Genomic DNA, 72,089 nt, shown 5'->3' on the forward strand with positions numbered 1-72,089 from the left:
GTTATAAATGACAGCTATCGTCCAAAAATATATTAAAGGAAGGCTGCGAAGACGACTTGTAAGCGGGACAGATTTGCAGGAAAACGATTTCAGGGGGTAGACGGGAATTGCATTTAAAGCATAGGAAAAGAGGCAGAACGTCGACAATGATGCACTTGGCCAAATAGGGCGTATGCGTTTTTTCCTGAATATATTCAGGAAAAAACGCATACGCCCTTTTTGGCCAACCAAGCAAGCATGTTAAAGAAATCTGCACTACAATGAAGTCTCACTGCCCCCCGGTCAAAAGGGCCATCTGAAAAAAGTGTAAAATCCAGAAAGGCAGCACAGGCCATGGAGAACAGGGAGCCTTGTTATGCTGATGGGTGGGATGTAAATTGCCAACAGCCACTCTGGAGAAGTGTATGGTGTTTCCCGGAACACCGAAAAAACAAAGCTACGGAGCCTACGGCACTTCCACTTATGGTCCTATAGCTTAGGGAAATTAAAATCAAAAACACACAGCCACCCCAAAGTGTCGGACGGCTCTGTTTACAAGAACCTCCTCTACGGTACAAGTTAAATATCCCAGAATGTGAAAAATGGATAAAGAAGTTGTGGTACGTACGTACAATGGAATATCACTCAGCAATGAAATCTATGTCATCAGGCCCGTCGCGGCATAATGAGTGGATTCAGGTACGATGATTCTAAGTGAAATAAGTCACACAGAAAATGAAACATCGTAAGATATCACTAATACACGGAATGTAAACTTGGCTACACATGAACTGAATTACAAAACAGAACAGGGTCTCAAATTTAGAAAACCAACTTATGCTTGCTTAAGGGGAAAGGTGAGTTGGGGTGCTGCATAAAACCAGAGATAGAAATTAGCACAGATGCCTTTCCATAAGCCAAATATGTAATAGTCAAGACCTACCCCTTGCTCAACGAAATGGACTAAACACCCCATATTCAACGCCTAGGAATACACCTGACTAGTAAGAATCTTCAAACCCATGGATTTATATGTCTCCGTAAGAGAATGAAGCGTGTGTACAGCGGCATGAATGCAGCAGAGAAAATCCGATAAATCCCATTATCAAAATGAATTACACAAACAAAACCCAAGGACAGTGAAATAGAGAGAAATTCTTAAATAATTCATTCAGGGCTTGTGATGCAACCTGGATTTACCACATCTACACCCAGAGCTGAGTGAGACATAAGGTTGGGCACTTCGGGCTGATAGCATTGGTGAGGTTCGATGAGCAAATGCAGACCCTTTGAAGTCATACAGCATGGTACCCATTCCATGGGTCCCAACTCTCCAAGTTTAAGGGATTCTTCCTTCAGCTAAAACATGCATGGGAAACCCACAGTATGGTGCACCGTGTGACTGGCAAACGTTTTCAAATGCATCTCAGTTTTCGTCCCCTTTTACTCGGGTTCACCATTCCAGACCCTTTACGAACACTCTCCCCACTTGGAGAGTCGGTGCCTTTAACCTCCTGTTGGGCACAGTTTGCAATTTCTGCGCAAGATGAAAAGGAATAGGGAGAACGAATGAGAGACTAACTCTAGGTGTCTGCACGGGCAAATTTAACGCTCATTTCCCACCAGGAAGAGGAATTAACCAAAGGCTCAGCATGCCGGGCCGGAACGAGATTAGGGCCTGAAGCAATCCTGTGGGTTTGCGGCCAGCTCACAAGATAGCGAGTTGAAGAAAGGAGCTCAGGGGCACTGTAACTCACAAACCTGCAGAGTTATAAATGACAGCTATCGTCCAAAAATATATTAAAGGAAGGCTGCGAAGACGACTTGTAAGCGGGACAGATTTGCAGGAAAACGATTTCAGGGGGTAGACGGGAATTGCATTTAAAGCATAGGAAAAGAGGCAGAACGTCGACAATGATGCACTTGGTCAAAAAGGGCGTATGCGTTTTTTCCTGAATATATTCAGGAAAAAACGCATACGCCCTTTTTGGCCAACCAAGCAAGCATGTTAAAGAAATCTGCACTAAAATGAAGTCTCACTGCCCCCCGGTCAAAAGGGCCATCTGAAAAAAGTGTAAAATCCAGAAAGGCAGCACAGGCCATGGAGAACAGGGAGCCTTGTTATGCTGATGGGCGGGATGTAAATTGCCAACAGCCACTCTGGAGAAGTGTATGGTGTTTCCCGGAACACCGAAGAAACAAAGCTACGGAGCCTACGGCACTTCCACTTATGGTCCTATAGCTTAGGGAAATTAAAATCAAAAACACACAGCCACCCCAAAGTGTCGGACAGCTCTGTTTACAAGAACCTCGTCTACGGTACAAGTTAAATATCCCAGAATGTGAAAAATGGATAAAGAAGTTGTGGTACGTACGTACAATGGAATATCACTCAGCAATGAAATCTATGTCATCAGGCCCGTCGCGGCATAATGAGTGGATTCAGGTACGATATTCTAAGTGAAATAAGTCACACAGAAAATGAAACATCATAAGATATCACTACTACACGGAATGTAAACTTGGCTACACATGAACTGAATTACAAAACAGAACAGGGTCTCAAATTTAGAAAACCAACTTATGCTTTCTTAAGGGGAAAGGTGAGTTGGGGTGCTGCATAAAACCAGAGATAGAAATTAGCACAGATACCTTTCCATAAGCTAAATATGTAATAGTCAAGACCTACCCCTTGCTCAACGAAATGGACTAAACACCCCATATTCAACGCCTAGGAATACACCTGACTAGTAAGAATCTTCAAACCCATGGATTTATATGTCTCCGTAAGAGAATGAAGCGTGTGTACAGAGGCATGAATGCAGCAGAGAAAATCCGATAAATCCCATTATCAAAATGAATTACACAAACAAAACCCAAGGACAGTGAAATAGAGAGCAATTCTTAAATAATTCATTCAGGGCTTGTGATGCAACCTGGATTTACCACATCTACACCCAGAGCTGAGTGAGACATAAGGTTGGGCACTTCGGCTGATAGCATTGGTGAGGTTCGATGAGCAAATGCAGACCCTTTGAAGTCATACAGCATGGTACCCATTCCATGGGTCCCAAATCTCCAAGTTTAAGGAATTCTTCCTTCAGTTAAACATGCATGGGAAACCCACAGTATGGTGCACCGTGTGACTGGCAAACGTTTTCAAATGCATCTCAGTTTTCGTCCCCTTTTACTCGGGTTCACCATTCCAGACCCTTTACGAACACTCTCCCCACTTGGAGAGTCAGTGCCTTTAACCTCCTGTGGGGCACAGTTTGCAATTTCTGCGCAAGATGAAAAGGAATAGGGAGAACGAATGAGAGACTAGCTCTAGGTGTCTGCACGGGCAAATTTAACGCTCATTTCCCACCAGGAAGAGGAATTAACCAAAGGCTCAGCATGCCGTTCCGGAACCAGATTAGGGCGTGAAGCAATCCTGTGGGTTTGCGGCCAGCTCACAAGATAGCGAGTTGAAGAAAGGAGCTCAGGGGCACTGTAACTCACAAACCTGCAGAGTTATAAATGACAGCTATCGTCCAAAAATATATTGAAGGAAGGCTGCGAAGACGACTTGTAAGTGGGGCAGAATTGCAGGAAAACGATTTCAGGGGGTACACGGGAATTGCATTTAAAGAATAGGAAAAGAGGCAGAACGTCGACAATGATGCTCTTGGCCAAAAAGGGCGAATGCGTTTTTTCCTGAATATATTCAGGAAAAAACGCATACGCGCTTTTTGGCCAACCAAGCAAGCATGTTAAAGAAATCTGCACTACAATGAAGTCTCACTGCCCCCCGGTCAAAAGGGCCATCTGAAAAAAGTGTAAAATCCAGAAAGGCAGCACAGGCCATGGAGAACAGGGAGCCTTGTTATGCTGATGGGCGGGATGTAAATTGCCAACACCCACTCTGGAGAAGTGTATGGTGTTTCCCGGAACACCGAAGAAACAAAGCTACGGAGCCTAAGGCACTTCCACTTATGGTCCTATAGCTTAGGGAAATTAAAATCAAAAACACACAGCCACCCCAAAGTGTCGGACGGCTCTGTTTACAAGAACCTCGTCTACGGTACAAGTTAAATATCCCAGAATGTGAAAAATGGATAAAGAAGTTGTGGTACGTACGTACAATGGAATATCACTCAGCAATGAAATCTATGTCATCAGGCCCGTCGCGGCATAATGAGTGGATTCAGGTACGATGATTCTAAGTGAAATAAGTCACACAGAAAATGAAACATCATAAGATATCACTAATACACGGAATGTAAACTTGGCTACACATGAACTGAATTACAAAACAGAACAGGGTCTCAAATTTAGAAATCCAGCTTATGCTTGCTTAAGGGGAAAGGTGAGTTGGGGTGCTGCATAAAACCAGAGATAGAAGTTAGCACAGATACCTTTCCATAAGCCAAATATGTAATAGTCAAGACCTACCCCTTGCTCAACGAAATGGACTAAACACCCCATATTCAACGCCTAGGAATACACCTGACTAGTAAGAATCTTCAAACCCATGGATTTATATGTCTCCGTAAGAGAATGAAGCGTGTGTACAGCGGCATGAATGCAGCAGAGAAAATCCGATAAATCCCATTATCAAAATGGATTACACAAACAAAACCCAAGGACAGTGAAATAGAGAGCAATTCTTAAATAATTCATTCAGGGCTTGTGATGCAACCTGGATTTACCACATCTACACCCAGAGCTGAGTGAGACATAAGGTTGGGCACTTCGGGCTGATAGCATTGGTGAGGTTCGATGAGCAAATGCAGACCCTTTGAAATCATACAGCATGGTACCCATTCCATGGGTCCCAACTCTCCAAGTTTAAGGGATTCTTCCTTCAGCTAAAACATGCATGGGAAACCCACAGTATGGTGCACCGTGTGACTGGCAAACGTTTTCAAATGCATCTCAGTTTTCGTCCCCTTTTACTCGGGTTCACCATTCCAGACCCTTTACGAACACTCTCCCCACTTGGAGAGTCAGTGCCTTTAACCTCCTGTTGGGCACAGTTTGCAATTTCTGCGCAAGATGAAAAGGAATAGGGAGAACCAATGAGAGACTAGCTCTAGGTGTCTGCACGGGCAAATTTAACGCTCATTTCCCACCAGGAAGAGGAATTAACCAAAGGCTCAGCATGCCGTGCCGCAACAAGATTAGGGCCTGAAGCAATCCTGCGGGTTTGCGACCAGCTCAAAAGAAAGCGATTTGAAGAAAGGAGCTCAGGGGCACTGTAACTCACAAACCTGCAGAGTTATAAATGACAGCTATCATCCAAAAATATATTGAAGAAAGGCTGCGAAGACGACTTGTAAGCGGGACAGATTTGCAGGAAAACGATTTCAGGGGGTAGACGGGAATTGCATTTAAAGCATAGGAAAAGAGGCAGAACGTCGACAATGATGCTCTTGGCCAAAAAGGGCGAATGCGTTTTTTCCTGAATATATTCAGGAAAAAACGCATACGCGCTTTTTGGCCAACCAAGCAAGCATGTTAAAGAAATCTGCACTACAATGAAGTCTCACTGCCCCCCGGTCAAAAGGGCCATCTGAAAAAAGTGTAAAATCCAGAAAGGCAGCACAGGCCATGGAGAACAGGGAGCCTTGTTATGCTGATGGGCGGGATGTAAATTGCCAACAGCCACTCTGGAGAAGTGTACGGTGTTTCCCGGAACACCGAAAAAACAAAGCTACAGAGCCTAAGGCACTTCCACTTATGGTCCTATAGCTTAGGGAAATTAAAATCAAAAACACACAGCCACCCCAAAGTGTCGGACGGCTCTGTTTACAAGAACCTCGTCTACGGTACAAGTTAAATATCCCAGAATGTGAAAAATGGATAAAGAAGTTGTGGTACGTACGTACAATGGAATATCACACAGCAAAGAAATCTATGTCATCAGGCCCGTCGCGGCATAATGAGTGGATTCAGGTACGATGATTCTAAGTGAAATAAGTCACACAGAAAATGAAACATCATAAGATATCACTAATACACGGAATGTAAACTTGGCTACACATGAACTGAATTACAAAACAGAACAGGGTCTCAAATTTAGAAAACCAACTTATGCTTGCTTAAGGGGAAAGGTGAGTTGGGGTGCTGCATAAAACCAGAGATAGAAATTAGCACAGATACCTTTCCATAAGCCAAATATGTAATAGTCAAGACCTACCCCTTGCTCAACGAAATGGACTAAACACCCCATATTCAACGCCTAGGAATACACCTGACTAGTAAGAATCTTCAAACCCATGGATTTATATGTCTCCGTAAGAGAATGAAGCGTGTGTACAGCGGCATGAATGCAGCAGAGAAAATCCGATAAATCCCATTATCAAAATGAATTACACAAACAAAACCCAAGGACAGTGAAATAGAGAGCAATTCTTAAATAATTCATTCAGGGCTTGTGATGCAACCTGGATTTATCACATCTACACCCAGAGCTGAGTGAGACATAAGGTTGGGCACTTCGGGCTGATAGCATTGGTGAGGTTCGATGAGCAAATGCAGACCCTTTGAAGTCATACAGCATGGTACCCATTCCATGGGTCCCAACTCTCCAAGTTTAAGGGATTCTTCCTTCAGCTAAAACATGCATGGGAAACCCACAGTATGGTGCACCGTGTGACTGGCAAACGTTTTCAAATGCATCTCTGTTTTCGTCCCCTTTTACTCGGGTTCACCATTCCAGACCCTTTACGAACACTCTCCCCACTTGGAGAGTCAGTGCCTTTAACCTCCTGTTGGGCACAGTTTGCAATTTCTGCGCAAGATGAAAAGGAATAGGGAGAACGAATGACAGACTAGCTCTAGGTGTCTGCACGGGTAAATTTAACGCTCATTTCCCACCAGGAAGAGGAATTAACCAAAGGCTCAGCATGCCGTGCCGGAACCAGATTAGGGCCTGAGGCAATCCTGTGGGTTTGCGGCCAGCTCACAAGATAGCGAGTTGAAGAAAGGAGCTCAGGGACACTGTAACTCACAAACCTGCAGAGTTATAAATGACAGCTATCGTCCAAAAATATATTGAAGGAAGGCTGCGAAGACGACTTGTAAGTGGGGCAGAATTGCAGGAAAACGATTTCAGGGGGTACACGGGAATTGCATTTAAAGCATAGGAAAAGAGGCAGAACGTCGACAATGATGCTCTTGGCCAAAAAGGGCGTATGCGTTTTTTCCTGAATATATTCAGGAAAAAACGCATATGCACTTTTTGGCCAACCAAGCAAGCATGTTAAAGAAATCTGCACTACAATGAAGTCTCACTGCCCCCCGGTCAAAAGGGCCATCTGAAAAAAGTGTAAAATCCAGAAAGGCAGCACAGGCCATGGAGAACAGCGAGCCTTGTTATGCTGATGGGCGGGATGTAAGTTGCCAACAGCCAGTCTGGAAAAATGTATGGTGTTTCCCGGAACACCGAAAAAACAAAGCTACGGAGCTTACGGCACTTCCACTTATGGTCCTAAGGCTTAGGGAAATTAAAATAAAAAACACACAGCCACCCCAAAGTTTCAGACGGCTCTGTTTACAAGAACCTCGTCTACGGTACAAGTTAAATATCCCAGAAAGCGAAAAATGGATAAACAAGTTTGGTACGTACGTACAATGGAATATCACTCACCAATGAAGTCTATGTCATCTGGCCCGTCATGGCATAATGAGTGGATTCAGGTACAATGATTCTAAGTGAAATAAGTCACACAGAAAATGAAACATCATAAGATATCACTAATACACCGAATGTAATCTTGGCTACACATGAACTGAATTACAAAACAGAACAGGGTCTCAAATTTAGAAAACCAACTTATGTTTGCTTAAGGGGAAAGGTGAGTTGGGGTGCTGCATAAAACCAGAGATAGAAATTAGCACAGATACCATTCCATACGTCAAATACGTAATAGTCAAACCTACCCCTTGCTCAACAAAATGGGCTAAACACCCTATATTCAACGCCTAGGAATACACCTGACTAGTAAGAATCTTCAAACCCATGGATTTATATGTCTCCATAAGAGAATCAAGCGTGTGTACAGCTGCATGAAGGCAGCAGAGAAAATCCGATAAATCCCATTATCAAAATGAATTAAAAAACAAAACACAATGACAGTGAAATAGAGAGCAATTGTTAAATAATTCATTCAGGGCTTGTGATGCAACCTGGATTTACCTCATCTACACCCAGAGCTGAGTGAGACATAAGGTTGGACACTTCGGGCTGATAGCATTGGTGAGGTTCGATGAGCAAATGAAGACCATTTGAATTCATACTGCATGGTACCCATTCCATGGTTCCCAACTCTCCAGGTTTAAGCGATTCTTACTTCATTTAAAACATGCATGGGAATCCCACAGTATGGTGCACCGTGCGACCGGGAAACGTTTTCAAATGCATCTCAGTTTTTGTCCCCTTTTATTTGGGTTCACTATTCCAGACCCTTTACTAACACTCTCCCCACTGGGAGAGTCAGTGCCTTTAACCTCCTGTTTGGCACATATTGCAATTTCTGCGCAAGATGAACAGGAATAGGGAGAACCAATGAGAGACTAGCTGTAGGTGTCTGCACGGGCAAATTTAACGCTCATTTCCCACCAGGAAGAGGAATTAACCAAAGGCTCAGCATGCCGTGCCGCAACAAGCTTAGGGCCTGAAGCAATCCTGCGGGTTTGCGACCAGCTCAAAAGAAAGCGATTTGAAGAAAGGAGCTCAGGGGCACTGTAATTCACAAACCTGCAGAGTTATAAATGACAGGTATCGTCCAAAAATATATTGAAGGAAGGCTGCGAAGAGGACTTGAAAGCGGGGCAGAATTGCAGGAAAACGATTTCAGGGGGTAGACTGGAATTGCATTTAAATCATAGGAAAAGAGGCAGAACGACGACAATGATGCACTTGGCCAAAAAGGGCGTATGCGTTTTTTCCTGAATATATTCAGGAAAAAACGCATACGCCCTTTTTGGCCAACCAAGCAAGCATGTTAAAGAAATCTGCACTACAATGAAGTCTCACTGCCCCACGGTCAAAAGGGCCATCTGAAAAAAGTGTAAAATCCAGAAAGGCAGCACAGGCCATGGAGAATAGGGAGCCTTGTTATGCTGATGGGCGGAATGTAAATTGCCAACAGCCAGTCTGGAGAAGTGTATGGTGTTTCCCGGAACACCGAAAAAACAAAGCTACGGAGCCTACGGCACTTCCACTTATGGTCCTATAGCTTAGGGAAATTAAAATCAAAAACACACAGCCACCCCAAAGTGTCGGACTGCTCTGTTTACAAGAACCTCGTCTACGGTTCAAGTTAAATATCGCAGAATGTGAAAAATGGATAAAGAAGTTGTGGTACCTACATACAATGGAATATCACTCAGCAATGAAATCTATGTCATCAGGCCCGTCGCGGCATAATGAGTGGATTCATGTACGAAGATTCTAAGTGAAATAAGTCACACAGAAAATGAAACATCATAAGATATCACTAATACACGGAATGTAAACTTGGCTACACATGAACTGAATTACAAAACAGAACAGGGTCTCAAATTTAGAAAACCAACTTATGCTTGCTTAAGGGGAAAGGTGAGTTGGGGTGCTGCATAAAACCAAAGATAGAAATTAGCAGAGATACCTTTCTATAAGCCAAATATGTAATAGTCAAGACCTACCCCTTGCTCAACGAAATGGACTAAACACCCCATATTCAATGCCTAGGAATACACCTGACTAGTAAGAATCTTCAAACCCATGGATTTATATGTCTCGGTAAGAGAAAGAAGCCTTTGTACAGTAGCATGAATGCAGCAGAGAAAATCCGATAAATCCCATTATCAAAATGAATTACAAAAACAAAACACAAGGACAGTGAAATAGAGAGCAATTCTTAAATAATTCATTCAGGGCTTGTGATGCAACCTGGATTTAGCTCATCTAAACCCAGAGCTGAGTGAGACATAAGGTTGGGCACTTCGGGCTGATAGCATTGGTGAGGTTCGATGAGCAAATCCAGACCCTTTGAAGTCATATTGCATGGTACCCATTCCATGGGTCCCAACTCTCCAGGTTTAAGCGATTCTTCCTTCAGCTAAAGCATGCATGGGAAACCCACAGTATGGTGCACCGTGTGACTGGGAAACGTTTTCAAATGCATCTCAGGTTTTGTCCTCTTTTACTCCGGTTCAACATTCCAGACCCTTTACGAACACTCTACCCACTTGGAGAGTCAGTGCCTTTAACTTCCTGTTTGGCACAGTTTGCAATTTCTGCGCAAGATGAACAGGAAGAGGGAGAACCAATGTGAGAATAGCTGTAGGTGTCTGCACGGGCAAATTTAACGCTCACTTCCAAAAGGAAGAGGAATTAATCAAAGGCTCAGCATGCCGTGCCGGAACCAGATTAGGGCCTGAGGCAATCCTGTGGGTTTGCGGCCAGCTCACAAGATAGCGAGTTGAAGAAATGAGCTCAGGGGCACTGTAACTCACAAACCTGCAGAGTTATAAATGACAGCTATCGTCCAAATATATATTGAAGGAAGGCTGCGAAGACGACTTGTAAGTGGGGCAGAATTGCAGGAAAACGATTTCAGGGGGTAGACGGGAATTGCATTTAAAGCATAGGAAAAGAGGCAGAACGTCGACAATGATGCTCTTGGCCAAAAAGGGCGTATGCGTTTTTTCCTGAATATATTCAGGAAAAAATGCATACGCACTTTTTGGCCAACCAAGCAAGCATGTTAAAGAAATCTGCACTACAATGAAGTCTCACTGCCACCCGGTCAAAAGGGCCATCTGAAAAAATGTAAAATCCAGAAAGGCAGCACAGGCCATGGAGAACAGCGAGCCTTGTTATGCTGATGGGCGGGATGTAAATTGCCAACAGCCACTCTGGAGAAGTGTATGGTGTTTCCCGGAACACCGAAAAAACAAAGCTACGGAGCCTAAGGCACTTCCACTTATGGTCCTATAGCATAGGGAAATTAAAATCAAAAACACACAGCCACCCCAAAGTGTCGGACGGCTCTGTTTACAACAACCTCGTCTACGGTACAAGTTAAATATCCCAGAATGTGAAAAATGGATAAAGAAGTTGTGGTACGTACGTACAATGGAATATCACTCAGCAATGAAATCTATGTCATCAGGCCCGTCGCGGCATAATGAGTGGATTCAGGTACGATGATTCTAAGTGAAATAAGTCACACAGAAAATGAAACATCATAAGATATCACTACTACACGGAATGTAAACTTGGCTACACATGAACTGAATTACAAAACAGAACAGGGTCTCAAATTTAGAAAACCAACTTATGCTTGCTTAAGGGGAAAGGTGAGTTGGGGTGCTGCATAAAACCAGAGATAGAAATTAGCACAGATACCTTTCCATAAGCCAAATATGTAATAGTCAAGACCTACCCCTTGCTCAACGAAATGGACTAAACACCCCATATTCAACGCCTAGGAATACACCTGACTAGTAAGAATCTTCAAACCCATGGATTTATATGTCTCCGTAAGAGAATGAAGCGTGTGTACAGCGGCATGAATGCAGCAGAGAAAATCCGATAAATCCCATTATCAAAATGAATTACACAAACAAAACCCAAGGACAGTGAAATAGAGCGCAATTCTTAAATAATTCATTCAGGGCTTGTGATGCAACCTGGATGTACCACATCTACACCCAGAGCTGAGTGAGACATAAGGTTGGGCACTTCGGGCTGATAGCATTGGTGAGGTTCGATGAGCAAATGCAGACCCTTTGAAATCATACAGCATGGTACCCATTCCATGGGTCCCAACTCTCCAAGTTTAAGGGATTCTTCCTTCAGCTAAAACATGCATGGGAAACCCACAGTATGGTGCACCGTGTGACTGGCAAACGTTTTCAAATGCATCTCAGTTTTCGTCCCCTTTTACTCGGGTTCACCATTCCAGACCCTTTACGAATATTCTCCCCACTTGGAGAGTCAGTGCCTTTAACCTATTGTTGGGCACAGTTTGCAATTTCTGCGCAAGATGAAAAGGAATAGGGAGAACGAATGAGAGACTAGCTCTAGGTTTCTACACGGGCAAATTTAACGCTCATTTCCCACCAGGAAGAGGAATTAACCAAAGGCTCAGCATGCCGTGCTGGAACCAGATTAGGGCCTGAGGCAATCCTGTGGGTTTACGGCCAGCTCACAAGATAGCGAGTTGAAGAAAGGAGCTCAGGGGCACTGTAACTCACAAACACGCAGAGTTATAAATGACAGCTATCGTCCAAAAATATATTGAAGGAAGGCTGCGAAGACGACTTGTAAGCGGGGCAGATTTGCAGGAAAACGATTTCAGGGGGCAGACGGGAATTTCATTTAAAGCATAGGAAAAGAGGCAGAACGTCGACAATGATGCTCTTGGCCAAAAAGGGCGTATGCGTTTTTTCCTGAATATATTCAGGAAAAAACGCATACGCCCTTTTTCGCCAACCAAGCAAGCATGTTAAAGAAATCTGCACTACAATGAAGTCTCACTGCCCCCCGGTCAAAAGGGCCATCTGAAAAAAGTGTAAAATCCAGAAAGGCAGCACAGGCCATGGAGAACAGGGAGCCTTGTTATGCTGATGGGCGGGATGTAAATTGCCAACAGCCACTCTGGAGAAGTGGATGGTGTTTCCCGGAACACCGAAAAAACAAAGCTACGGAGCCTACGGCACTTCCACTTATGGTCCTATAGCTTAGGGAAATTAAAATCAAAAACACACAGCCACCCCAAAGTGTCGGACGGCTCTGTTTACAAGAACCTCGTCTACGGTACAAGTTAAATATCCCAGAATGTGAAAAATGGATAAAGAAGTTGTGGTACGTACGTACAATGGAATATCACTCAGCAATGAAATCTATGTCATCAGGCCCGTCGCGGCATAATGAGTGGATTCAGGTACGATGATTCTAAGTGAAATAAGTCACACAGAAAATGAAACATCATAAGATATCACTAATACACGGAATGTAAACTTGGCTACACATGAACTGAATTACAAAACAGAACAGGGTCTCAAATTTAGAAAACCAACTTATGCTTGCTTAAGGCGAAAGGTGAGTTGCGGTGCTGCATAAAACCAGAGATAGAAATTAGCACAGATACCTTTCCATAAGCCAAATATGTAATAGTCAAGCCCTACCACTTGCTCAACGAAATGGACTAAACACCCCATATTCAACACCTAGGAATACACCTGACTAGTAAGAATCTTCAAACCCATGGATTTATATGTCTCCGTAAGAGAATGAAGCGTGTGTACAGCGGCATGAATGCAGCAGAGAAAATCCGATAAATCCCATTATCAAAATGGATTACACAAACAAAACCCAAGGACAGTGAAATAGAGAGCAATTCTTAAATAATTCATTCAGGGCTTGTGATGCAACCTGGATTTACCACATCTACACCCAGAGCTGAGTGAGACATAAGGTTGGGCACTTCGGGCTGATAGCATTGGTGAGGTTCGATGAGCAAATGCAGACCCTTTGAAGTCATACAGCATGGTACCCATTCCATGGGTCCCAACTCTCCAAGTTTAAGGGATTCTTCCTTCAGCTAAAACATGCATGGGAAACCCACAGTATGGTGCACCGTGTGACTGGCAAACGTTTTCAAATGCATCTCAGTTTTCGTCCCCTTTTACTCGGGTTCACCATTCCAGACCCTTTACGAACACTCTCCCCACTTGGAGAGTCAGTGCCTTTAACCTCCTGTTGGGCACAGTTTGCAATTTCTGCGCAAGATGAAAAGGAATAGGGAGAATCAATGAGAGACTAGCTCTAGGTGTCTGCACGGGCAAATTTAACGCTCATTTCCCACCAGGAAGACGAATTAACCAAAGGCTCAGCATGCCGTGCCGGAACCAGATTAGGGCCTGAGGCAATCCTGTGGGTTTGCGGCCAGCTCACAAGATAGCGAGTTGAAGAAATGAGCTCAGGGGCACTGTAACTCACAAACCTGCAGAGTTATAAATGACAGCTATCGTCCAAAAATATATTGAAGGAAGGCTGCGAAGACGACTTGTAAGTGGGGCAGAATTGCAGGAAAACGATTTCAGGGGGTAGACGGAAATTGCATTTAAAGAATAGGAAAAGAGGCAGAACGTCGACAGTGATGCTCTTGGCCAAAAAGGGCGTATGCGTTTTTTCCTGAATATATTCAGGAAAAAACGCATACGCCCTTTTTGGCCAACCAAGCAAGCATGTTAAAGAAATCTGCACTACAATGAAGTCTCACTGCCCCCCGGTCAAAAGGGCCATCTGAAAAAAGTGTAAAATCCAGAAAGGCAGCACAGGCCATGGAGAACAGGGAGCCTTGTTATGCTGATGGGCGGGATGTAAATTGCCAACAGCCACTCTGGAGAAGTGGATGGTGTTTCCCGGAACACCGAAAAAACAAAGCTACGGAGCCTACGGCACTTCCACTTATGGTCCTATAGCTTAGGGAAATTAAAATCAAAAACACACAGCCACCCCAAAGTGTCGGACGGCTCTGTTTACAAGAACCTCGTCTACGGTACAAGTTAAATATCCCAGAATGTGAAAAATGGATAAAGAAGTTGTGGTACGTACGTACAATGGAATATCACTCAGCAATGAAATCTATGTCATCAGGCCCGTCGCGGCATAATGAGTGGATTCAGGTACGATGATTCTAAGTGAAATAACTCACACAGAAAATGAAACATCATAAGATATCACTAATACACGGAATGTAAACTTGGCTACACATGAACTGAATTACAAAACAGAACAGGGTCTCAAATTTAGAAAACCAACTTATGCTTGCTTAAGGGGAAAGGTGAGTTTGGGTGCTGCATAAAACCAGAGATAGAAATTAGCACAGATACCTTTCCATAAGCCAAATATGTAATAGTCAAGACCTACCCCTTGCTCAACGAAATGGACTAAACACACCATATTCAACCCCTAGGAATACACCTGTGTAGTAAGAATCTTCAAACACTTGGATTTATATGTCTCTGTAAGAGAATGAAGCGTGTGTACAGCGGCATGAATGCAGCAGAGAAAATCCGATAAATCCCATTATCAAAATGAATTACACAAACAAAACCCAAGGACAGTGAAATAGAGAGCAATTCTTAAATAATTCATTCAGGCTTGTGATGCAACCTGGATTTACCACATCTACACCCAGAGCTGAGTGTGACATAAGGTTGGGCACTTCGGGCTGATAGCACTGTTGAGGTTCGATGAGCAAATGCAGACCCTTTGAAGACATACTGCATGGTACCCATTCCATGGGTCCCAAATCTCCAGTTATAAGGGATTCTTCCTTCAGCTCAAAACATGCATGGGAAACCCACAGTATGGTGGACCGTGTGACCGGCAAACGTTTTCAAATGCATCTCAGTTTTCCTCCCCTTTTACACGGGTTCACCATTCCAGACCCTTTACTCACACTCTCCCCACTTGGAGAGTCAGTGCCTTTAACCTCCTGTTGGGCACAGTTTGCAATTTCTGCGCAAGATGAACAGGAATAGGGAGAACCAATGAGAGACTAGCTGTAGGTTTCTGTAAGGGCAAATTTAACGCTCATTTCCCACCAGGAAGAGGAATTAACCAAAGGCTCAGCATGCCCTGCTCGAACCGGATAAGGGCCTGAAGCAATCCTGCGGGTTTGCGGCCAGCTCACAAGTTAGCGAGATGAAGAAAGGAGCTCAGGGGCACTGTAACTCACAAACCTGCAGAGTTATAAATGACAGCTATCGTCCAAAAATATATTGAAGTATGTCTGCGTAGAGGACTTAGAATTTGGGCAGAAATTCAGGAAAACGATTTCAGGGGGTAGACTGGAATTGCACTTAAAGCCTAGGAAAAGACGGAGAACAGCGACAATGATGCACTTGGCCAAAAAGGGCGTATGCGTTTTTTCCTGAATATAATCAGGAAAAAACGCATACGCCCTTTTTGGCCAACCAAGCAAGCGTGTAAAGAAATCTGCACTACAATGAAGTCTCTCTGCCCCCCGGTCAAAAGGGCCATCTGAAAAAAGTGTAAAATCCAGAAAGGCAGGACAGGCCATGGAGAAGAGGGAGCATTGTTATCCTGATGGTCGGCATGTGAATTGCCAACAGCCACTCTGGAGAAGTGTATGGTATTTCCTGAAACACATAAGAAACAAAGCAACACAGCCTATGGCACTTCCACTTATGGTCCTATAGCTTAGGGAAATTAAAATCAAAACCACACAGGCACCCCAAAGTTTGGAACGGCTCTGTTTACAAGAACCTCTTGTACGGTACAAGTTAAATATCCCAGAGGGCGAAAAATGGATAAAGAAGTTGTGGTTCTTACGTACAATGGAATATCACTCAGCAATGAAATCTATGTCATCAGGCCCGTAGCGGCATAATGAGTGGATTCAGGTACGATGATTCTACGTGCAATAGGTCACACAGAAAAAGAAACATCATAAGATATCACTAATACACGGAATGTAAACTTGGCTACACATGAAATGAATTACAAAACAGAACAGTGTCTCAAATTTAGAAAACCAACTTATGCTTGCTTTTTGGGAAAGGTGAGTTCGGGTGCTGCATAAAAACAGAGATTGAAATTCGCACTGATACCGTTCCATAAGCCAAATATGTAATAGACAAGACCTACTGCTTGCTCAACGAAATGGGCTCAACACCCCATATTCAACGCCTAGGAATATACCTGCCTAGCAAGAATCTTAAAACCCATGGATTTATATGTGTCCATAAGAGAATCCAGCGTGTGTTCAGTGGCCTAAAGGCAACAGTGAAAATCCGATAAATCATATTATCAAAATAAATTTCAAAAACAAAACACAATGACAGTGAAATAGAGAGCAATTCTTAAATAATTCACTCAGGGCTTCTGATGCAACCTGGATTTACCACATGTACACCCAGTGCTGGGGAGACATAAGGCCGGACACTTCGCCCTGATAGTATTGTTGAGGTTCGGTGAGCAATTGCAGACCCTTTGAAGTCATACTGCATGGTACCCATTCCAAGGGTCCCAACTCTCCAGGTTTAAGGGATTCTTCCTTCCGCTACATCATGTATGGGAAACCCAGAGTATGGTCCACCATGTGATTGGGAAACGTTTTCAAATGCATCTCACTTTTTGTCCCTTTATACTCGGGTTCACCATTCCAGACGCTTAACTAACACTCTCCCCACTTGGAGTGTCAGTGCCTTTAACCTCCTGTTGGGTGGAGTTTGCAATTTCTGCGCAAGATGAAAAGGAATAGGGAGAACGAATGAGAGACTAGCTCTAGGTATCTGCACGGGGAAGTTTAACGCTCATTTCGCACCAGGAAGAGGAATTAACCAAAGGCTCAGCATGCCGTGCCGGAACCAGATTAAGGCCTGAAGCAATGCTGCGGGTTTGCGGCCAGCTCACAAGATAGCGAGTTGAAGAAAGGAGCTCAGGGGCACTGTAACTCACAAACCTGCAGAGCTATAAATGACAGCTATCGTCCAAAAATATATTGAAGGAAGGCTGCGAAGACGACTTGTAAGCGGGGCAGAATTGCAGGAAAACGATTTCAGGGGGTAGACGGGAATTGCATTTAAAGCACAGGAAAAGAGGCAGAACGTCGACAATTATGCTCTTGGCCAAAACGGGCGTATGCGTTTTCTCCTGAATATATTCATGAAAAAACGCATACGCCCTTTTTGGCCAACCAAGCAAGCATGTTAAAGAAATCTGCACTACAATGAAGTCTCACTGCCCCCCGGTCAAAAGGGCCATCTGAAAAAATGTAAAATCCAGAAAGGCAGCACAGGCCATGGAGAACAGGGAGCCTTGTTATGCTGATGGGCGGGATGTAAATTGCCAACAGCCACTCTGGAGAAGTGTATGGTGTTTCCTGGAACACCGAAAAAACAAAGCAACGGAGCCTACGGCACTTCCACTTATGGTCCTATAGCTTAGGGAAATTAAAATCAAAAACACACAGCCACCCCAAAGTGTCGGACGGCTCTGTTTACAAGAACCTCGTCTACGGTACAAGTTAAATATCCCAGAATGTGAAAAATGGATAAAGAATTTGTGGTACGTACGTACAATGGAATATCACTCAGCAATGAAATCTATGTCATCAGGCCCGTCGCGGCATAATGAGTGGATTCAGGTACGATGATTCTAAGTGAAATAAGTCACACAGAAAATAAAACATCATAAGATATCTCTAATACACGGAATGTAATCTTGGCTACACATGAACTGAATTACAAAACAGAACAGGGTCTCAAATTTAGAAAACCAACTTATGCTTGATTAAGGGGAAAGGTGAGTTGGGGTGCTGCATAAAACCAGAGATAGAAATTAGCAAAGATACCTTTCCATAAGTCAAATATGTAATAGTCAAGACCTACCCCTTGCTCAACGAAATGGACTAAACACCCCATATTCAACGCCTAGGAATACACCTGACTAGTAAGAATCTTCAAACCCATGGATTTATATGTCTCCATAAGAGAATCAAGCGTGTGTACAGCTGCATGAAGGCAGCAGAGAAAATCCGATAAATCCCATTATCAAAATGAATTACAAAAACAAAACCCAAGGACAGTGAAATAGAGACCAATTCTTAAATAGTTCATTCAGGGCTTGTGATGCAACCTGGATTTACCACATCTACACCCAGAGCTGAGTGAGACATAAGGTTGGGCACTTCGGGCTGATAGCATTGGTGAGGTTCAATGAGCAAATGCAGACCCTTTGAATTCATACTGCATGGTACCCATTCCATGAGTCCCAACTCTCCATGTTTAATGGATTCTTCCTTCAGCTAAAACATGCATGGGAAACCCACAGTATGGTGCACCGTGTGACCGACAAACGTTTTCAAATGCATCTCAGTTTTTGTACCATTTTACTTGGGTTCACCATTCCAGACCCTTTACTAACACTCTCACCACTTGGAGAGTAGGTGCCTTTAACCTCCTGTTGGTCACAGTTTGCAATTTCTGCGCAAGATGAACAGGAATAGGGAGAACCAATGAGAGACTAGCTGTAGGTGTCTGCACGGGCAAATGGAACGCTCATTTCCCACCAGGAAGAGGAAATAACCAAAGGCCCAGCATGCCGTGTCGGAACCAGATTAGGGCCTGAAGCAATACTGCGGGTGTGCAGGCAGCTCACAAGATAGCGAGTTGAACAAAGGAGCTCAGGGGCACTGTAATTCACAAACCTGCAGAGTTATAAATGACAGCTATCGTCCAAAAATATATTGAAGGAAGGCTGCGAAGAGGACTTGAAAGCGGGGCAGAATTCCAGGAAAACGATTTCAGGAGGTAGACGGGAAATGCACTGAAAGCATAGGAGAAGAGGCAGAACCTCGACAATGATGCACTTGTTCAAAAAGTGCATATGCGTTTTTTCCAAGGCCCTCCTTAAAGAGGGTAGGGGGCTCCCAGCATGCTTCAGTGGCCAACAGAGGGCCCACATCGCCAAGGTGACGTGAGCCAGCCAGGCAGGAGTGACCTCACATCAGAGGGCCCACCTCACAGAAGGGTAAGGGACCCAGCCATTATCAGACTCTCACCAGAGGGCCCACATCAGCAAGGGGCTGGGAACCAGGCAGGAGTGTCTTCACACCCGTGGGGCCACATCATCGCAAGTTGAGGTACCCAGCACATGTGGCCTCAAACCAGAGGACCCACATCTCCATGGGTCTCAGAGCGAGGCAGGCAGGATGAACCTCAAAACACGTGGCCCATTGTATAAAAAAGGTGAGGAATCCAGCAGTTGGAACATCCCAGCAGGCGGCCCAGAGCACCGAGGCTATGGGATCCAGGCAATGATGAACTCACAACAGAGGGCCCTCATCATGAAACTGTGAGCAACCTAGCCATTGTGACCTCAGAGCACAAGGCCCACATCCCCATGGGGAAGCGAACCAAGCAGGAGTGTCATCGCACCAGTGGGCACACATCAGAAAATGTGGGGAGCCCAGCAGTTAGGGCCTGATGCCAGAGGGCCCTCATCACCGAGGAGAGGAGGCTACCAGCAGGCTCCAACTGCTACAAGAGGGCCAACGTCGCCAATGCGGGGTGTGCCAGCCAGGCAGGAGTGACCTCAGAGCAGAGGGCCAACCTCAAAAAAGTGTGAGGAACCCAAAGAGGATTAGACTCTCACCAGAGGGCCGACATCACCAAGAGGATCAGAACCAGGCAGGACTGTCTTCACACCAGGGTGACCACATCATAGAAAGGTGAGGAACCCAGCACATGTGGCCTAAACCAGAAGACCCACATCTCCAAGGGGCTCGGAGTGAGGCATGCAGGAGTAGCCTCACAACACAGGACCCATAGAATAAAAAAGCTGAGGAATCCTGCAGTGGGAACCTCCCAGCAGGCGGCCCAGAGCACCGAGTCTATGCGATCCAGGCTGCAGTGAACTCACAGCAGAGGGCCCATATCATGAAACTGTGAGCAACCCAGCCATTGGGACCTCACAGCAGAAGGCCCACATCCCCATGGGGTTGGGAACATGGCAAGAGTGTCCTCGCACCACTTAGCACGTATCAGAAAAAGTGGGTACCCAGCAGTTACGGCCTGATGCAAGAGGGCCGTCATCACCGAGGGGAGGAGGCTCCCAGCAGGCTCCAACTGCCACAAGAGGGCCGATGTTGCCCTGGCGGGGTGTGCCAGCCAGGCAGGAGTGACCTCACAGCAGAGGGCCCACCTCACAGAAGGGTGAGGAACCCAGCCAGGATCAGACTCTCACCAGAGGGCCCACATCATCAAAGGGATAGGAACCAGGCAGGAGTGTCCTCACACCAGTGGGGCCACATCATCGAAAGGTGAGGGACCCAGCACACGTGGCCTCAAACCAGAGGACACACATCACCAAGGGGCTGGGAGTGAGGCAGGCAGGAGGAGTCTCCAAACAGAGGGCCCATAGAAGAAAAAAGGTGAGGAATCCCGCAGTTGGAACCTCCCCGCAGGCGGCCAGGAGCAGCGAGGCTATGGGATCCAGGCCGGAGTGAACTCACACCAGAGGGCCCTCATCATGAAACTGAGCCACCCTCTGTTGGGACCTCAGAGCAGAAGGCCCATATTCCCATGGGGTTGGAAACCTGGCAGGAGTGTACTCGCGCCACAGGGCGCACATCAGAAAATTTTGGGAGCCCAGGAGTTAGAGCCTGACGCCAGAGGGCCCTCATTACCGAGGGGAGGAGACTCCCAGCAGGCACCAACTCCCAACTGAGGGCCCACGTCGCCAAGGTGACGTGTGCCAGTCAGGCAGGAGTGACCTCACAGCAGAGGGCCTACCTCACAGAAGGGTGAGGAAACCAGCCAGGATAAGACTCTCACCAGAGAGCCCACATCACCAAGGGGACCGGAACAAGGCAGGAATGTTCTCACACCAGTGTGGCCACATTATAGAAAGGTGAGGAACCCAGCACATGTGGCCTAAACCAGAGGACCCACATTTCCAAGGTGCTCCGAGTGAGGCAGGCAGGAGTAGCCTAACAACACAGGGCCCACAGAATAAAAAATGTGAGGAATCCAGCAGTTGGAACCCCCCAGCAGGTGGCCCAGAGTATGGAGTCTATGGGATCCAGGCCACAGTGAACTCACAGCAGAGGGCTCACATCATGACACTGTGAGCAACCCAGCTGGTGGGACCTCAGAGCAGAAGGCCCACATCCCCATGGGGATGGGAACGTGGCAGGAGTGTACTCGCACGACAGGGCACATATCAGAAAATTTTGGGAGCCCATGAGTTAGGGCCTGACGCCAGAGGGCCCTCATTACCGAGGGGAGGAGACTCCCAGCAGGCACCAACTCCCAACTGAGGACCCACATCGCCAAGGTGATGTGTGCCAGCCAGGCAGGAGTGACCTCACAGCAGAGGGCCCACCTCCCAGAAGGGTGAGGAATCCAGCCAGGATCAGACTCTCACCAGAGGGCCCCCATCACCAAGGGGATGGGAACCAGGCAGGAGTGTCCTCACACCAGTGGGGCCACATCAATAAAGGTGAGGAAACCGGCACATGTGGCCTCAAACCAGAGGACCCACATCACAAAGGGGCTGGGAGTGAGTCAGGAAGGAGGAGCATGAAAACACAGGACCCAAAGAATAAAAATGGTAAGGAATCCAGCAGTAGGAACCTCCCAGCAGGCGGCTCAGAGCACAGAGTCTATGGGATCTAGGCCTGAGTGAACTAACACCAGAGAGCCAACATCCTGAAACTGTGAACAACACAGGTGTTGGGACCATAGAGCAGAAGGCACATGGGGATGGGAACCTGGCAGGAGTGCCCTCACACCACTTAGCACGTATCAGAAAATGTGGGTAACCAGCAGTTAGGGCCTGATGCCAGAGGGCCTCATCACTGAGGGGAGGAGGCTCCCAGCGGGCTCCAACTGCCACCAGAGGGCCGACGTCGCCAAGGCGGGGTGTGTCAGCCAGGCAGGAGTGACCTCAGAGAAGAGGGCCCACCTCACAGAAGTGTGAGGAGCCCAACCAGGATCAGACTCTCACTGGAGGGCTCACATCACCAAGGGGATGGGAACCAGGCAGGGGTGTCCGCACACCAGTGGGGCCACATCTGCGAAAGGTGAGGAACCCAGCACATGTGGCCTCAAACCAGAGGACACACATCACCAAGGGGCTGGGAGTGAGGCAGGTGTCTGGAGGGGCACATTTAACTCTAATTTCCCACCAGGAAGAGGAATTAACCAAAGGCTCAGAGTGCCGTGCGGGACCCTGATTACGGCTTGAAGCAAACCTGCGGTTCTGTGGCCAGCTTTCAAGGAAACGAGTTAAGAAAGGAAACCACAGGCACTGTAATTCACAAACCTGCAGAGTTATAAATGACAGCTATTGGCAAAAATATATTGAAGTAAGTCTGCACAGAGGACTTGAAAACGAGGCAGAATTGCAGGAATCATATTTCAGGAGGTAGATTGGAATTGCATTTAAAGCATGTGAAAAGCGGCAGATCTTTGACAGTGATGCACTTGGACAAAAAGTGCGTATACATTTTTTCCTGAATATATTCAGGAAAAAACGCATATGCCCTTTGTGGCCAACCAAGAATTCGAGCAATGGAAATCCGCACTACAATGAACTCTCATTTCCCATTCGTCAAAAGAGTCATCTGAAAAAAGTGTAAAACCCAGAAACACAGGACAGGCCATGGAGAACAGGGAGCCTTGTTATGCTGATGGACGGGATGTAAATTGCCAACAGACACTCTGGTGATGTTTATGGTGTATGCTGAAACATCTAAAAAACAAAGCTACAGAGCCTAGGGCACTTCCACTTTTGGCCCTATAGCTTAGGAAAATTAAAATCAACAAGACACAGCCAACACAATATCCAGGGCTGCTGTGTTTACAAGAACCTCGAGTCCAGTACAAATTAAATATCCCAGAAAGAAAAAAATGGATAAAGGAGTTGTCCTACTTACGTACAATGGAATATCACTCAGCAATGAAATCAATGTCATCAGGCCTGTAGCAGCAAATTGAGTGGATTTAAGTATGATGATTCTAAGAGAAATATGTCACACAGAGAAACATAATTATCATAAGATATCACAAATAGAGGGAGTGTAAACTTGGCTACACATAAACTGAATTACAAAACCGAACAGAGTCTCACATTTAGATAAAAACTTATGCTTGCTTAACGGGAAAGTTGAGTTGGGGTGCTGTATAAAACCAGAGATTGAAATGAGCACACATACCGTTCCATAAGCCAAATATGTAATAGACAAGACCTACTCTTTGCTCAACGAAATAGACTCATCCATGGTGTATCACCTCACACCTGTTAGAATGGGCATCATCAGAAAATCTACAAACAACAAATGCTGGAAAGGGTGCGGAGATAAGGAAACCTCTTCCACTATTGTTGGGAATGTAAATTGATGCAGTCACTGTGGAGAACATTATGGAGTTTCTTATAAAACTAAGAATAGAATTACCATATAATACAGCAATCCCACTACTGGGCATATACCCAGACAAAACCATAAAACGAAAAGAGACAGTCACCACAATGTTCATTGCATCACTATTTACAATATCCAGGTAATGGAAGCAACCTAAATGCCCACAGACAGACGAATGCATAAAGATGAGGTACATATATAAAATGGAATATTACTAAGCCATAAAAAGGAATGAAATTGGGTCATTTGTAGAGACGTTGATGGATCTAGAGACTGTCATACAGAGTGAAGTAAGTCAGAAAGAGAAAAACAAATCCTGTATATAAATGCATATATGTGGAACCTAGAAAAGTTGTACAGATGAACCGTTTTGCAAGGCAGAAATAGAGCAACAGATGTAGACAACAAACGTATGGACACCAAGGGGGGAAAGCTGTTAGGGGGGTGGTGGTGGGAGGAGTTGAGAGATTGGGATTGGCATGTATACATTTCTATGTATAAAATAGGTAACCAAAAAGAACCTGCTGTATAAAAAAATAAAATAAAATTCAAAATTACAAAAAGTAAAACAGAAAAAATATTCTTCCCTTCACATACATGTATTTATATGAATAAATTATTTCCATGCTTATATCTGTAAATACAAAAAAGAGGAATAAAATCTACCTTGAACCAAAAACGAAAAAAAGAAAAAAAAACAGAACCCACCAGTTACACAGAGGAAAACCGTATCAGGGCCCTTGCTCCAGTTGTAAACAATTCTGAAGTTGGTCAGTGGTGGGGAATCATCTCCCATTCAGCCAGCATGCCCCACGCAACAAGCGTCCTCATTGCAAAGCTGGGGGCCCGTGCCGAGGCATCTGTGAGTAAACGTGGGCCAAGCCCCAGGCCAGCTGCTGCTGAAATGTTCCCACCCTTCCCAGGTAAAACACCTCAATATGTACAAGGACTTGAAAGCCTAGAGGAAGGGCCATGGAGCCACATGAGCGACAGCATGCCAGCCGACTTGGTGCCTGCAGGCCAGACAGGATGGTCCTGGCCCTGGGTGCTCTTCTGGAAGCTTTCCATTTCCCTGCCTGAGATACCCCTCCTGTCCCGGCACCCACTGCTTTCTTCCTTACTCACCTCTGCCCAGGGAGAAATTCCAGCGGCAGGTATGGGTGGCACATCCTCTTCTTTAGCAGGTGGCATCTTGGCAACTGCTGCAGAAAGTCCAGCAGAACCCCACTCACACTGGGCCACCCACAAAGCCGTGGCCTCTCACTCCCTCCCACCAGTCCAGCCCCGAGACTGCTGACAGGGCAGAAAATGGCGTCAGGCACAGCTGCAGGGGCTCTTGCTGCCTGGAGCGGTGTTTATATTGATCTCAACCCAGGCACACCTGGGGAGGGATGGCCGGCATGGTCAGGCTTCCCAGGCCAGCCAATAATCACCCCTCAAGGGCTCACAGTTGCAGAAACTGGAACTTGCTGAATCGGCCAGGTCCAAGGAACAGGTGTGGGCTCCTGAGAGTCAGGATAGACAAGGGGCTGCAGCTCTGGCTTGTTTTCTAATTATATTATCTGGCCCATGAGTGGGAGACAACTTCAAGAAAACCATCTCCTAATGAGAAGTACCCAGGAGGCAGGGTGAGCAGGGGTGGGTGGTGGGTGGAGACAGAGGCCTGGTGCCCCGGGTGCAGTGGAAATCTCTGGAAGACCAGGTGGAGGGAGGCCACACAGAGTGATGCCCAGGGTCACAGACCTGTCGGAGCTGCTCTTTGTTAGTTCAAGTCCTGCTCTGAGGTGCTCTGTGTCAGATCTGAGTGACAGGTGAGCTGGGAGTGCTCTGCAATGAGGGCGATGTGCATGGCTCCTGTGTGCCCAGCCCTGCCACGGTACCTGAAAGGGTAGCTCTGTATCCTGGGAGCGGCCTGACCACGAGAGCCCCATGGGCTGCAGGGGAACCTGCCCAGGGAGCCCCATATCCTGGGAGGGACCTGAACAAGAGAGCCCCGTGGGCTGGGGTGGGGGTGGGGTACCTGCCCAGGTGAGCTCCATATCCTGGGATTGGCCTGACCTCGAGAGCCCCATGGGCTGCTGGAGTCCTGGTAAAAGATGTCAGGACAGTCAGTGAAGCCACCGAGGATAGACCTCCAGTAGTTCCTAAACCCTACACCCTGCTGGTCATTCTACTAACCACCAGGACATGGTATTCTGTATTAGTCTTCAATGAAGCCTTCTTTTGTATTCTATTAGTCCCAGAGTCACAAGAAATTTTGGCTTGTGAGTGGCAGGACTCAACATACAACTAAAACAATACTTCCGGGCCGTCTTGCCCCAAGGGTTCAAAAATTCCCACACCATCTTTGGGGAAAGCTCAGCTAAAGACCTAAAAGTTCTACCTCTGGAAAAGGAAACACTCCTTCAATATGCAGACGACATTCTGATCGCCAGCCCTACTAAGGAGACCTCTGAACTACCAAGCCAATAAAGGATACAAATTGTCCAAGAAAAAGCTCAAATATCACAGACTATGGTGACCTGCGTGGGCTGCATTCTCACAGAAGGTCGGAGAAGCCCATCCCAGGAAAGGGAAGAAACAATTTACAGCCTTACCCATTTCTAAAACTAGAAGACAGCTTAGGGGCTCCTGGGGAGGCCAGGGTTTGCTGCTTCTGGATCCCTAACTACAGTCTACTAGCTGGGCCTCTATATGAAACACTGAAAGAAAAAGATGATGATCCTTTTGAATAGAATCCAGAAGTAGCCTTTCAAGAATGGAAAGAGCAGTAAATTCAGACCCTTGCCCTGGAACTCCCTAATTTAGCTAAACCCTTTGACCTTTACATTCCTAGTGAAATTTGAATGGCCATTGGAGTATTAGTGCAAAACCTGGGACCACTTGAAATGGAACAATGCAAGAATGCCATCCAGGTAGGAAAAACTACGGTCACCAAGGGGCTTGGCCCACCGCCACATCTGGCCAAGATACTGGCAGTATCTGAAAACCTGGAAATCAGCAGCCAAAAAGGCCACCTCCCTCCTAAGGGAAAAGGACCCCACGTGGTGATCCTAACCCCCAACCATGCCCTGAAGTTGCAGGGTTTGCTCCGTGGGCACACTGACCTTGAGTGAGGAGGTCCTCCAACTCCAACCTCCAGAGAGATAACTGGGGCAAAGGGGCACCATGACGACTCGTGTGACCATCACTTGACCTGGAGTTTCTCTCATAAAACAACAAGAGTGTGTCCCAAAAGAGTAGACTACTGCTTGCAGGACTTACTGCACCCAGAGGGGAGGTAATAATCTTGGCAGGGGAACCGTATATCACGCTGTCACCATAGAAAAGCCTACAGACACTGTGATGATGGTGGCCAATAAGACCGGCTGGACTCCTGTTTACTTCAAAAGGCTGTTGACTCAGTGGCCATCATGGTCCTTCATCACCACTGACCCTGGACTGTCTGGGAGTTGAGCAGTCAGGGTGCTGACACTTGGTGCTGTTTTTACGTTAATTCAGGGGCCTAACTGAAGAAAGCACAGACTACTGGTCAGAGCATCTAGGCTGGCAGAAACGGTCAGCCTAAAGTGGCCGAACAAATGTGGGGCGGGGTGAAACTGGACCTCACAGCGTCACTGCACATCTCCTTCCTGGACCCTTAAAGGTCATTAGAATCTATAACACTACCAATACTTGTGCTCAGGCGGACGAGCAGGGAGGCAGGAGGCCTGCGGACAATCAACGTCACCTGGAGGCTGCTGGGGAGAAGTTCAGACCCTCTCCCACGTGTATGAGGGCTCCTAACTCAGCACTCAGCAGTTACAGATGAAGGGTCTGCACCCTCAGCACTCTAAGAATGAGGAAGGGGACAAAATGCAGAAGAGGGGTTTGTCCCAGGCAAAGCCCCTTAAAAATCCCTGGGAGATAAAAATAGAATCTGGGCAATAAAATAAAGTCTAACCTTTTTTATCCTTTGTGCTTTGTCTAATTTCACGTGCTCCTAGGGTCCCGCATACAGAGGTTCAACAGCCGGCACTTCAGACCAGATTTCCTAGTGCAGAATGGCTGGGTCGACACTTCAGCTCCTGGAGCACAGTGTAGACTCCGCGATATAGAGCCTGAGCTGCAGCCAACGGGGCCCTCGAGAGCTCCGCCCCCTCCCTCCCACTGACTCTGACAGGATCTCTACACAGCAGCCCAGCCCACAGCCCACGGGATAGCACATGCTCTCACCTCTGCATTCTCTGATCAAAATATAAAGTTTCCTTTGCTTCTGAATCAAACTCAGTCTCGATCTGTTGGCTCCAATGACACTGGGCAGGGGGACACTTGTTGGGGTCCACTCTGGAGGATCAGTAACAGAAATTGAGAACATTGTAACTTCAATGAACAGATGTGTGAGCCAAACTGTAATTAACATAGAACAGTGTATAAGGCTCGGGTAAAATAAGATGTTTCTAACACTTCCATTTGATATTTCCATCACTTTATTATAAGCAAGTTCAGTGAAAGGTTTGTCTTATTTGTCAGGTCAATACTAGAGAAACGAAGTGATTTCTTTCCAAGGATGTACATCTAATAATCTTGGTTAAAGCTTCAATCTTGTTTTAAATGCTTTTCCATTGAAAATGATACCTCTCTTTCAGCTCCCCCATTTCTGAGAAGTATAAAATCTTATAATTTATTATTACCGAAGGGGAAAGGTGGGAGGAGGGATAAATTAACAGTTTGGGATTAACACATACACACTGCTATGTATAAAATCGATCATCAACAAGGAACTACTGTACAGCACAGGGAACTACACTCAATATTTTGCAATAACCTATAAGGGGAAATAATCTGAAAAAAGAATAGATATTTTTATTGACATCATCTATTAATGACAGTTAAAATGGAACCTAAGGGAAGCCGGTGGTGAGTGCTTCTGACCCTGAAGACTTCAATCATCTAAAGTTTGGACTCTGCCTACTTCCCAAGGCCCTTAATGAACATATGTGTAGCCGTAGCTTAAAAAATTCCCCAGTTTGGGTTGTGGAGAGACAGTGATTTTGAAAAAGCCCTGGTGTTCTCCTCACATGAATGGGACCCTTCCTACAGCTAAAATATGCCTGTCACACCCAGAAGATGGTATACCGTCTGATCGGGAAGAGTTTGGAAAAGGCATCTCATCTCCTCATCTCCTGGTGCTCGGGTTCACCCCTCCAGCGTCTTTACGAACACTCTCCCCACTTGGAGATGTCAGCACTGTCAACATCCTGTTGCATACAGTTTGGAATTTGTCCAGAGGATGAAGCAGAAGGAGGAGGAACAATGAGAGACAAGTCCTAGGTGTTCGGACAGGCACATGTCACTCTAATTTCCAATCAGGAAGACGAATTGACTAAAAGCTAGGGTTGCCCATGGAAACAGAATAGGGCTTGAGGAAATCCCGCTGCTTTGTGGCCAGTTCCCATAAACACAAGTTGAAAAATGGAACTCAGGGCCGCTAAAATTCACGAAACTGCAGAGTTGAAAATATCTCTCACTGAAAAATGTCTTGAGGAAAGTCAGAGAAAAGAACTTGTAAGCAACGGAGAATGGCAGGAAAGGGATTGGAAGAGGTAGAAAGGACTCGCCATTAAGCACAAGAAAAGGGGCTGAACATTGCCAACATTGCAGTTGGCCAAAAAGGGTGTATGCGTCTTTTTCTGTATATATTCAAGAAAAGGGCATACACTTTTTTAGCCAACCAAACAGGTGGGCACTGGAAATCAATACTACAAAACATATCACTTCGCATCAGTCAGAAGAGCCTTCCTCATAAAGTGTAAACACCAGAAATGCAGGACAGGGCAAGGAGAAAAGGGAGCCCTGTGAGGCTTATAGTGGAAATGTATATTGCCAATGGTCACTCTTGAGAAGTGTATTGTGTTTACTAAAGCATCTAAAAAATGAGCTACAGAGCACAGGGCACTTGCACTCATGGACGTATATCTTGGGAAAGACAAAAATGGAGAGGACACAGGCACCCCAATGTTTACCGCCTCTCTGTTTAAAAGATCCTCGACTAGGATATAATTTATATGTCTCTGGAGGGAAAAAATGGATAGAGGTGTGGCACTTATGTAGAGTGGAATATTACTCAGCCTGAAAATCAGTGAAATATGGCCAGTTGTAACAACCCCAGAGTAGTTACGTATGATCATTCAAAGTCACATAATTCAAAAAGAAAAAGACATACGATATTACTAATACATGGAATGTAAACGTGGCTACAAATGGCCTGAATTACAAAACAGAATGGGGTCTCAAATTTAGAAGACCAACTTATGTTTGCTTAAGGAAAAAGGAGAGTTGGGGAGCTGCATAAAACCAGAGATTGAAATTAGCACAGATACCGTTCCATAAGCCAAATATGTAATAGAAAAAACCTACTCCCTGGTCAACGAAATGGACTCAACACGCCATATTCAACACCTACGAATACACCTGACTAGTAAGAATCTTCAAAATCATGGATTTATATGTCTCCGTAAGAGAATCAAGCGTGAGTACAGCGGCATGAACGCAGCAGTGAAAATGCGATAAATCCCATTATCAAAATAAATTACAAAAACAAAACACAATGAGAGTAAAATAGAGAGCAATTCTTAAATAATTCATTCAGGGCTTGTGATGCAACCTGGATTTACCACATCTACACCCAGAGCTAAGTGAGACATAAGGTTGGGCACTTCGGGCTGATAGCATTGTTGAGGTTCGATGAGCAAATGCAGACCCTTTGAAGTCATACTGCATGGTACCCATTCCATGGGTCCCAACTCTCCAGGTTTAAGGGATTCTTTCTTCAGCTAAAACATGCATGGGAAACCCACAGTATGGTGCACCATGTGACCAGGAAAGGTTTTCAAATGCATCTCAGTTTTCGTCCCCTTTTACTCGGGTTCACCATTCCAGAACCTTTACTAACACTCTCCCCACTTGGAGAGTCAGTGCCTTTAACCTCCTGTTTGGCACAGTTTGCAATTTCTGCGCAAGATGAACAGGAATAGGGAGAACCAATGAGAGACTAGCAGTAAGTGTCTGCACGGGCAAATTTAATGCTCAATTCCCACTAGGAAGAGGAATTAACCAAAGGATCAGCATGCCGTGCCGGAACCAGATTAGGGCCTGAAGCAATCCTGCGGGTTTGCGGCCAGCTCACAAGTTGCGAGTTGAAGAAAGGAGCTCAGGGGCACTGTAACTCACAAACATGCAGAGTTATAAATGACAGCTATCGTCCAAAAATATATTGAAGGAAGGCTGCGAAGACGACTTGTAAGCGGGGCAGAATTGCAGGAAAACGATTTCAGGGGGTAGACGGGAATTGCATTTAAAGCATAGGAAAAGAGGCAGAACGTCGACAATGATGCTCTTGGCCAAAAAGTGTGTATGCGTTTTTTCCTGAATTTATTCAGGAAAAAAAGCATATGCACTTTTTGGCCAACCAAGCAAGCATGTTAAAGAAATCTGCACTACAATGAAGTCTCATTGCCCCCCGGGCAAAAGGGCCATCTGAAAAAAGTGTAAAGTCCAGAAAGGCAGCACAGGCAATGGAGAATAAGGAGCCTTGTTATGCTGATGGGCGGGATGTAAATTGCCAACAGCCACTCTGAAGAAGTGTTTGGTGTTTTCCGGAACACCTAAAAAACAGAGCAACGGAGCCTACGGCATTTCTACTTATGGTCCTATAGTTTAGGGACATTAAAATCAAAAACACACAGCCACCCCAAAGTGTCGGACGGCTCTATTTACAATAACCTCGTCTACGGTACAAGGTAAATATCCCAGAATGTGAAAAATGGATAAAGAAGTTGTGGTACGTACGTACAATGGAATATCACTCAGCAATGAAATCTATGTCATCAGGCCCGTCGCGGCATAATGAGTGGATTCAGGTACGATGATTCTAAGTGAAATAAGTCACACAGAAAATGAAACATCATAAGATATCACTAATACACGGAATGTAAACTTGGCTACACATGAACTGAATTACAAAACAGAACAGGGTCTCAAATTTAGAAAACCAACATATGCATGCTTAAGGGGAAAGGTGAGTGCGCGTGCTGCATAAAACCAGAGATAGAAATTAGCACAGATAACTTTCCATAAGCCAAATATGTCATAGTCAAGACCCACCACTTGCTCAACGAAATGGACTAAACACCACATATTCAACACCTAGGAATACACCTGACTAGTAAGAATCTTCAAACCCATGGATTCATATGCCTCCGTAAGAGAATGAAGCGTGTGTACAGCGGCATGAATGCAGCAGAGAAAATCCGATAAATCCCATTGTCAAAATGAATTACAAAAACAAAACACAAGGACAGTGAAATAGAGAGCAATTCTTAAATAATTCATTCAGGGCTTGTGATGCAACCTGGATTTACCACATATACACCCAGAGCTGAGTGAGAAATAAGGTTGGACACTTTGGGCTGATAGCATTGTTGAGGTTCGATAAGCAAATGCAGACCCTATGAAGTCATACTGCATGGTAGCCATTCCATGGGTCCCAACTCTCCAGGTTTAAGGGATTCTTCCTTCAGCTAAAACATGCATGGGAAACACACATTATGGTGCACCATGTGACGGGGAAACGTTTTCAAATGCATCTCAGTTTTCGTCTCGTTTTACTTGGGTACACCATTCCAGACCCTTTAATAACACTCTCCCCACTGGGAGAGTCTGTACCTTTAACCTCCGGTTTGGCACAGTTTGCAATTTCTGCGCAAGATGAACAAGAATAGGGAGAACCAATGAGAGACTAGCTGTAGGTGTCTGCACGGGCAAATTTAATGCTCATTTCCCACCAGGAAGAGGAATTAACCAAAGGCTCAGCATGCCGTGCCGGAACCAGTTTAGGGCCTGAAGCAATCCTGTGGGTTTGCGGGCAGCTCACAAGATAGCGAGTTGAAGAAAGGAGCTCAGGGGCACTGTAACTCACAAACCTGCAGAGTTATAAATGACAGCTATCGTCCAAAAATATATTGAAGGAAGGCTGCGAAGACGACTTGTACGTGGGGCAGAATTGCAGGAAAACGATTTCAGGGGGTAGACGGGAATTGCATTTAAAGCATAGGAAAAGAGGCAGAACGTCGACAATGATGCTCTTGGCCAAAAAGGGGGTATGCGTTTTTTCCTGAATATATTCAGGAAAAAACGCATATGCCCTTTTTGGCCAACCAAGCAAGCATGTTAAAGAAATCTGCACTACAATGAAGTCCTACTGCCCCCCGGTCAAAAGGGCCATCTGAAAAAAGTGTAAAATCCAGAAAGGCAGCACAGGCCATGGAGAACAGGGAGCCTTGTTATGCTGATGGGCGGGATGTAAATTGCCAACAGCCACTCTGGAGAAGTGTATGGTGTTTCCCGGAACACCGAAAAAACAAAGCTACGGAGCCTACGGCACTTCCACTTATGGTCCTATAGCTTAGGGAAATTAAAATAAAAAACACACAGCCACCCCAAAGTGTCGGACGGCTCTGTTTACAAGAACCTCGTCTACGGTACAAGTTAAATATCCCAGAATGTGAAAAATGGATAAAGAAGTTGTGGTACGTACGTACAATGGAATATCACTCAGCAATGAAATCTATGTCATCAGGCCCGTCACGGCATAATGAGTGGATTCAGGTACGATGATTCTAAGTGAAATAAGTCACACAGAAAATGAAACATCATAAGATATCACTAATACACGGAATATAAACTTGGCTACACATGAACTGAATTACAAAACAGAACAGGGTCTCAAATTTAGAAAACAAACTTATGCTTGCTTAAGGGGAAAGGTGAGTTGGGGTGCTGCATAAAACCAGAGATAGAAATTAGCACAGATACCTTTCCATAAGCCAAATATGTAATAGTCAAGACCTACCCTTTGCTCAACAAAATGGACTAAACACCCCATGTTCAACGCCTAGGAATACACCTGACTAGTAAGAATCTTCAAACCCATGGATTTATATGTCTGCATAAGAGAATGAAGCGTGTGTACAGCGGCATGAATGCAGCAGAGAAAATCCGATAAATCCCATTATCAAAATGAATTACACAAACAAAACCCAAGGACAGTGAAATAGAGAGCAATTCTTAAATAATTCATTCAGGGCTTGTGATGCAACCTGGATTTACCACATCTACACCCAGAGCTGAGTGAGACATAAGGTTGGGCACTTCGGGCTGATAGCATTGGTGAGGTTCGATGAGCAAATGCAGACCCTTTGAAGTCATACAGCATGGTACCCATTCCATGGGTCCCAACGCTCCAAGTTTAAGGGATTCTTCCTTCAGCTAAAACATGCATGGGAAACCCACAGTATGGTGCACCGTGTGACTGGCAAACGTTTTCAAATGCATCTCAGTTTTCGTCCCCTTTTACTCGGGTTCACCATTCCAGACGCCTTACGAACACTCTCCCCACTTGGAGAGTCAGTGCCTTTAACCTCCTGTTGGGCACAGTTTGCAATTTCTGCGCAAGATGAAAAGGAATAGGGAGAACGAATGAGAGACTAACTCTAGGTGTCTGCACGGGCAAATTTAATGCTCATTTCCCACCAGGAAGAGGAATTAACCAAAGGCTCAGCATGCCGTGCCGGAACCAGACTAGGGCCTGAGGCAATCCTGTGGGTTTGCGGCCAGCTCACAAGATAGCGAGTTGAAGAAATGAGCTCAGGGGCACTGTAACTCACAAACCTGCAGAGTTATAAATGACAGCTATCGTCCAAAAATATATTGAAGGAAGGCTGCGAAGACGACTTGTAAGCGGGACAGATTTGCAGGAAAACGATTTTAGGGGGTAGACGGGAATTGCATTTAAAGCATAGGAAAAGAGGCAGAACGTCGACAATGATGCTCTTGGCCAAAAAGGGCGTATGCGTTTTTTCCTGAATATATTCAGGAAAAAACGCATACGCCCTTTTTGGCCAACCAAGCAAGCATGTTAAAGAAATCTGCACTACAATGAATTCTCACTGCCCCCAGGTCAAAAGGGCCATCTGAAAAAAGTGTAAAATCCAGAAAGGCAGCACAGGCCATGGAGAACAGGGAGCCTTGTTATGCTGATCGGCGGAATGTAAATTGCCAACAGCCACTCTGGAGAAGTGTATGGTGTTTCCCGGAACACCGAAAAAACAAAGCTACAGAGCCTACGGCACTTCCACTTATGGTCCTATAGCTTAGGGAAATTAAAATCAAAAACACACAGCCACCCCAAAGTGTCGGACGGCTCTGTTTACAAGAACCTCGTCTACGGTACAAGTTAAATATCCCAGAATGTGAAAAATGGATAAAGAAGTTGTGGTACGTACGTACAATGGAATATCACTCAGCAAACAAATCTATGTCATCAGGCCCGTCGCGGCATAATGAGTGGATTCAGGTACGATGATTCTAAGTGAAATAAGTCACACAGAAAATGAAACATCATAAGATATCACTAAAACACGGAATGTAAACTTGGCTACACATGAACTGAATTACAAAACAGAACAGGGTCTCAAATTTAGAAAACCAACTTATGCTTGCTTAAGGGGAAAGGTGAGTTGGGGTGCTGCATAAAACCAGAGATAGAAATTAGCACAGATACCTTTCCATAAGCCAAATATGTAATAGTCAAGACCTACCCCTTGCTCAACGAAATGGACTAAACACCCCATATTCAACGCCTAGGAATACACCTGACTAGTAAGAATCTTCAAACCCATGGATTTATATGTCTGCGTAAGAGAATGAAGCGTGTGTACAGTGGCATGAATGCAGCAGAGAAAATCCGATAAATCCCATTATCAAAATGAATTACACAAACAAAACCCAAGGACAGTGAAATAGAGAGCAATTCTTAAATAATTCATTCAGGGCTTGTGATGCAACCTGGATTTACCACATCTACACCCAGAGCTGAGTGAGACATAAGGTTGGGCACTTCGGGCTGATAGCATTGGTGAGGTTCGATGAGCAAATGCAGACCCTTTGAAGTCATACAGCATGGTACCCATTCCATGGGTCCCAACTCTCCAAGTTTAAGGGATTCTTCCTTCAGCTAAAACATGCATGGGAAACCCACAGTATGGTGCACCGTGTGACTGGCAAACGTTTTCAAATGCATCTCAGTTTTCGTCCCCTTTTACTCGGGTTCACCATTCCAGACCCTTTACGAACACTCTCCCCACTTGGAGAGTCAGTGCCTTTAACCTCCTGTTGGGCACAGTTTGCAATTTCTGCGCAAGATGAAAAGGAATAGGGAGAACGAATGAGAGACTAGCTCTAGGTGTCTGCACGGGCAAATTTAACGCTCATTTCCCACCAGGAAGAGGAATTAACCAAAGGCTCAGCATGCCGTGCCGGAACCAGATTAGGGCCTGAGGCAATCCTGTGGGTTTGCGGCCAGCTCACAAGATAGCGAGTTGAAGAAATGAGCTCAGGGGCACTGTAACTCACAAAACTGCAGAGTTATAAATGACAGCTATCGTCCAAAAATATATTGAAGGAAGGCTGCGAAGACGACTTGTAAGTGGGGCAGAATTGCAGGAAAACGATTTCAGGGGGTAGACGGGAATTGCATTTAAAGCATAGGAAAAGAGGCAGAACGTCGACAATGATGCTCTTGGCCAAAAAGGGCGTATGCGTTTTTTCCTGAATATATTCAGGAAAAAACGCATACGCCCTTTTTGGCCAACCAAGCAAGCATGTTAAAGAAATCTGCACTACAATGAAGTCTCACTGCCCCCCGGTCAAAAGGGCCATCTGAAGAAAGTGTAAAATCCAGAAAGGCAGCACAGGCCATGGAGAACAGGGAGCCTTGTTATGCTGATGGGCGGGATGTAAATTGCAAACAGCCAGTCTGGAAAAATGTATGGTGTTTCCCGGAACATCTAAAAACAAAGCAACGGAGCCTATGGCACTTCCCCTTATGGTCCTATAGCTTAGGAAAATTAAAATCAAAAACACACAGCCACCCAAAAGTCTCGGGCGGCTCTGTTTACAAGAACCTCGTCTACGGTACAAGTTAAATATCCCAGAATGTGAAAAATGGATAAAGAAGTTGTGGTACGTACGTACAATGGAATATCACACAGCAATGAAATCTATGTCATCAGGCCCGTCGCGGCATAATGAGTGGATTCAGGTACGATGATTCTAAGTGAAATAAGTCACACAGAAAATGAAACATCATAAGATATCACTAATAGACGGAATGTAAACTTGGCTACACATGAACTGAATTACAAAACAGAACAGGGTCTCAAATTTAGAAAACCAACTTATGCTTGCTTAAGGGGAAAGGTGAGTTGGGGTGCTGCATAAAACCAGAGATAGAAATTAGCACAGATACCTTTCCATAAGCCAAATATGTAATAGTCAAGACCTACCACTTGCTCAACGAAATGGACTAAACACCCCATATTCAACGCCTAGGAATACACCTGACTAGTAAGAATCTTCAAACCCATGGATTTATATGTCTCCGTAAGAGAATGAAGCGTGTGTACAGCGGCATGAATGCAGCAGAGAAAATCCGATAAATCCCATTATCAAAATGAATTACACAAACAAAACCCAAGGACAGTGAAATAGAGAGCAATTCTTAAATAATTCATTCAGGGCTTGTGATGCAACCTGGATTTACCACATCTACACCCAGAGCTGAGTGAGACATAAGGTTGGGCACTTCGGGCTGATAGCATTGGTGAGGTTCGATGAGCAAATGCAGACCCTTTGAAGTCATACAGCATGGTACCCATTCCATGGGTCCCAACTCTCCAAGTTTAAGGGATTCTTCCTTCAGCTAAAACATGCATGGGAAACCCACAGTATGGTGCACCGTGTGACTGGCAAACGTTTTCAAATGCATCTCAGTTTTCGTCCCCTTTTACTCGGGTTCACCATTCTAGACCCTTTACGAACACTCTCCCCACTTGGAGAGTCAGTGCCTTTAACCTCCTGTTGGGCACAGTTTGCAATTTCTGCGCAAGATGAAAAGGAATAGGGAGAACGAATGAGAGACTAGCTCTAGGTGTCTGCACGGGCAAATTTAACGCTCATTTCCCACCAGGAAGAGGAATTAACCAAAGGCTCAGCATGCCGTGCCGGAACCAGATTAGGGCCTGAGGCAATCCTGTGGGTTTGCGGCCAGCTCACAAGATAGCGAGTTGAAGAAATGAGCTCAGGGGCACTGTAACTCACAAAACTGCAGAGTTATAAATGACAGCTATCGTCCAAAAATATATTGAAGGAAGGCTGCGAAGACGACTTGTAAGTGGGGCAGAATTGCAGGAAAACGATTTCAGGGGGTAGACGGGAATTGCATTTAAAGCATAGGAAAAGAGGCAGAACGTCGACAATGATGCTCTTGGCCAAAAAGGGCGTATGCGTTTTTTCCTGAATATATTCAGGAAAAAACGCATACGCCCTTTTTGGCCAACCAAGCAAGCATGTTAAAGAAATCTGCACTACAATGAAGTCTCACTGCCCCCCGGTCAAAAGGGCCATCTGAAGAAAGTGTAAAATCCAGAAAGGCAGCACAGGCCATGGAGAACAGGGAGCCTTGTTATGCTGATGGGCGGGATGTAAATTGCAAACAGCCAGTCTGGAAAAATGTATGGTGTTTCCCGGAACATCTAAAAACAAAGCAACGGAGCCTATGGCACTTCCCCTTATGGTCCTATAGCTTAGGAAAATTAAAATCAAAAACACACAGCCACCCAAAAGTCTCGGGCGGCTCTGTTTACAAGAACCTCGTCTACGGTACAAGTTAAATATCCCAGAATGTGAAAAATGGATAAAGAAGTTGTGGTACGTACATACAATGGAATATCACACAGCAATGAAATCTATGTCATCAGGCCCGTCGCGGCATAATGAGTGGGTTCAGGTACGATGATTCTAAGTGAAATAAGTCACACAGAAAATGAAACATCATAAGATATCACTAATACACGGAATGTAAACTTGGCTACACATGAACTGAATTACAAAACAGAACAGGGTCTCAAATTTAGAAAACCAACTTATGCTTGCTTAAGGGGAAAGGTGAGTTGGGGTGCTGCATAAAACCAGAGATAGAAATTAGCACAGATACCTTTCCATAAGCCAAATATGTAATAGTCAAGACCTACCCCTTGCTCAACGAAATGGACGAAACACCCCATATTCAACGCCTAGGAATACACCTGACTAGTAAGAATCTTCAAACCCATGGATTTATATGTCTCCGTAAGAGAATGAAGCGTGTGTACAGCGGCATGAATGCAGCAGAGAAAATCCGATAAATCCCATTATCAAAATGAATTACACAAACAAAACCCAAGGACAGTGAAATAGAGAGCAATTCTTAAATAATTCATTCAGGGCTTGTGATGCAACCTGGATTTACCACATCTACACCCAGAGCTGAGTGAGACATAAGGTTGGGCACTTCGGGCTGATAGCATTGGTGAGGTTCGATGAGCAAATGCAGACCCTTTGAAGTCATACAGCATGGTACCCATTCCATGGGTCCCAACTCTCCAAGTTTAAGGGATTCTTCCTTCAGCTAAAACATGCATGGGAAACCCACAGTATGGTGCACCGTGTGACTGGCAAACGTTTTCAAATGCATCTCAGTTTTCGTCCCCTTTTACTCGGGTTCACCATTCCAGACCCTTTACGAACACTCTCCCCACTTGGAGAGTCAGTGCCTTTAACCTCCTGTTGGGCACAGTTTGCAATTTCTGCGCAAGATGAAAAGGAATAGGGAGAACGAATGAGAGACTAGCTCTAGGTGTCTGCACGGGCAAATTTAACGCTCATTTCCCACCAGGAAGAGGAATTAACCAAAGGCTCAGCATGCCGTGCCGGAACCAGATTAGGGCCTGAGGCAATCCTGTGGGTTTGCGGCCAGCTCACAAGATAGCGAGTTGAAGAAATGAGCTCAGGGGCACTGTAACTCACAAAACTGCAGAGTTATAAATGACAGCTATCGTCCAAAAATATATTGAAGGAAGGCTGCGAAGACGACTTGTAAGTGGGGCAGAATTGCAGGAAAACGATTTCAGGGGGTAGACGGGAATTGCATTTAAAGCATAGGAAAAGAGGCAGAACGTCGACAATGATGCTCTTGGCCAAAAAGGGCGTATGCGTTTTTTCCTGAATATATTCAGGAAAAAACGCATACGCCCTTTTTGGCCAACCAAGCAAGCATGTTAAAGAAATCTGCACTACAATGAAGTCTCACTGCCCCCCGGTCAAAAGGGCCATCTGAAGAAAGTGTAAAATCCAGAAAGGCAGCACAGGCCATGGAGAACAGGGAGCCTTGTTATGCTGATGGGCGGGATGTAAATTGCAAACAGCCAGTCTGGAAAAATGTATGGTGTTTCCCGGAACATCTAAAAACAAAGCAACGGAGCCTATGGCACTTCCCCTTATGGTCCTATAGCTTACGAAAATTAAAATCAAAAACACACAGCCACCCAAAAGTCTCGGGCGGCTCTGTTTACAAGAACCTCGTCTACGGTACAAGTTAAATATCCCAGAATGTGAAAAATGGATAAAGAAGTTGTGGTACGTACGTACAATGGAATATCACACAGCAATGAAATCTATGTCATCAGGCCCGTCGCGGCATAATGAGTGGATTCAGGTACGATGATTCTAAGTGAAATAAGTCACACAGAAAATGAAACATCATAAGATATCACTAATAGACGGAATGTAAACTTGGCTACACATGAACTGAATTACAAAACAGAACAGGGTCTCAAATTTAGAAAACCAACTTATGCTTGCTTAAGGGGAAAGGTGAGTTGGGGTGCTGCATAAAACCAGAGATAGAAATTAGCACAGATACCTTTCCATAAGCCAAATATGTAATAGTCAAGACCTACCACTTGCTCAACGAAATGGACTAAACACCCCATATTCAACGCCTAGGAATACACCTGACTAGTACGAATCTTCAAACCCATGGATTTATATGTCTCCATAAGAGAATGAAGCGTGTGTACAGCGGCATGAATGCAGCAGAGAAAATCCGATAAATCCCATTATCAAAATGAATTACACAAACAAAACCCAAGGACAGTGAAATAGAGAGCAATTCTTAAATAATTCATTCAGGGCTTGTGATGCAACCTGGATTTACCACATCTACACCCAGAGCTGAGTGAGACATAAGGTTGGGCACTTCGGGCTGATAGCATTGGTGAGGTTCGATGAGCAAATGCAGACCCTTTGAAGTCATACAGCATGGTACCCATTCCATGGGTCCCAACTCTCCAAGTTTAAGGGATTCTTCCTTCAGCTAAAACATGCATGGGAAACCCACAGTATGGTGCACCGTGTGACTGGCAAACGTTTTCAAATGCATCTCAGTTTTCGTCCCCTTTTACTCGGGTTCACCATTCCAGACCCTTTACGAACACTCTCCCCACTTGGAGAGTCAGTGCCTTTAACCTCCTGTTGGGCACAGTTTGCAATTTCTGCGCAAGATGAAAAGGAATAGGGAGAACGAATGAGAGACTAGCTCTAGGTGTCTGCACGGGCAAATTTAACGCTCATTTCCCACCAGGAAGAGGAATTAACCAAAGGCTCAGCATGCCGTGCCGGAACCAGATTAGGGCCTGAGGCAATCCTGTGGGTTTGCGGCCAGCTCACAAGATAGCGAGTTGAAGAAATGAGCTCAGGGGCACTGTAACTCACAAAACTGCAGAGTTATAAATGACAGCTATCGTCCAAAAATATATTGAAGGAAGGCTGCGAAGACGACTTGTAAGTGGGGCAGAATTGCAGGAAAACGATTTCAGGGGGTAGACGGGAATTGCATTTAAAGCATAGGAAAAGAGGCAGAACGTCGACAATGATGCTCTTGGCCAAAAAGGGCGTATGCGTTTTTTCCTGAATATATTCAGGAAAAAACGCATACGCCCTTTTTGGCCAACCAAGCAAGCATGTTAAAGAAATCTGCACTACAATGAAGTCTCACTGCCCCCCGGTCAAAAGGGCCATCTGAAGAAAGTGTAAAATCCAGAAAGGCAGCACAGGCCATGGAGAACAGGGAGCCTTGTTATGCTGATGGGCGGGATGTAAATTGCAAACAGCCAGTCTGGAAAAATGTATGGTGTTTCCCGGAACATCTAAAAACAAAGCAACGGAGCCTATGGCACTTCCCCTTATGGTCCTATATCTTACGAAAATTAAAATCAAAAACACACAGCCACCCAAAAGTCTCGGGCGGCTCTGTTTACAAGAACCTCGTCTACGGTACAAGTTAAATATCCCAGAATGTGAAAAATGGATAAAGAAGTTGTGGTACGTACGTACAATGGAATATCACACAGCAATGAAATCTATGTCATCAGGCCCGTCGCGGCATAATGAGTGGATTCAGGTACGATGATTCTAAGTGAAATAAGTCACACAGAAAATGAAACATCATAAGATATCACTAATAGACGGAATGTAAACTTGGCTACACATGAACTGAATTACAAAACAGAACAGGGTCTCAAATTTAGAAAACCAACTTATGCTTGCTTAAGGGGAAAGGTGAGTTGGGGTGCTGCATAAAACCAGAGATAGAAATTAGCACAGATACCTTTCCATAAGCCAAATATGTAATAGTCAAGACCTACCACTTGCTCAACGAAATGGACTAAACACCCCATATTCAACGCCTAGGAATACACCTGACTAGTACGAATCTTCAAACCCATGGATTTATATGTCTCCATAAGAGAATGAAGCGTGTGTACAGCGGCATGAATGCAGCAGAGAAAATCCGATAAATCCCATTATCAAAATGAATTACACAAACAAAACCCAAGGACAGTGAAATAGAGAGCAATTCTTAAATAATTCATTCAGGGCTTGTGATGCAACCTGGATTTACCACATCTACACCCAGAGCTGAGTGAGACATAAGGTTGGGCTCTTCGGGCTGATAGCATTGGTGAGGTTCGATGAGCAAATGCAGACCCTTTGAAGTCATACAGCATGGTACCCATTCCATGGGTCCCAACTCTCCAAGTTTAAGGGATTCTTCCTTCAGCTAAAACATGCATGGGAAACCCACAGTATGGTGCACCGTGTGACTGGCAAACGTTTTCAAATGCATCTCAGTTTTCGTCCCCTTTTACTCGGGTTCACCATTCCAGACCCTTTACGAACACTCTCCCCACTTGGAGAGTCAGTGCCTTTAACCTCCTGTTGGGCACAGTTTGCAATTTCTGCGCAAGATGAAAAGGAATAGGGAGAACGAATGAGAGACTAGCTCTAGGTGTCTGCACGGGCAAATTTAACGCTCATTTCCCACCAGGAAGAGGAATTAACCAAAGGCTCAGCATGCCGTGCCGGAACCAGATTAGGGCCTGAGGCAATCCTGTGGGTTTGCGGCCAGCTCACAAGATAGCGAGTTGAAGAAATGAGCTCAGGGGAACTGTAACTCACAAACCTGCAGAGTTATAAATGACAGCTATCGTCCAAAAATATATTGAAGGAAGGCTGCGAAGACGACTTGTAAGTGGGGCAGAATTGCAGGAAAACGATTTCAGGGGGTAGACGGGAATTGCATTTAAAGCATAGGAAAAGAGGCAGAACGTCGACAATGATTCTCTTGGCCAAAAAGGGCGTATGCGTTTTTTTCCTGAATATATTCAGGAAAAAACGCATACGCCCTTTTTGGCCAACCAAGCAAGCATGTTAAAGAAATCTGCACTACAATGAAGTCTCACTGCCCCCCGGTCAAAAGGGCCATCTGAAGAAAGTGTAAAATCCAGAAAGGCAGCACAGGCCATGGAGAACAGGGAGCCTTGTTATGCTGATGGGCGGGATGTAAATTGCAAACAGCCAGTCTGGAAAAATGTATGGTGTTTCCCGGAACATCTAAAAACAAAGCAACGGAGCCTATGGCACTTCCCCTTATGGTCCTATAGCTTAGGAAAATTAAAATCAAAAACACACAGCCACCCAAAAGTCTCGGGCGGCTCTGTTTACAAGAACCTCGTCTACGGTACAAGTTAAATATCCCAGAATGTGAAAAATGGATAAAGAAGTTGTGGTACGTACGTACAATGGAATATCACACAGCAATGAAATCTATGTCATCAGGCCCGTCGCGGCATAATGAGTGGATTCAGGTACGATGATTCTAAGTGAAATAAGTCACACAGAAAATGAAACATCATAAGATATCACTAATAGACGGAATGTAAACTTGGCTACACATGAACTGAATTACAAAACAGAACAGGGTCTCAAATTTAGAAAACCAACTTATGCTTGCTTAAGGGGAAAGGTGAGTTGGGGTGCTGCATAAAACCAGAGATAGAAATTAGCACAGATACCTTTCCATAAGCCAAATATGTAATAGTCAAGACCTACCACTTGCTCAACGAAATGGACTAAACACCCCATATTCAACGCCTAGGAATACACCTGACTAGTAAGAATCTTCAAACCCATGGATTTATATGTCTCCGTAAGAGAATGAAGCGTGTGTACAGCGGCATGAATGCATCAGAGAAAATCCGATAAATCCCATTATCAAAATGAATTACACAAACAAAACCCAAGGACAGTGAAATAGAGAGCAATTCTTAAATAATTCATTCAGGGCTTGTGATGCAACCTGGATTTACCACATCTACACCCAGAGCTGAGTGAGACATAAGGTTGGGCTCTTCGGGCTGATAGCATTGGTGAGGTTCGATGAGCAAATGCAGACCCTTTGAAGTCATACAGCATGGTACCCATTCCATGGGTCCCAACTCTCCAAGTTTAAGGGATTCTTCCTTCAGCTAAAACATGCATGGGAAACCCACAGTATGGTGCACCGTGTGACTGGCAAACGTTTTCAAATGCATCTCAGTTTTCGTCCCCTTTTACTCGGGTTCACCATTCTAGACCCTTTACGAACACTCTCCCCACTTGGAGAGTCAGTGCCTTTAACCTCCTGTTGGGCACAGTTTGCAATTTCTGTGCAAGATGAAAAGGAATAGGGAGAACGAATGAGAGACTAGCTCTAGGTGTCTGCACGGGCAAATTTAACGCTCATTTCCCACCAGGAAGAGGAATTAACCAAAGGCTCAGCATGCCGTGCCGGAACCAGATTAGGGCCTGAGGCAATCCTGTGGGTTTGCGGCCAGCTCACAAGATAGCGAGTTGAAGAAATGAGCTCAGGGGCACTGTAACTCACAAAACTGCAGAGTTATAAATGACAGCTATCGTCCAAAAATATATTGAAGGAAGGCTGCGAAGACGACTTGTAAGTGGGGCAGAATTGCAGGAAAACGATTTCAGGGGGTAGACGGGAATTGCATTTAAAGCATAGGAAAAGAGGCAGAACGTCGACAATGATGCTCTTGGCCAAAAAGGGCGTATGCGTTTTTTCCTGAATATATTCAGGAAAAAACGCATACGCCCTTTTTGGCCAACCAAGCAAGCATGTTAAAGAAATCTGCACTACAATGAAGTCTCACTGCCCCCCGGTCAAAAGGGCCATCTGAAGAAAGTGTAAAATCCAGAAAGGCAGCACAGGCCATGGAGAACAGGGAGCCTTGTTATGCTGATGGGCGGGATGTAAATTGCAAACAGCCAGTCTGGAAAAATGTATGGTGTTTCCCGGAACATCTAAAAACAAAGCAACGGAGCCTATGGCACTTCCCCTTATGGTCCTATAGCTTAGGAAAATTAAAATCAAAAACACACAGCCACCCAAAAGTCTCGGGCGGCTCTGTTTACAAGAACCTCGTCTACGGTACAAGTTAAATATCCCAGAATGTGAAAAATGGATAAAGAAGTTGTGGTACGTACGTACAATGGAATATCACACAGCAATGAAATCTATGTCATCAGGCCCGTCGCGGCATAATGAGTGGATTCAGGTACGATGATTCTAAGTGAAATAAGTCACACAGAAAATGAAACATCATAAGATATCACTAATACACGGAATGTAAACTTGGCTACACATGAACTGAATTACAAAACAGAACAGGGTCTCAAATTTAGAAAACCAACTTATGCTTGCTTAAGGGGAAAGGTGAGTTGGGGTGCTGCATAAAACCAGAGATAGAAATTAGCACAGATACCTTTCCATAAGCCAAATATGTAATAGTCAAGACCTACCACTTGCTCAACGAAATGGACTAAACACCCCATATTCAACGCCTAGGAATACACCTGACTAGTAAGAATCTTCAAACCCATGGATTTATATGTCTCCATAAGAGAATGAAGCGTGTGTACAGCGGCATGAATGCAGCAGAGAAAATCCGATAAATCCCATTATCAAAATGAATTACACAAACAAAACCCAAGGACAGTGAAATAGAGAGCAATTCTTAAATAATTCATTCAGGGCTTGTGATGCAACCTGGATTTACCACATCTACACCCAGAGCTGAGTGAGACATAAGGTTGGGCACTTCGGGCTGATAGCATTGGTGAGGTTCGATGAGCAAATGCAGACCCTTTGAAGTCATACAGCATGGTACCCATTCCATGGGTCCCAACTCTCCAAGTTTAAGGGATTCTTCCTTCAGCTAAAACATGCATGGGAAACCCACAGTATGGTGCACCGTGTGACTGGCAAACGTTTTCAAATGCATCTCAGTTTTCGTCCCCTTTTACTCGGGTTCACCATTCCAGACCCTTTACGAACACTCTCCCCACTTGGAGAGTCAGTGCCTTTAACCTCCTGTTGGGCACAGTTTGCAATTTCTGCGCAAGATGAAAAGGAATAGGGAGAACGAATGAGAGACTAGCTCTAGGTGTCTGCACGGGCAAATTTAACGCTCATTTCCCACCAGGAAGAGGAATTAACCAAAGGCTCAGCATGCCGTGCCGGAACCAGATTAGGGCCTGAGGCAATCCTGTGGGTTTGCGGCCAGCTCACAAGATAGCGAGTTGAAGAAATGAGCTCAGGGGCACTGTAACTCACAAAACTGCAGAGTTATAAATGACAGCTATCGTCCAAAAATATATTGAAGGAAGGCTGCGAAGACGACTTGTAAGTGGGGCAGAATTGCAGGAAAACGATTTCAGGGGGTAGACGGGAATTGCATTTAAAGCATAGGAAAAGAGGCAGAACGTCGACAATGATGCTCTTGGCCAAAAAGGGCGTATGCGTTTTTTCCTGAATATATTCAGGAAAAAACGCATACGCCCTTTTTGGCCAACCAAGCAAGCATGTTAAAGAAATCTGCACTACAATGAAGTCTCACTGCCCCCCGGTCAAAAGGGCCATCTGAAGAAAGTGTAAAATCCAGAAAGGCAGCACAGGCCATGGAGAACAGGGAGCCTTGTTATGCTGATGGGCGGGATGTAAATTGCAAACAGCCAGTCTGGAAAAATGTATGGTGTTTCCCGGAACATCTAAAAACAAAGCAACGGAGCCTATGGCACTTCCCCTTATGGTCCTATATCTTACGAAAATTAAAATCAAAAACACACAGCCACCCAAAAGTCTCGGGCGGCTCTGTTTACAAGAACCTCGTCTACGGTACAAGTTAAATATCCCAGAATGTGAAAAATGGATAAAGAAGTTGTGGTACGTACGTACAATGGAATATCACACAGCAATGAAATCTATGTCATCAGGCCCGTCGCGGCATAATGAGTGGATTCAGGTACGATGATTCTAAGTGAAATAAGTCACACAGAAAATGAAACATCATAAGATATCACTAATAGACGGAATGTAAACTTGGCTACACATGAACTGAATTACAAAACAGAACAGGGTCTCAAATTTAGAAAACCAACTTATGCTTGCTTAAGGGGAAAGGTGAGTTGGGGTGCTGCATAAAACCAGAGATAGAAATTAGCACAGATACCTTTCCATAAGCCAAATATGTAATAGTCAAGACCTACCACTTGCTCAACGAAATGGACTAAACACCCCATATTCAACGCCTAGGAATACACCTGACTAGTACGAATCTTCAAACCCATGGATTTATATGTCTCCATAAGAGAATGAAGCGTGTGTACAGCGGCATGAATGCAGCAGAGAAAATCCGATAAATCCCATTATCAAAATGAATTACACAAACAAAACCCAAGGACAGTGAAATAGAGAGCAATTCTTAAATAATTCATTCAGGGCTTGTGATGCAACCTGGATTTACCACATCTACACCCAGAGCTGAGTGAGACATAAGGTTGGGCTCTTCGGGCTGATAGCATTGGTGAGGTTCGATGAGCAAATGCAGACCCTTTGAAGTCATACAGCATGGTACCCATTCCATGGGTCCCAACTCTCCAAGTTTAAGGGATTCTTCCTTCAGCTAAAACATGCATGGGAAACCCACAGTATGGTGCACCGTGTGACTGGCAAACGTTTTCAAATGCATCTCAGTTTTCGTCCCCTTTTACTCGGGTTCACCATTCTAGACCCTTTACGAACACTCTCCCCACTTGGAGAGTCAGTGCCTTTAACCTCCTGTTGGGCACAGTTTGCAATTTCTGTGCAAGATGAAAAGGAATAGGGAGAACGAATGAGAGACTAGCTCTAGGTGTCTGCACGGGCAAATTTAACGCTCATTTCCCACCAGGAAGAGGAATTAACCAAAGGCTCAGCATGCCGTGCCGGAACCAGATTAGGGCCTGAGGCAATCCTGTGGGTTTGCGGCCAGCTCACAAGATAGCGAGTTGAAGAAATGAGCTCAGGGGCACTGTAACTCACAAAACTGCAGAGTTATAAATGACAGCTATCGTCCAAAAATATATTGAAGGAAGGCTGCGAAGACGACTTGTAAGTGGGGCAGAATTGCAGGAAAACGATTTCAGGGGGTAGACGGGAATTGCATTTAAAGCATAGGAAAAGAGGCAGAACGTCGACAATGATGCTCTTGGCCAAAAAGGGCGTATGCGTTTTTTCCTGAATATATTCAGGAAAAAACGCATACGCCCTTTTTGGCCAACCAAGCAAGCATGTTAAAGAAATCTGCACTACAATGAAGTCTCACTGCCCCCCGGTCAAAAGGGCCATCTGAAGAAATTGTAAAATCCAGAAAGGCAGCACAGGCCATGGAGAACAGGGAGCCTTGTTATGCTGATGGGCGGGATGTAAATTGCAAACAGCCAGTCTGGAAAAATGTATGGTGTTTTCCGGAACATCTAAAAACAAAGCAACGGAGCCTATGGCACTTCCCCTTATGGTCCTATAGCTTAGGAAAATTAAAATCAAAAACACACAGCGACCCAAAAGTCTCGGGCGGCTCTGTTTACAAGAACCTCGTCTACGGTACAAGTTAAATATCCCAGAATGTGAAAAATGGATAAAGAAGTTGTGGTACGTATGTACAATGGAATATCACACAGCAATGAAATCTATGTCATCAGGCCCGTCGCGGCATAATGAGTGGATTCAGGTACGATGATTCTAAGTGAAATAAGTCACACAGAAAATGAAACATCATAAGATATCACTAATAGACGGAATGTAAACTTGGCTACACATGAACTGAATTACAAAACAGAACAGGGTCTCAAATTTAGAAAACCAACTTATGCTTGCTTAAGGGGAAAGGTGAGTTGGGGTGCTGCATAAAACCAGAGATAGAAATTAGCACAGATACCTTTCCATAAGCCAAATATGTAATAGTCAAGACCTACCCCTTGCTCAACGAAATGGACGAAACACCCCATATTCAACGCCTAGGAATACACCTGACTAGTAAGAATCTTCAAACCCATGGATTTATATGTCTCCGTAAGAGAATGAAGCGTGTGTACAGCGGCATGAATGCAGCAGAGAAAATCCGATAAATCCCATTATCAAAATGAATTACACAAACAAAACCCAAGGACAGTGAAATAGAGAGCAATTCTTAAATAATTCATTCAGGGCTTGTGATGCAACCTGGATTTACCACATCTACACCCAGAGCTGAGTGAGACATAAGGTTGGGCACTTCGGGCTGATAGCATTGGTGAGGTTCGATGAGCAAATGCAGACCCTTTGAAGTCATACAGCATGGTACCCATTCCATGGGTCCCAACTCTCCAAGTTTAAGGGATTCTTCCTTCAGCTAAAACATGCATGGGAAACCCACAGTATGGTGCACCGTGTGACTGGCAAACGTTTTCAAATGCATCTCAGTTTTCGTCCCCTTTTACTCGGGTTCACCATTCCAGACCCTTTACGAACACTCTCCCCACTTGGAGAGTCAGTGCCTTTAACCTCCTGTTGGGCACAGTTTGCAATTTCTGCGCAAGATGAAAAGGAATAGGGAGAACGAATGAGAGACTAGCTCTAGGTGTCTGCACGGGCAAATTTAACGCTCATTTCCCACCAGGAAGAGGAATTAACCAAAGGCTCAGCATGCCGTGCCGGAACCAGATTAGGGCCTGAGGCAATCCTGTGGGTTTGCGGCCAGCTCACAAGATAGCGAGTTGAAGAAATGAGCTCAGGGGCACTGTAACTCACAAAACTGCAGAGTTATAAATGACAGCTATCGTCCAAAAATATATTGAAGGAAGGCTGCGAAGACGACTTGTAAGTGGGGCAGAATTGCAGGAAAACGATTTCAGGGGGTAGACGGGAATTGCATTTAAAGCATAGGAAAAGAGGCAGAACGTCGACAATGATGCTCTTGGCCAAAAAGGGCGTATGCGTTTTTTCCTGAATATATTCAGGAAAAAACGCATACGCCCTTTTTGGCCAACCAAGCAAGCATGTTAAAGAAATCTGCACTACAATGAAGTCTCACTGCCCCCCGGTCAAAAGGGCCATCTGAAGAAAGTGTAAAATCCAGAAAGGCAGCACAGGCCATGGAGAACAGGGAGCCTTGTTATGCTGATGGGCGGGATGTAAATTGCAAACAGCCAGTCTGGAAAAATGTATGGTGTTTCCCGGAACATCTAAAAACAAAGCAACGGAGCCTATGGCACTTCCCCTTATGGTCCTATAGCTTAGGAAAATTAAAATCAAAAACACACAGCCACCCAAAAGTCTCGGGCGGCTCTGTTTACAAGAACCTCGTCTACGGTACAAGTTAAATATCCCAGAATGTGAAAAATGGATAAAGAAGTTGTGGTACGTACATACAATGGAATATCACACAGCAATGAAATCTATGTCATCAGGCCCGTCGCGGCATAATGAGTGGATTCAGGTACGATGATTCTAAGTGAAATAAGTCACACAGAAAATGAAACATCATAAGATATCACTAATAGACGGAATGTAAACTTGGCTACACATGAACTGAATTACAAAACAGAACAGGGTCTCAAATTTAGAAAACCAACTTATGCTTGCTTAAGGGGAAAGGTGAGTTGGGGTGCTGCATAAAACCAGAGATAGAAATTAGCACAGATACCTTTCCATAAGCCAAATATGTAATAGTCAAGACCTACCACTTGCTCAACGAAATGGACTAAACACCCCATATTCAACGCCTAGGAATACACCTGACTAGTAAGAATCTTCAAACCCATGGATTTATATGTCTCCGTAAGAGAATGAAGCGTGTGTACAGCGGCATGAATGCATCAGAGAAAATCCGATAAATCCCATTATCAAAATGAATTACACAAACAAAACCCAAGGACAGTGAAATAGAGAGCAATTCTTAAATAATTCATTCAGGGCTTGTGATGCAACCTGGATTTACCACATCTACACCCAGAGCTGAGTGAGACATAAGGTTGGGCTCTTCGGGCTGATAGCATTGGTGAGGTTCGATGAGCAAATGCAGACCCTTTGAAGTCATACAGCATGGTACCCATTCCATGGGTCCCAACTCTCCAAGTTTAAGGGATTCTTCCTTCAGCTAAAACATGCATGGGAAACCCACAGTATGGTGCACCGTGTGACTGGCAAACGTTTTCAAATGCATCTCAGTTTTCGTCCCCTTTTACTCGGGTTCACCATTCTAGACCCTTTACGAACACTCTCCCCACTTGGAGAGTCAGTGCCTTTAACCTCCTGTTGGGCACAGTTTGCAATTTCTGTGCAAGATGAAAAGGAATAGGGAGAACGAATGAGAGACTAGCTCTAGGTGTCTGCACGGGCAAATTTAACGCTCATTTCCCACCAGGAAGAGGAATTAACCAAAGGCTCAGCATGCCGTGCCGGAACCAGATTAGGGCCTGAGGCAATCCTGTGGGTTTGCGGCCAGCTCACAAGATAGCGAGTTGAAGAAATGAGCTCAGGGGCACTGTAACTCACAAAACTGCAGAGTTATAAATGACAGCTATCGTCCAAAAATATATTGAAGGAAGGCTGCGAAGACGACTTGTAAGTGGGGCAGAATTGCAGGAAAACGATTTCAGGGGGTAGACGGGAATTGCATTTAAAGCATAGGAAAAGAGGCAGAACGTCGACAATGATGCTCTTGGCCAAAAAGGGCGTATGCGTTTTTTCCTGAATATATTCAGGAAAAAACGCATACGCCCTTTTTGGCCAACCAAGCAAGCATGTTAAAGAAATCTGCACTACAATGAAGTCTCACTGCCCCCCGGTCAAAAGGGCCATCTGAAGAAAGTGTAAAATCCAGAAAGGCAGCACAGGCCATGGAGAACAGGGAGCCTTGTTATGCTGATGGGCGGGATGTAAATTGCAAACAGCCAGTCTGGAAAAATGTATGGTGTTTCCCGGAACATCTAAAAACAAAGCAACGGAGCCTATGGCACTTCCCCTTATGGTCCTAGAGCTTACGAAAATTAAAATCAAAAACACACAGCAACCCAAAAGTCTCGGGCGGCTCTGTTTACAAGAACCTCGTCTACGGTACAAGTTAAATATCCCAGAATGTGAAAAATGGATAAAGAAGTTGTGGTACGTACGTACAATGGAATATCACACAGCAATGAAATCTATGTCATCAGGCCCGTCGCGGCATAATGAGTGGATTCAGGTACGATGATTCTAAGTGAAATAAGTCACACAGAAAATGAAACATCATAAGATATCACTAATAGACGGAATGTAAACTTGGCTACACATGAACTGAATTACAAAACAGAACAGGGTCTCAAATTTAGAAAACCAACTTATGCTTGCTTAAGGGGAAAGGTGAGTTGGGGTGCTGCATAAAACCAGAGATAGAAATTAGCACAGATACCTTTCCATAAGCCAAATATGTAATAGTCAAGACCTACCCCTTGCTCAACGAAATGGACTAAACACCCCATATTCAACGCCTAGGAATACACCTGACTAGTAAGAATCTTCAAACCCATGGATTTATATGTCTCCGTAAGAGAATGAAGCGTGTGTACAGCGGCATGAATGCAGCAGAGAAAATCCGATAAATCCCATTATCAAAATGAATTACACAAACAAAACCCAAGGACAGTGAAATAGAGAGCAATTCTTAAATAATTCATTCAGGGCTTGTGATGCAACCTGGATTTACCACATCTACACCCAGAGCTGAGTGAGACATAAGGTTGGGCACTTCGGGCTGATAGCATTGGTGAGGTTCGATGAGCAAATGCAGACCCTTTGAAGTCATACAGCATGGTACCCATTCCATGGGTCCCAACTCTCCAAGTTTAAGGGATTCTTCCTTCAGCTAAAACATGCATGGGAAACCCACAGTATGGTGCACCGTGTGACTGGCAAACGTTTTCAAATGCATCTCAGTTTTCGTCCCCTTTTACTCGGGTTCACCATTCCAGACCCTTTACGAACACTCTCCCCACTTGGAGAGTCAGTGCCTTTAACCTCCTGTTGGGCACAGTTTGCAATTTCTGCGCAAGATGAAAAGGAATAGGGAGAACGAATGAGAGACTAGCTCTAGGTGTCTGCACGGGCAAATTTAACGCTCATTTCCCACCAGGAAGAGGAATTAACCAAAGGCTCAGCATGCCGTGCCGGAACCAGATTAGGGCCTGAGGCAATCCTGTGGGTTTGCGGCCAGCTCACAAGATAGCGAGTTGAAGAAATGAGCTCAGGGGCACTGTAACTCACAAAACTGCAGAGTTATAAATGACAGCTATCGTCCAAAAATATATTGAAGGAAGGCTGCGAAGACGACTTGTAAGTGGGGCAGAATTGCAGGAAAACGATTTCAGGGGGTAGACGGGAATTGCATTTAAAGCATAGGAAAAGAGGCAGAACGTCGACAATGATGCTCTTGGCCAAAAAGGGCGTATGCGTTTTTTCCTGAATATATTCAGGAAAAAACGCATACGCCCTTTTTGGCCAACCAAGCAAGCATGTTAAAGAAATCTGCACTACAATGAAGTCTCACTGCCCCCCGGTCAAAAGGGCCATCTGAAGAAAGTGTAAAATCCAGAAAGGCAGCACAGGCCATGGAGAACAGGGAGCCTTGTTATGCTGATGGGCGGGATGTAAATTGCAAACAGCCAGTCTGGAAAAATGTATGGTGTTTCCCGGAACATCTAAAAACAAAGCAACGGAGCCTATGGCACTTCCCCTTATGGTCCTATAGCTTAGGAAAATTAAAATCAAAAACACACAGCCACCCAAAAGTCTCGGGCGGCTCTGTTTACAAGAACCTCGTCTACGGTACAAGTTAAATATCCCAGAATGTGAAAAATGGATAAAGAAGTTGTGGTACGTACGTACAATGGAATATCACACAGCAATGAAATCTATGTCATCAGGCCCGTCGCGGCATAATGAGTGGATTCAGGTACGATGATTCTAAGTGAAATAAGTCACACAGAAAATGAAACATCATAAGATATCACTAATAGACGGAATGTAAACTTGGCTACACATGAACTGAATTACAAAACAGAACAGGGTCTCAAATTTAGAAAACCAACTTATGCTTGCTTAAGGGGAAAGGTGAGTTGGGGTGCTGCATAAAACCAGAGATAGAAATTAGCACAGATACCTTTCCATAAGCCAAATATGTAATAGTCAAGACCTACCACTTGCTCAACGAAATGGACTAAACACCCCATATTCAACGCCTAGGAATACACCTGACTAGTAAGAATCTTCAAACCCATGGATTTATATGTCTCCGTAAGAGAATGAAGCGTGTGTACAGCGGCATGAATGCAGCAGAGAAAATCCGATAAATCCCATTATCAAAATGAATTACACAAACAAAACCCAAGGACAGTGAAATAGAGAGCAATTCTTAAATAATTCATTCAGGGCTTGTGATGCAACCTGGATTTACCACATCTACACCCAGAGCTGAGTGAGACATAAGGTTGGGCACTTCGGGCTGATAGCATTGGTGAGGTTCGATGAGCAAATGCAGACCCTTTGAAGTCATACAGCATGGTACCCATTCCATGGGTCCCAACTCTCCAAGTTTAAGGGATTCTTCCTTCAGCTAAAACATGCATGGGAAACCCACAGTATGGTGCACCGTGTGACTGGCAAACGTTTTCAAATGCATCTCAGTTTTCGTCCCCTTTTACTCGGGTTCACCATTCCAGACCCTTTACGAACACTCTCCCCACTTGGAGAGTCAGTGCCTTTAACCTCCTGTTGGGCACAGTTTGCAATTTCTGCGCAAGATGAAAAGGAATAGGGAGAACGAATGAGAGACTAGCTCTAGGTGTCTGCACGGGCAAATTTAACGCTCATTTCCCACCAGGAAGAGGAATTAACCAAAGGCTCAGCATGCCGTGCCGGAACCAGATTAGGGCCTGAGGCAATCCTGTGGGTTTGCGGCCAGCTCACAAGATAGCGAGTTGAAGAAATGAGCTCAGGGGCACTGTAACTCACAAAACTGCAGAGTTATAAATGACAGCTATCGTCCAAAAATATATTGAAGGAAGGCTGCGAAGACGACTTGTAAGTGGGGCAGAATTGCAGGAAAACGATTTCAGGGGGTAGACGGGAATTGCATTTAAAGCATAGGAAAAGAGGCAGAACGTCGACAATGATGCTCTTGGCCAAAAAGGGCGTATGCGTTTTTTCCTGAATATATTCAGGAAAAAACGCATACGCCCTTTTTGGCCAACCAAGCAAGCATGTTAAAGAAATCTGCACTACAATGAAGTCTCACTGCCCCCCGGTCAAAAGGGCCATCTGAAGAAAGTGTAAAATCCAGAAAGGCAGCACAGGCCATGGAGAACAGGGAGCCTTGTTATGCTGATGGGCGGGATGTAAATTGCAAACAGCCAGTCTGGAAAAATGTATGGTGTTTCCCGGAACATCTAAAAACAAAGCAACGGAGCCTATGGCACTTCCCCTTATGGTCCTATAGCTTAGGAAAATTAAAATCAAAAACACACAGCCACCCAAAAGTCTCGGGCGGCTCTGTTTACAAGAACCTCGTCTACGGTACAAGTTAAATATCCCAGAATGTGAAAAATGGATAAAGAAGTTGTGGTACGTACGTACAATGGAATATCACACAGCAATGAAATCTATGTCATCAGGCCCGTCGCGGCATAATGAGTGGATTCAGGTACGATGATTCTAAGTGAAATAAGTCACACAGAAAATGAAACATCATAAGATATCACTAATAGACGGAATGTAAACTTGGCTACACATGAACTGAATTACAAAACAGAACAGGGTCTCAAATTTAGAAAACCAACTTATGCTTGCTTAAGGGGAAAGGTGAGTTGGGGTGCTGCATAAAACCAGAGATAGAAATTAGCACAGATACCTTTCCATAAGCCAAATATGTAATAGTCAAGACCTACCACTTGCTCAACGAAATGGACTAAACACCCCATATTCAACGCCTAGGAATACACCTGACTAGTACGAATCTTCAAACCCATGGATTTATATGTCTCCGTAAGAGAATGAAGCGTGTGTACAGCGGCATGAATGCAGCAGAGAAAATCCGATAAATCCCATTATCAAAATGAATTACACAAACAAAACCCAAGGACAGTGAAATAGAGAGCAATTCTTAAATAATTCATTCAGGGCTTGTGATGCAACCTGGATTTACCACATCTACACCCAGAGCTGAGTGAGACATAAGGTTGGGCTCTTCGGGCTGATAGCATTGGTGAGGTTCGATGAGCAAATGCAGACCCTTTGAAGTCATACAGCATGGTACCCATTCCATGGGTCCCAACTCTCCAAGTTTAAGGGATTCTTCCTTCAGCTAAAACATGCATGGGAAACCCACAGTATGGTGCACCGTGTGACTGGCAAACGTTTTCAAATGCATCTCAGTTTTCGTCCCCTTTTACTCGGGTTCACCATTCCAGACCCTTTACGAACACTCTCCCCACTTGGAGAGTCAGTGCCTTTAACCTCCTGTTGGGCACAGTTTGCAATTTCTGCGCAAGATGAAAAGGAATAGGGAGAACGAATGAGAGACTAGCTCTAGGTGTCTGCACGGGCAAATTTAACGCTCATTTCCCACCAGGAAGAGGAATTAACCAAAGGCTCAGCATGCCGTGCCGGAACCAGATTAGGGCCTGAGGCAATCCTGTGGGTTTGCGGCCAGCTCACAAGATAGCGAGTTGAAGAAATGAGCTCAGGGGCACTGTAACTCACAAAACTGCAGAGTTATAAATGACAGCTATCGTCCAAAAATATATTGAAGGAAGGCTGCGAAGACGACTTGTAAGTGGGGCAGAATTGCAGGAAAACGATTTCAGGGGGTAGACGGGAATTGCATTTAAAGCATAGGAAAAGAGGCAGAACGTCGACAATGATGCTCTTGGCCAAAAAGGGCGTATGCGTTTTTTCCTGAATATATTCAGGAAAAAACGCATACGCCCTTTTTGGCCAACCAAGCAAGCATGTTAAAGAAATCTGCACTACAATGAAGTCTCACTGCCCCCCGGTCAAAAGGGCCATCTGAAGAAAGTGTAAAATCCAGAAAGGCAGCACAGGCCATGGAGAACAGGGAGCCTTGTTATGCTGATGGGCGGGATGTAAATTGCAAACAGCCAGTCTGGAAAAATGTATGGTGTTTCCCGGAACATCTAAAAACAAAGCAACGGAGCCTATGGCACTTCCCCTTATGGTCCTATATCTTACGAAAATTAAAATCAAAAACACACAGCCACCCAAAAGTCTCGGGCGGCTCTGTTTACAAGAACCTCGTCTACGGTACAAGTTAAATATCCCAGAATGTGAAAAATGGATAAAGAAGTTGTGGTACGTACGTACAATGGAATATCACACAGCAATGAAATCTATGTCATCAGGCCCGTCGCGGCATAATGAGTGGATTCAGGTACGATGATTCTAAGTGAAATAAGTCACACAGAAAATGAAACATCATAAGATATCACTAATAGACGGAATGTAAACTTGGCTACACATGAACTGAATTACAAAACAGAACAGGGTCTCAAATTTAGAAAACCAACTTATGCTTGCTTAAGGGGAAAGGTGAGTTGGGGTGCTGCATAAAACCAGAGATAGAAATTAGCACAGATACCTTTCCATAAGCCAAATATGTAATAGTCAAGACCTACCACTTGCTCAACGAAATGGACTAAACACCCCATATTCAACGCCTAGGAATACACCTGACTAGTACGAATCTTCAAACCCATGGATTTATATGTCTCCATAAGAGAATGAAGCGTGTGTACAGCGGCATGAATGCAGCAGAGAAAATCCGATAAATCCCATTATCAAAATGAATTACACAAACAAAACCCAAGGACAGTGAAATAGAGAGCAATTCTTAAATAATTCATTCAGGGCTTGTGATGCAACCTGGATTTACCACATCTACACCCAGAGCTGAGTGAGACATAAGGTTGGGCACTTCGGGCTGATAGCATTGGTGAGGTTCGATGAGCAAATGCAGACCCTTTGAAGTCATACAGCATGGTACCCATTCCATGGGTCCCAACTCTCCAAGTTTAAGGGATTCTTCCTTCAGCTAAAACATGCATGGGAAACCCACAGTATGGTGCACCGTGTGACTGGCAAACGTTTTCAAATGCATCTCAGTTTTCGTCCCCTTTTACTCGGGTTCACCATTCCAGACCCTTTACGAACACTCTCCCCACTTGGAGAGTCAGTGCCTTTAACCTCCTGTTGGGCACAGTTTGCAATTTCTGCGCAAGATGAAAAGGAATAGGGAGAACGAATGAGAGACTAGCTCTAGGTGTCTGCACGGGCAAATTTAACGCTCATTTCCCACCAGGAAGAGGAATTAACCAAAGGCTCAGCATGCCGTGCCGGAACCAGATTAGGGCCTGAGGCAATCCTGTGGGTTTGCGGCCAGCTCACAAGATAGCGAGTTGAAGAAATGAGCTCAGGGGCACTGTAACTCACAAAACTGCAGAGTTATAAATGACAGCTATCGTCCAAAAATATATTGAAGGAAGGCTGCGAAGACGACTTGTAAGTGGGGCAGAATTGCAGGAAAACGATTTCAGGGGGTAGACGGGAATTGCATTTAAAGCATAGGAAAAGAGGCAGAACGTCGACAATGATGCTCTTGGCCAAAAAGGGCGTATGCGTTTTTTCCTGAATATATTCAGGAAAAAACGCATACGCCCTTTTTGGCCAACCAAGCAAGCATGTTAAAGAAATCTGCACTACAATGAAGTCTCACTGCCCCCCGGTCAAAAGGGCCATCTGAAGAAAGTGTAAAATCCAGAAAGGCAGCACAGGCCATGGAGAACAGGGAGCCTTGTTATGCTGATGGGCGGGATGTAAATTGCAAACAGCCAGTCTGGAAAAATGTATGGTGTTTCCCGGAACATCTAAAAACAAAGCAACGGAGCCTATGGCACTTCCCCTTATGGTCCTATAGCTTAGGAAAATTAAAATCAAAAACACACAGCCACCCAAAAGTCTCGGGCGGCTCTGTTTACAAGAACCTCGTCTACGGTACAAGTTAAATATCCCAGAATGTGAAAAATGGATAAAGAAGTTGTGGTACGTACGTACAATGGAATATCACACAGCAATGAAATCTATGTCATCAGGCCCGTCGCGGCATAATGAGTGGATTCAGGTACGATGATTCTAAGTGAAATAAGTCACACAGAAAATGAAACATCATAAGATATCACTAATAGACGGAATGTAAACTTGGCTACACATGAACTGAATTACAAAACAGAACAGGGTCTCAAATTTAGAAAACCAACTTATGCTTGCTTAAGGGGAAAGGTGAGTTGGGGTGCTGCATAAAACCAGAGATAGAAATTAGCACAGATACCTTTCCATAAGCCAAATATGTAATAGTCAAGACCTACCACTTGCTCAACGAAATGGACTAAACACCCCATATTCAACGCCTAGGAATACACCTGACTAGTACGAATCTTCAAACCCATGGATTTATATGTCTCCATAAGAGAATGAAGCGTGTGTACAGCGGCATGAATGCAGCAGAGAAAATCCGATAAATCCCATTATCAAAATGAATTACACAAACAAAACCCAAGGACAGTGAAATAGAGAGCAATTCTTAAATAATTCATTCAGGGCTTGTGATGCAACCTGGATTTACCACATCTACACCCAGAGCTGAGTGAGACATAAGGTTGGGCTCTTCGGGCTGATAGCATTGGTGAGGTTCGATGAGCAAATGCAGACCCTTTGAAGTCATACAGCATGGTACCCATTCCATGGGTCCCAACTCTCCAAGTTTAAGGGATTCTTCCTTCAGCTAAAACATGCATGGGAAACCCACAGTATGGTGCACCGTGTGACTGGCAAACGTTTTCAAATGCATCTCAGTTTTCGTCCCCTTTTACTCGGGTTCACCATTCCAGACCCTTTACGAACACTCTCCCCACTTGGAGAGTCAGTGCCTTTAACCTCCTGTTGGGCACAGTTTGCAATTTCTGCGCAAGATGAAAAGGAATAGGGAGAACGAATGAGAGACTAGCTCTAGGTGTCTGCACGGGCAAATTTAACGCTCATTTCCCACCAGGAAGAGGAATTAACCAAAGGCTCAGCATGCCGTGCCGGAACCAGATTAGGGCCTGAGGCAATCCTGTGGGTTTGCGGCCAGCTCACAAGATAGCGAGTTGAAGAAATGAGCTCAGGGGCACTGTAACTCACAAAACTGCAGAGTTATAAATGACAGCTATCGTCCAAAAATATATTGAAGGAAGGCTGCGAAGACGACTTGTAAGTGGGGCAGAATTGCAGGAAAACGATTTCAGGGGGTAGACGGGAATTGCATTTAAAGCATAGGAAAAGAGGCAGAACGTCGACAATGATGCTCTTGGCCAAAAAGGGCGTATGCGTTTTTTCCTGAATATATTCAGGAAAAAACGCATACGCCCTTTTTGGCCAACCAAGCAAGCATGTTAAAGAAATCTGCACTACAATGAAGTCTCACTGCCCCCCGGTCAAAAGGGCCATCTGAAGAAAGTGTAAAATCCAGAAAGGCAGCACAGGCCATGGAGAACAGGGAGCCTTGTTATGCTGATGGGCGGGATGTAAATTGCAAACAGCCAGTCTGGAAAAATGTATGGTGTTTCCCGGAACATCTAAAAACAAAGCAACGGAGCCTATGGCACTTCCCCTTATGGTCCTATATCTTACGAAAATTAAAATCAAAAACACACAGCCACCCAAAAGTCTCGGGCGGCTCTGTTTACAAGAACCTCGTCTACGGTACAAGTTAAATATCCCAGAATGTGAAAAATGGATAAAGAAGTTGTGGTACGTACGTACAATGGAATATCACACAGCAATGAAATCTATGTCATCAGGCCCGTCGCGGCATAATGAGTGGATTCAGGTACGATGATTCTAAGTGAAATAAGTCACACAGAAAATGAAACATCATAAGATATCACTAATAGACGGAATGTAAACTTGGCTACACATGAACTGAATTACAAAACAGAACAGGGTCTCAAATTTAGAAAACCAACTTATGCTTGCTTAAGGGGAAAGGTGAGTTGGGGTGCTGCATAAAACCAGAGATAGAAATTAGCACAGATACCTTTCCATAAGCCAAATATGTAATAGTCAAGACCTACCCCTTGCTCAACGAAATGGATGAAACACCCCATATTCAACGCCTAGGAATACACCTGACTAGTAAGAATCTTCAAACCCATGGATTTATATGTCTCCGTAAGAGAATGAAGCGTGTGTACAGCGGCATGAATGCAGCAGAGAAAATCCGATAAATCCCATTATCAAAATGAATTACACAAACAAAACCCAAGGACAGTGAAATAGAGAGCAATTCTTAAATAATTCATTCAGGGCTTGTGATGCAACCTGGATTTACCACATCTACACCCAGAGCTGAGTGAGACATAAGGTTGGGCACTTCGGGCTGATAGCATTGGTGAGGTTCGATGAGCAAATGCAGACCCTTTGAAGTCATACAGCATGGTACCCATTCCATGGGTCCCAACTCTCCAAGTTTAAGGGATTCTTCCTTCAGCTAAAACATGCATGGGAAACCCACAGTATGGTGCACCGTGTGACTGGCAAACGTTTTCAAATGCATCTCAGTTTTCGTCCCCTTTTACTCGGGTTCACCATTCCAGACCCTTTACGAACACTCTCCCCACTTGGAGAGTCAGTGCCTTTAACCTCCTGTTGGGCACAGTTTGCAATTTCTGCGCAAGATGAAAAGGAATAGGGAGAACGAATGAGAGACTAGCTCTAGGTGTCTGCACGGGCAAATTTAACGCTCATTTCCCACCAGGAAGAGGAATTAACCAAAGGCTCAGCATGCCGTGCCGGAACCAGATTAGGGCCTGAGGCAATCCTGTGGGTTTGCGGCCAGCTCACAAGATAGCGAGTTGAAGAAATGAGCTCAGGGGCACTGTAACTCACAAAACTGCAGAGTTATAAATGACAGCTATCGTCCAAAAATATATTGAAGGAAGGCTGCGAAGACGACTTGTAAGTGGGGCAGAATTGCAGGAAAACGATTTCAGGGGGTAGACGGGAATTGCATTTAAAGCATAGGAAAAGAGGCAGAACGTCGACAATGATGCTCTTGGCCAAAAAGGGCGTATGCGTTTTTTCCTGAATATATTCAGGAAAAAACGCATACGCCCTTTTTGGCCAACCAAGCAAGCATGTTAAAGAAATCTGCACTACAATGAAGTCTCACTGCCCCCCGGTCAAAAGGGCCATCTGAAGAAAGTGTAAAATCCAGAAAGGCAGCACAGGCCATGGAGAACAGGGAGCCTTGTTATGCTGATGGGCGGGATGTAAATTGCAAACAGCCAGTCTGGAAAAATGTATGGTGTTTCCCGGAACATCTAAAAACAAAGCAACGGAGCCTATGGCACTTCCCCTTATGGTCCTATAGCTTAGGAAAATTAAAATCAAAAACACACAGCCACCCAAAAGTCTCGGGCGGCTCTGTTTACAAGAACCTCGTCTACGGTACAAGTTAAATATCCCAGAATGTGAAAAATGGATAAAGAAGTTGTGGTACGTACGTACAATGGAATATCACACAGCAATGAAATCTATGTCATCAGGCCCGTCGCGGCATAATGAGTGGATTCAGGTACGATGATTCTAAGTGAAATAAGTCACACAGAAAATGAAACATCATAAGATATCACTAATAGACGGAATGTAAACTTGGCTACACATGAACTGAATTACAAAACAGAACAGGGTCTCAAATTTAGAAAACCAACTTATGCTTGCTTAAGGGGAAAGGTGAGTTGGGGTGCTGCATAAAACCAGAGATAGAAATTAGCACAGATACCTTTCCATAAGCCAAATATGTAATAGTCAAGACCTACCACTTGCTCAACGAAATGGACTAAACACCCCATATTCAACGCCTAGGAATACACCTGACTAGTAAGAATCTTCAAACCCATGGATTTATATGTCTCCGTAAGAGAATGAAGCGTGTGTACAGCGGCATGAATGCATCAGAGAAAATCCGATAAATCCCATTATCAAAATGAATTACACAAACAAAACCCAAGGACAGTGAAATAGAGAGCAATTCTTAAATAATTCATTCAGGGCTTGTGATGCAACCTGGATTTACCACATCTACACCCAGAGCTGAGTGAGACATAAGGTTGGGCTCTTCGGGCTGATAGCATTGGTGAGGTTCGATGAGCAAATGCAGACCCTTTGAAGTCATACAGCATGGTACCCATTCCATGGGTCCCAACTCTCCAAGTTTAAGGGATTCTTCCTTCAGCTAAAACATGCATGGGAAACCCACAGTATGGTGCACCGTGTGACTGGCAAACGTTTTCAAATGCATCTCAGTTTTCGTCCCCTTTTACTCGGGTTCACCATTCTAGACCCTTTACGAACACTCTCCCCACTTGGAGAGTCAGTGCCTTTAACCTCCTGTTGGGCACAGTTTGCAATTTCTGCGCAAGATGAAAAGGAATAGGGAGAACGAATGAGAGACTAGCTCTAGGTGTCTGCACGGGCAAATTTAACGCTCATTTCCCACCAGGAAGAGGAATTAACCAAAGGCTCAGCATGCCGTGCCGGAACCAGATTAGGGCCTGAGGCAATCCTGTGGGTTTGCGGCCAGCTCACAAGATAGCGAGTTGAAGAAATGAGCTCAGGGGCACTGTAACTCACAAAACTGCAGAGTTATAAATGACAGCTATCGTCCAAAAATATATTGAAGGAAGGCTGCGAAGACGACTTGTAAGTGGGGCAGAATTGCAGGAAAACGATTTCAGGGGGTAGACGGGAATTGCATTTAAAGCATAGGAAAAGAGGCAGAACGTCGACAATGATGCTCTTGGCCAAAAAGGGCGTATGCGTTTTTTCCTGAATATATTCAGGAAAAAACGCATACGCCCTTTTTGGCCAACCAAGCAAGCATGTTAAAGAAATCTGCACTACAATGAAGTCTCACTGCCCCCCGGTCAAAAGGGCCATCTGAAGAAAGTGTAAAATCCAGAAAGGCAGCACAGGCCATGGAGAACAGGGAGCCTTGTTATGCTGATGGGCGGGATGTAAATTGCAAACAGCCAGTCTGGAAAAATGTATGGTGTTTCCCGGAACATCTAAAAACAAAGCAACGGAGCCTATGGCACTTCCCCTTATGGTCCTATAGCTTAGGAAAATTAAAATCAAAAACACACAGCCACCCAAAAGTCTCGGGCGGCTCTGTTTACAAGAACCTCGTCTACGGTACAAGTTAAATATCCCAGAATGTGAAAAATGGATAAAGAAGTTGTGGTACGTACGTACAATGGAATATCACACAGCAATGAAATCTATGTCATCAGGCCCGTCGCGGCATAATGAGTGGATTCAGGTACGATGATTCTAAGTGAAATAAGTCACACAGAAAATGAAACATCATAAGATATCACTAATACACGGAATGTAAACTTGGCTACACATGAACTGAATTACAAAACAGAACAGGGTCTCAAATTTAGAAAACCAACTTATGCTTGCTTAAGGGGAAAGGTGAGTTGGGGTGCTGCATAAAACCAGAGATAGAAATTAGCACAGATACCTTTCCATAAGCCAAATATGTAATAGTCAAGACCTACCACTTGCTCAACGAAATGGACTAAACACCCCATATTCAACGCCTAGGAATACACCTGACTAGTACGAATCTTCAAACCCATGGATTTATATGTCTCCATAAGAGAATGAAGCGTGTGTACAGCGGCATGAATGCAGCAGAGAAAATCCGATAAATCCCATTATCAAAATGAATTACACAAACAAAACCCAAGGACAGTGAAATAGAGAGCAATTCTTAAATAATTCATTCAGGGCTTGTGATGCAACCTGGATTTACCACATCTACACCCAGAGCTGAGTGAGACATAAGGTTGGGCTCTTCGGGCTGATAGCATTGGTGAGGTTCGATGAGCAAATGCAGACCCTTTGAAGTCATACAGCATGGTACCCATTCCATGGGTCCCAACTCTCCAAGTTTAAGGGATTCTTCCTTCAGCTAAAACATGCATGGGAAACCCACAGTATGGTGCACCGTGTGACTGGCAAACGTTTTCAAATGCATCTCAGTTTTCGTCCCCTTTTACTCGGGTTCACCATTCCAGACCCTTTACGAACACTCTCCCCACTTGGAGAGTCAGTGCCTTTAACCTCCTGTTGGGCACAGTTTGCAATTTCTGCGCAAGATGAAAAGGAATAGGGAGAACGAATGAGAGACTAGCTCTAGGTGTCTGCACGGGCAAATTTAACGCTCATTTCCCACCAGGAAGAGGAATTAACCAAAGGCTCAGCATGCCGTGCCGGAACCAGATTAGGGCCTGAGGCAATCCTGTGGGTTTGCGGCCAGCTCACAAGATAGCGAGTTGAAGAAATGAGCTCAGGGGCACTGTAACTCACAAAACTGCAGAGTTATAAATGACAGCTATCGTCCAAAAATATATTGAAGGAAGGCTGCGAAGACGACTTGTAAGTGGGGCAGAATTGCAGGAAAACGATTTCAGGGGGTAGACGGGAATTGCATTTAAAGCATAGGAAAAGAGGCAGAACGTCGACAATGATGCTCTTGGCCAAAAAGGGCGTATGCGTTTTTTCCTGAATATATTCAGGAAAAAACGCATACGCCCTTTTTGGCCAACCAAGCAAGCATGTTAAAGAAATCTGCACTACAATGAAGTCTCACTGCCCCCCGGTCAAAAGGGCCATCTGAAGAAAGTGTAAAATCCAGAAAGGCAGCACAGGCCATGGAGAACAGGGAGCCTTGTTATGCTGATGGGCGGGATGTAAATTGCAAACAGCCAGTCTGGAAAAATGTATGGTGTTTCCCGGAACATCTAAAAACAAAGCAACGGAGCCTATGGCACTTCCCCTTATGGTCCTATAGCTTACGAAAATTAAAATCAAAAACACACAGCGACCCAAAAGTCTCGGGCGGCTCTGTTTACAAGAACCTCGTCTACGGTACAAGTTAAATATCCCAGAATGTGAAAAATGGATAAAGAAGTTGTGGTACGTACGTACAATGGAATATCACACAGCAATGAAATCTATGTCATCAGGCCCGTCGCGGCATAATGAGTGGATTCAGGTACGATGATTCTAAGTGAAATAAGTCACACAGAAAATGAAACATCATAAGATATCACTAATAGACGGAATGTAAACTTGGCTACACATGAACTGAATTACAAAACAGAACAGGGTCTCAAATTTAGAAAACCAACTTATGCTTGCTTAAGGGGAAAGGTGAGTTGGGGTGCTGCATAAAACCAGAGATAGAAATTAGCACAGATACCTTTCCATAAGCCAAATATGTAATAGTCAAGACCTACCCCTTGCTCAACGAAATGGACGAAACACCCCATATTCAACGCCTAGGAATACACCTGACTAGTAAGAATCTTCAAACCCATGGATTTATATGTCTCCGTAAGAGAATGAAGCGTGTGTACAGCGGCATGAATGCAGCAGAGAAAATCCGATAAATCCCATTATCAAAATGAATTACACAAACAAAACCCAAGGACAGTGAAATAGAGAGCAATTCTTAAATAATTCATTCAGGGCTTGTGATGCAACCTGGATTTACCACATCTACACCCAGAGCTGAGTGAGACATAAGGTTGGGCACTTCGGGCTGATAGCATTGGTGAGGTTCGATGAGCAAATGCAGACCCTTTGAAGTCATACAGCATGGTACCCATTCCATGGGTCCCAACTCTCCAAGTTTAAGGGATTCTTCCTTCAGCTAAAACATGCATGGGAAACCCACAGTATGGTGCACCGTGTGACTGGCAAACGTTTTCAAATGCATCTCAGTTTTCGTCCCCTTTTACTCGGGTTCACCATTCCAGACCCTTTACGAACACTCTCCCCACTTGGAGAGTCAGTGCCTTTAACCTCCTGTTGGGCACAGTTTGCAATTTCTGCGCAAGATGAAAAGGAATAGGGAGAACGAATGAGAGACTAGCTCTAGGTGTCTGCACGGGCAAATTTAACGCTCATTTCCCACCAGGAAGAGGAATTAACCAAAGGCTCAGCATGCCGTGCCGGAACCAGATTAGGGACTGAGGCAATCCTGTGGGTTTGCGGCCAGCTCACAAGATAGCGAGTTGAAGAAATGAGCTCAGGGGCACTGTAACTCACAAAACTGCAGAGTTATAAATGACAGCTATCGTCCAAAAATATATTGAAGGAAGGCTGCGAAGACGACTTGTAAGTGGGGCAGAATTGCAGGAAAACGATTTCAGGGGGTAGACGGGAATTGCATTTAAAGCATAGGAAAAGAGGCAGAACGTCGACAATGATGCTCTTGGCCAAAAAGGGCGTATGCGTTTTTTCCTGAATATATTCAGGAAAAAACGCATACGCCCTTTTTGGCCAACCAAGCAAGCATGTTAAAGAAATCTGCACTACAATGAAGTCTCACTGCCCCCCGGTCAAAAGGGCCATCTGAAGAAAGTGTAAAATCCAGAAAGGCAGCACAGGCCATGGAGAACAGGGAGCCTTGTTATGCTGATGGGCGGGATGTAAATTGCAAACAGCCAGTCTGGAAAAATGTATGGTGTTTCCCGGAACATCTAAAAACAAAGCAACGGAGCCTATGGCACTTCCCCTTATGGTCCTATAGCTTAGGAAAATTAAAATCAAAAACACACAGCCACCCAAAAGTCTCGGGCGGCTCTGTTTACAAGAACCTCGTCTACGGTACAAGTTAAATATCCCAGAATGTGAAAAATGGATAAAGAAGTTGTGGTACGTACGTACAATGGAATATCACACAGCAATGAAATCTATGTCATCAGGCCCGTCGCGGCATAATGAGTGGATTCAGGTACGATGATTCTAAGTGAAATAAGTCACACAGAAAATGAAACATCATAAGATATCACTAATACACGGAATGTAAACTTGGCTACACATGAACTGAATTACAAAACAGAACAGGGTCTCAAATTTAGAAAACCAACTTATGCTTGCTTAAGGGGAAAGGTGAGTTGGGGTGCTGCATAAAACCAGAGATAGAAATTAGCACAGATACCTTTCCATAAGCCAAATATGTAATAGTCAAGACCTACCACTTGCTCAACGAAATGGACTAAACACCCCATATTCAACGCCTAGGAATACACCTGACTAGTACGAATCTTCAAACCCATGGATTTATATGTCTCCGTAAGAGAATGAAGCGTGTGTACAGCGGCATGAATGCAGCAGAGAAAATCCGATAAATCCCATTATCAAAATGAATTACACAAACAAAACCCAAGGACAGTGAAATAGAGAGCAATTCTTAAATAATTCATTCAGGGCTTGTGATGCAACCTGGATTTACCACATCTACACCCAGAGCTGAGTGAGACATAAGGTTGGGCTCTTCGGGCTGATAGCATTGGTGAGGTTCGATGAGCAAATGCAGACCCTTTGAAGTCATACAGCATGGTACCCATTCCATGGGTCCCAACTCTCCAAGTTTAAGGGATTCTTCCTTCAGCTAAAACATGCATGGGAAACCCACAGTATGGTGCACCGTGTGACTGGCAAACGTTTTCAAATGCATCTCAGTTTTCGTCCCCTTTTACTCGGGTTCACCATTCCAGACCCTTTACGAACACTCTCCCCACTTGGAGAGTCAGTGCCTTTAACCTCCTGTTGGGCACAGTTTGCAATTTCTGCGCAAGATGAAAAGGAATAGGGAGAACGAATGAGAGACTAGCTCTAGGTGTCTGCACGGGCAAATTTAACGCTCATTTCCCACCAGGAAGAGGAATTAACCAAAGGCTCAGCATGCCGTGCCGGAACCAGATTAGGGCCTGAGGCAATCCTGTGGGTTTGCGGCCAGCTCACAAGATAGCGAGTTGAAGAAATGAGCTCAGGGGCACTGTAACTCACAAAACTGCAGAGTTATAAATGACAGCTATCGTCCAAAAATATATTGAAGGAAGGCTGCGAAGACGACTTGTAAGTGGGGCAGAATTGCAGGAAAACGATTTCAGGGGGTAGACGGGAATTGCATTTAAAGCATAGGAAAAGAGGCAGAACGTCGACAATGATGCTCTTGGCCAAAAAGGGCGTATGCGTTTTTTCCTGAATATATTCAGGAAAAAACGCATACGCCCTTTTTGGCCAACCAAGCAAGCATGTTAAAGAAATCTGCACTACAATGAAGTCTCACTGCCCCCCGGTCAAAAGGGCCATCTGAAGAAAGTGTAAAATCCAGAAAGGCAGCACAGGCCATGGAGAACAGGGAGCCTTGTTATGCTGATGGGCGGGATGTAAATTGCAAACAGCCAGTCTGGAAAAATGTATGGTGTTTCCCGGAACATCTAAAAACAAAGCAACGGAGCCTATGGCACTTCCCCTTATGGTCCTATATCTTACGAAAATTAAAATCAAAAACACACAGCCACCCAAAAGTCTCGGGCGGCTCTGTTTACAAGAACCTCGTCTACGGTACAAGTTAAATATCCCAGAATGTGAAAAATGGATAAAGAAGTTGTGGTACGTACGTACAATGGAATATCACACAGCAATGAAATCTATGTCATCAGGCCCGTCGCGGCATAATGAGTGGATTCAGGTACGATGATTCTAAGTGAAATAAGTCACACAGAAAATGAAACATCATAAGATATCACTAATACACGGAATGTAAACTTGGCTACACATGAACTGAATTACAAAACAGAACAGGGTCTCAAATTTAGAAAACCAACTTATGCTTGCTTAAGGGGAAAGGTGAGTTGGGGTGCTGCATAAAACCAGAGATAGAAATTAGCACAGATACCTTTCCATAAGCCAAATATGTAATAGTCAAGACCTACCACTTGCTCAACGAAATGGACTAAACACCCCATATTCAACGCCTAGGAATACACCTGACTAGTACGAATCTTCAAACCCATGGATTTATATGTCTCCATAAGAGAATGAAGCGTGTGTACAGCGGCATGAATGCAGCAGAGAAAATCCGATAAATCCCATTATCAAAATGAATTACACAAACAAAACCCAAGGACAGTGAAATAGAGAGCAATTCTTAAATAATTCATTCAGGGCTTGTGATGCAACCTGGATTTACCACATCTACACCCAGAGCTGAGTGAGACATAAGGTTGGGCTCTTCGGGCTGATAGCATTGGTGAGGTTCGATGAGCAAATGCAGACCCTTTGAAGTCATACAGCATGGTACCCATTCCATGGGTCCCAACTCTCCAAGTTTAAGGGATTCTTCCTTCAGCTAAAACATGCATGGGAAACCCACAGTATGGTGCACCGTGTGACTGGCAAACGTTTTCAAATGCATCTCAGTTTTCGTCCCCTTTTACTCGGGTTCACCATTCCAGACCCTTTACGAACACTCTCCCCACTTGGAGAGTCAGTGCCTTTAACCTCCTGTTGGGCACAGTTTGCAATTTCTGCGCAAGATGAAAAGGAATAGGGAGAACGAATGAGAGACTAGCTCTAGGTGTCTGCACGGGCAAATTTAACGCTCATTTCCCACCAGGAAGAGGAATTAACCAAAGGCTCAGCATGCCGTGCCGGAACCAGATTAGGGCCTGAGGCAATCCTGTGGGTTTGCGGCCAGCTCACAAGATAGCGAGTTGAAGAAATGAGCTCAGGGGCACTGTAACTCACAAAACTGCAGAGTTATAAATGACAGCTATCGTCCAAAAATATATTGAAGGAAGGCTGCGAAGACGACTTGTAAGTGGGGCAGAATTGCAGGAAAACGATTTCAGGGGGTAGACGGGAATTGCATTTAAAGCATAGGAAAAGAGGCAGAACGTCGACAATGATGCTCTTGGCCAAAAAGGGCGTATGCGTTTTTTCCTGAATATATTCAGGAAAAAACGCATACGCCCTTTTTGGCCAACCAAGCAAGCATGTTAAAGAAATCTGCACTACAATGAAGTCTCACTGCCCCCCGGTCAAAAGGGCCATCTGAAGAAAGTGTAAAATCCAGAAAGGCAGCACAGGCCATGGAGAACAGGGAGCCTTGTTATGCTGATGGGCGGGATGTAAATTGCAAACAGCCAGTCTGGAAAAATGTATGGTGTTTCCCGGAACATCTAAAAACAAAGCAACGGAGCCTATGGCACTTCCCCTTATGGTCCTATATCTTACGAAAATTAAAATCAAAAACACACAGCCACCCAAAAGTCTCGGGCGGCTCTGTTTACAAGAACCTCGTCTACGGTACAAGTTAAATATCCCAGAATGTGAAAAATGGATAAAGAAGTTGTGGTACGTACGTACAATGGAATATCACACAGCAATGAAATCTATGTCATCAGGCCCGTCGCGGCATAATGAGTGGATTCAGGTACGATGATTCTAAGTGAAATAAGTCACACAGAAAATGAAACATCATAAGATATCACTAATAGACGGAATGTAAACTTGGCTACACATGAACTGAATTACAAAACAGA

The sequence above is a fragment of the Delphinapterus leucas genome, chromosome 1 (assembly GCF_059928025.1).
Source record: "Delphinapterus leucas isolate spDelLeu-1000000601 "Yukka" chromosome 1, BTC_Dleu_Yukka2, whole genome shotgun sequence".
NCBI lineage: Eukaryota > Metazoa > Chordata > Mammalia > Artiodactyla > Monodontidae > Delphinapterus > Delphinapterus leucas.